A 63,077-nucleotide genomic window follows, 5' to 3' on the forward strand; every position below is an offset into this window, starting at 1 on the left:
CCTAGCCACCTGCCAAAGGGGTCTGAGGATACTGACACCTACCAATCTTTAGAGGTACAAGCATTAGGGGCCTAAGGTACAGCTGCAGAGCCCACCCACCAAAGTGCTTTAGGAATATAGACACACCTATCTCACTGGCACATGGGGAAGCTGTCAGCATCCTGCCCCCCCTGGAGTGTGAACCCCTGCCACTACTAGAATCTGGTGCACACAACTATCACCACTACTCCTCTAAGTTAACTGGTGACAGTCTACACCACACACTTGGTGACCCAAAATCAGAACACCTAAGCTGATTCTATTCAAGAATAGTGAATAGACTCTTAGGCTTATATATCTGGTAACAGCCCAAACCTGCTGGTAACAGGACATAAGTGATTCAAAGGCTACAACAATCAAGACAGCACAATCTAGTAGCCCATCTGGGTATACTGAAAGAAAACAAAGCAAAATAAGACTCAGTGAGCAAATATAAAATAAATCATTACAATATCTAATAGATGGCTTGGAGACAGCAGTCAGTCTCAAACCACATAAACAAGCAGACCATGATTGCTTCTACAACCCCCCAAATTAAAGAATCAAAATCTTTCCCACATGAATATACAATCCTGGAATTGCCAGGTGCAGAATATAAAAAAACTAATATATAGAATGCTTCAAGACATCCAGGATGACCTCAGAAATGAAATAAGGGAATCGACAGAAAAAACCAAGGAACACACTGATAAAGCAGTTGAAGGACTCAAAAAGATTATTCAAGAACATAGTGGGAAAATTAATAAGCTGCAAGAATCCATAGAGAGACAGCATTCAGAAATTCAAAAGATTAACAGTAAAATTACAGAATTAGACAACTCAATAGGAAGTCAGAAGAGCAGAATTGACTAATTGGAATGCAGAGTGGGGGAGCTGGAGGACAAGGCAATTGACACCAATATCGTTGAAGAAAAATCAGATAAAAGAATTAAAAAAAAAATGAAGAAACCCTAAGAATCATATGGGACTCTATCAAGAAGAATAACTTGCATGTGATTGGAGTTCCAGAACAGGGAGGGATAACAGAAAATACAGAGAGAATCGTTGAAAATCTATTGGCAGAAAACTTCCCTGGCACCATGAAAGACGAAAGGATATCTATCCAAGATGCTCATCGAACCCCATATAAGACTGATCCAAAAAGAAAATCACCAAGGCATATTATCATCAAACTTGTCAAAACCAAAGGTAAAGAGAAAATTTTAAAAACAGCCAGGGATAAAAGAAAACTCACCTACAAAGGAGAATCAATAAGAATAAGTTCAGATTACTCAGCAGAAACCATGCAGGCAAGAAGGCAATGGGATGACGTATATAGAGCACTGAAGGAGAAAAACTCCCAGCCAAGGATCATATATCCAGCAAAACTCTCATATGAAGGTGAAATTAAAACATTTACAGATAAACACGAGCTTAGGAAATTTACAAAAACCAAACCAAAACTATAAGAATTACTAAAGGAAATTGTGTGGTCAGAAAATCAATAATATCAGTTACCAACACAACACAAGGTCACAGAACAGAACATCCTGATATCAACTCAAATAGGGAAATCATAAAAACAAAATAAGATTAATTTTAAAAAGAAAAAAATGCTCAAAAGAGGGAATCACTGAAGTCCTTATGTAAAAGATCACAATAATCAAAAAGAGGGACTAAATACAGGAGGCATAGATCTTCCATAAAGAGAGGGAAACAAGGTGATATAAGACGATACAAGTTAGGTTTTCACTTAGAAAATAGGGGTAGATATTAAGGTAACCACAAAGAGGTCTAACAATTCGATAATTCAAAATAAAAACCAAGAAAAACATAATGACTCAGCAAACATAAATTCTACTACTACCATAATGAGGAACACACAATTTACAAGGAAAAACTTCTCAGCACAAAAAAGTAACTGGAAAAATGAAATTGTCAACAACACACACAAAAAGGCATCAAAATGACAGCACTAAACTCACACTTATCTCTAATTACGCTGAACGTAAACGGACTAAAGGCACCAATAAAGAGACAGACAGTCTCTCAGACTGGGTAAAGAAACACTATCTGTCTATATGCTGCCTACAACAGACACACCTTAGGCTTAGAGATACAAACAAACTAAAACTCAAAGGATGGAAAAAAATATATCAAGCAAACAACAATCAAAAAAGAGCAGGAGTAGCAATATTAATTCCTGACAAAATAGCCCTTAAAGTTAAATCCACCACAAAGGATAAAGAAGGACACTACATAATGATTAAAAGGACAATTTACCAGAATGATATAACCATATTAAATATTTATGCACCCAATGACTGGGCTGCAAGATACATAAAACAAACTTTAACAGAATTGAAAAGTGAGATAGATACCTCCACAATTATAGTAGGAGACTTCAACAAACCACTTTCGGAGAAGAATAGGACTTCCAGCAAGAAGCTCAATACAGACACGTAAGATCTAATATCTACAATCAACCAACTTGACCTCATAGACTTACACAGGACACTCCACCCAACAGCTGCAAAGTATACTTTTTTTTCTAGTGCACATGGAACATTCTCTAGAATAGATCACATATTAGGTCATAAAACAAACCTTTGCAGAATCCAAAACATCGAAATATTACAAAGCATCTTCTCAGACCACAAGGCCATAAAAGTAGAAATCAATAACAGAAAAACTAGGGAAAAGAAATCAAATACTTGGAAACTGAACAACACCCTGCTCAAAAAAGACTGGGTTATAGAAGACATTAAGGAGGGAATAAAGAAATTCATAGAATGCAACGAGTATGAAAACGCTTCCTATCAAAACCTCTGGGACACAGTGCTCAGAAGTCAATTTATATCAATAAATGCACACATACATAAAGAAGAAAGAGCCAAAATCAGAGAAATGTCTCTACACCTTGAAGAAATGGAAAGTGAGCAAGAAAAGTATCCATCAGCAACCAGAAGAAAACAAATAATAAAAATGAGAGCTGAACTAAATGAATTAGAGAACGGAAAAACAACTGAAAGAATTAACAAAGCCAAAAGCTGGTTCTTTGAAAAAATTAACAAAATTGATAAACCATTGGCCAGACTGACTAAAGAAATACAGGAAAGGAAACAAATAACCTGAATAAGAAATGAGATGGGCCATAACACAACAGACCCAACTGAAATTAAACGAATCATATCAGATTATGACAAAAAATTGTACTCTAACAAATTTCCAAACCTAGAAGAAATGGATGAATTCCTAGAAAAACACTACCTACCTAAACTAACACATTCAGAAGTAGAACAACTAAATAGACCCATAACAAAAAAAGAGATTGAAACGGTAATCAAAAAACTCCCAACAAAAAAAAACCCTGGCCCAGACGGCTTCACTGCAGGGTTCTACCAAACTTTCAGAGAAGAGTTAACACCACTACTACTAAAGGTATTTCAAAGCATAGAAAATGGTGGAATTCTACCTAACTCCTATGAAGTCACCATATCCCTGATACCAAAACCAGGTAAAGACACTACAAAAAAAGAAAATGACAGACCTATATCCCTCATGAACAGAGATGCAAAAATCCTCCACAAAATTCTAGCCCATAGAATTCAACAACATATCAAAAAAATAATCCACCACGACCAAGTGGGATTTATACCAGGTATGCAAGGTTGGGTCAATATTAGAAAAACCATTAATGTAATCCACCACAGAAATGAAACAAAAGACACAAACCACATGATCTTATCAATTGATGTAGAAAAGGCATTTGACAAAGTCCAACACCCATTTATGATAAAAACTCTCAGCAAAACAGGAATTGAAGGAAAATTCCTCAGCATAATAAAGGGCATCTATACAAAGTCACTATGAGTCCGAATCGACTCGACGGCACTGAGTTTTTTGGGGGGATACAAAGCCAACAGCCAACATCATTCTAAATGGAGAGAGCCTGAAAGCATTTCCCTTGAGAACAGGAACCAGACAATGGTGCCCTTTATCACTGCTGTTATTCAACGTTGTGCTAGAGGTCCTAGCCAGAGCAACTGGGCTACACAACGAAATAAAGGGCATCTGGATTGGCAAGGAAGAAGTAAAATTATCTCTATTTGCAGATGACTTGATCTTATACACAGAAAACCCTAAGGAATCCTCCACAAAACTAATGAAACTAATAGAAGAGTTCGGCAGAGTCTCAGGTTACAAGAAAAACATACAAAAATCACTTTGATTTCGCTACATCAATAAAAAGAACATCAAAGAGGCAATCACCAAATCAATACCATTCACAGCAGCCCCCAAGAAGATAAAATACTTAGGAATAAATCTCACCAAAGATATAAAAGACCTATATAAGGAAAACTACAAAGTACTAGTGCAAGAAACTAAAAGGGAACTACATAAGTGGAAAAACATACCTTGCTTATGGATAGGAAGACTTAACATAGTAAAAATGTCTATTCTACTAAAAGCCACCTATATATACAATGCACTTCTGATCCAAATTCCAACGACATTTTTTAATGTGATGGAGAAACAGATCGTGAACTTCATATGGAAGGGAAACAAGCCCCGAATAAGCAAAACATTACTGAAAAAGAAGAAGAAAGTGGGAGGCCTGATTTTAGAACCTATTATACAGGCACAGTAGTCAAAACAGCCTGGTACTGGTACAGCAACAGGCACATAGACCCATGGAACAGAATTGAGAACCCAGATACAAATCCATCCACATATGAGCAGCTGATATTTGACAAAGGCCCAGTGTCAGTTAATTGGGGAAAAGATAGCCTTTTTAACAAATGGTGCTGGCATAACTGGATATCCATTTGCAAACAAGTGAAACAGGACCCATACCTCACACCATGCACAAAAACTAACTCCAAGTGGATCAAAGACCTAAAGATAAAGACTAAAACGATAAAGGTCATGGAAGAAAAAAGAGGGACAACATTAGGAGCCCTAATACAAGGCATAAACAGAATACAAAACATTACCAAAAATGATGAAGAGAAACCAGATAGCTGGGAGCTCCTAAAAATCAAACACCTATGCTCATCTAAAGACTTCACCAAAAGAGTAAAAAGACCACCTACAGATTGGGAAAGAATTTTCAGCTATGACACACCCGACCAGTGCCTGATCTCTAAAATCTATATGATTCTGTTAAAACTCAACCACCAAAAGACAAACAACCCAATTAAAAAGTGGGCGAAGGATATGAACACTCACTTCCTAAAGAAAATATTCAGTAGGCTAACAGATACACGAGAAAATGCTCTCGATCATTAGCCATTAGAGAAATGCAAATTAAAACTAAGATGAGACTCCATCTCACTCCAACAAGGCTGGCATTAATCCAAAAAACACAAAATAATAAATGTTGGAGAGGCTGCGGAGAGATTGGAACTCTTAGACACTGCTGGCGGGAATGTAAAGTGATACAACCACTTTGGAAATCTATCTGGCATTTCCTTAAAAAGTTAGAAATAGAACTACCATATGACCCAGAAATCCCACTCCTCGGAATAAATCCTAGAGAAATAAGAGCCTTCACACGAACAGATATATGCACACCCATGTTTATAGCAGCACTGTTTACAATAGCAAAAAGCTGGAAGCAACCAAGGATGATTGGATAAATAAGTTATGGTATATTCACACAATGGAATACTATGCATCGATAAAGAACAGTGAGGAATCTGTGAAACATTTCATAACATGGAGGAACCTGGAAGGCATTATGCTGAGTGAAATTAGTCAGATGCAAAAGGACAAATATTGTATAAGACCACTATTACAAGATCTTGAGAAATAGTTTAAAATGAGAAGAACGCGTTGTTTTGTGGTTAGGAGACGGGGGAAGGAGTGAGGGTAGGAGAGGGTTATTTACTGATTAGATTGTAGATAAGAACTACTTTAGGTGAAGGGAAGGACAACACTCAATACACAAAAGGTCAGCTCAACTGGACTGGACCAAAAGCAAAGAAGTTTCCGGGATAAACTGAATGCTTCGAAGGTCAGGGGAGCAAGGGCGGGGGTTTGGGGACTATGGCTTCAGGGGACATCTAAGTCAATTGGCAAAATAAATTCTATTAAGAAAACATTCTGCATCCCACTTGGAAGTGTGGCGTCTGGGGTCTTAAATGCTAACAAGCGACCATCTAAGATGCATCAGTTGGTCTCAACCCACCTGGATCAAAGGGGAATGAAGAACACCAAGGTCGCAAGATAATTATGAGCCCAAGAGACAGAAAGGGCCACATAAACCAGAGACTACATCAGCCTGAGACCAGAAGAACTTGATAGTGCCTGGCTACAACCGATGACTGCTCTGATAGGGAACACAACAGAGAACCCCTGAGGGAGCAGGAGAGCAGTGGGATGCAGACCCCAAATTCTCGTAAAAAGGCCAGACTTAATGGTGTGACTGAGACTAGAAGGACCCCAGAGGTCATGGACCCCAGACCTCCTGTTAGCCCAAGACAGGAACCATTCCCAAAGCCAGCTCTTCAGACAGGTATTGGGACTGGACAATGGGTTGGAGAGAGATGCTGATGAGGAGTGAGCTACTTGTATCAGGTGGACACTTGAGACTGTGTTGGCATCTCTTGTCTGGAGGGGAGATAGCAGGGTAGAGAGGGTTAAAAACTGGCAAAATTGTCAAAAAAGAAGAGACTGGAAGGGCTGACTCATTAGGGGGAGAGTAAGTGGGAGTATGGAGTAAGGTGTATATAAGCTTATATGTGACAGACTGACTTGATTTGTAAACATTGACTTAAAGCTCAATAAAAATTATTAAAAAAAAAACTACGATGATTCCCTGTTATGAGGATTTTTTTTTTTTTAATTAATCTGAATTTGTTTTTGTGATTTCCCTATTTGAGTTGATATCAGGATGCTCTGTTCTGTGAACTTGTGTTGTGCTGGTATCTGATATTACTGGTTTTCTGACCAAACAATTTCCTTTAGTATTTCTTGTAGCTTTGGTTTGGTTTTTGCAAATTCTCTAAGCTTGTGCTTATCTGTAAATGTCTTAATTTCGCCTTCATATTTCAGAGAGAGTTTTGCCGGATATATGATCCTTGGCTGGGAGTTTTTCTCCTTCAGTGCTCTGTGTATGTCATCCCATTGCCTTCTTGCCTGCATGGTTTCTGCTGAGTAGTCTGAACTTATTCTTATTGATTCTCCCTTGAAGGGGACCTTTCTTTTCTCCCTGGCTGCTTTTAAAATTTTCTCTTTATCTTTGGTTTTGGCAAGTTTGATGATAATACGTCTTGGTGTTTTTCTTTTTGGATCAGTCTTAAATGGGGTTCGATGAGCATCTTGGATAGATATCCTTTCATCTTTCATGATGTCAGGGAAGTTTTCTGTCAGCAGATCTTCAACTAATTTCTCTGTGCTTTCTGTCCTCTCTCCCTGTTCTGGGACTCCAATCACACGCAAGTTATCCTTCTTGATAGAGTCCCACATGATTCTTAGGGTTTCTTCATTTTTTTTAATTCTTTTATCTGATTTTTTTCCAGCTACGTTGGTGTTAATTCCCTGGTCCTCCAGATTTCCCAGTCTGCATTCTAATTGCTCGAGTCTGCTCCTCTGACTTCCTATTGCGTTGTCTAATTCTGTAATTTTATTGTTAATCTTTTGGATTTCTACATGCTGTCTCTCTATGGATTCTTGCAACTTATTAATTTTTCCACTATGTTCTTGAATAATCTTTTTGAGTTTTTCAACTGTTTTATCAGTGTGTTCCTTGGCTTTTTCTGCAGTTTGCCTTATTTCGTTTCTGAGGTCATCCCTGATGTCTTGAAGCATTCTGTAAATTAGTTTTTTATATTCTGTATCTGATAATTCCAGGATTGTATCTTCATTTGGGAAAGATTTTGATTCTTCTGTTTGGGGGGTTGTAGAAGCTGTCGTGGTCAGCTTCTTTATGTGGTTTGATATCGACTGCTGTCTCAAAAAAAAAGATATAGTAGTAGTTTATTCTGAAATTGCTCACTGAGTCTTATCTTGTTTTGTTTTCTTTCAATATACGTGGGTGGGCTACTAGATTGTGCTGTCTTGTTTGTTGTAGCCCTTGACTTACTTATGACCTATTACCAGCTGGTTTGGGCTGTTGCCAGATATATATGCCTGAGTCTATTCACTATTCTTTAGTAGAATCTGATTTTGGGTCATCAAGTGTGTGCTGCACCCTAACACCTATCCACCTCGAGAAGTAGTGGTGATAGTTGTGTGCACCAGATTCTAGTAGCAGCTGCGGTTCACCCTCCGGCGGGGGGGCAGGATGCTGACAGGCTTCCCCCAAGAGTCAGTGAGGTAGCTGTGTCTCTATTCCTAAAGCAACTTGGTGGGTGGGCTCTGCAGCTGTACTTTAGGCCCCCAATGCAAGTACCTCTACAGATTGGTAGGTGTCACCCTCCTTAGACCCCTAAGGCAGGAGGCTAGGTGGTCTGGGGGGAGCTTCAGCCCTCAGTTCCCTGTTGTGGGTCAGTGAGGGCTCTGTTGAATATGCAGAGATATCAGACCTGGGAAACTTGTCTTTCCAGTAATCTGCTAAAACAATTACAGTCAGATCCCTATCAGGAATGCCTTTGCATTATAATAGCCACCTTGTTCCCTGTAGGGATGAAAGCCCAAGACTGTGGATCACATATGCTTGGCTGGAACTGGTTCTGTGTTTTTAGTCCAATTAGGGAAGGATTTTTGGTCCCTGGGTTTTTTGTATCTGCTTCTCTCAGACCAGGAGAATGGGTTAGGAAAAGACCCCCCCCAAAAAAAAGAGAGAGAGAGAGAGAAAGAAAAACCACAGTGCAGTTCACCCTCTGGCTCAGGAAATTCCAATGTTAATGAAGCCGCCTGGGAAGGGGAGGGGAGGATTCAGATAAATAGGAGAGAGTAGCACCCCAGAATATAGACAAAGTTACTTATCTTGCTTCAGATGACAGTTTTATCTGAGATTCCCCAGGGGGGCGCGTTGACTGTGTGCGCTGGCTGGGTAGAGATCGCCCCGAGGGTCTGGCCCAGGTCCCGCGCTTGCGCTATCTCAGAAGCTGCGGTTAGTTCCTCCACTCCCAGTCCAAAGCCCAGCGCTAAGGTACCCGGCTGGGACGCTGCAGTCCTGGCTCCAGAACCAGTTGCTGCCTCCCGGTGACTTCTCCTCCTGTCAGCCGTGTTGCTGTGCTGCCTGCGTGCACTGGCTGGGCTTCCCCCAAGGTCAGTTCAGGGGGCTAGGGCTGTGTCCCATGTTTGAACCCTCTCAGGATGTCGTGCTCAGCTCCCATGCACCCTGTCCAAAGCCTGGCGCCAAGGTTTCCTGACTGGGACGCTGGCTCCAGGCTCCGAAAACAGTTGCTGCTTCCCCGTGGTTGTTCTTGCTCAGTCTCTGTCATTCAGGTCAACTCTTTAGATCTGTGTTTGATGGTCAGGGTTTGTAGATTGCCATGTATGTGATCGATTCACTTGTTTTTCCAAGTCTTTGTTGCAAGAGGGATCCGAGGTAGCTTCTACCTAGTCAGCCATCTTGGCCCTCGCCTCCTCCATCTTCTTTTGGTGCTTCCTGTGTCATTTAATATTCGCCCCATGTAATCCTTCACTATTGCAACACGAGGCTTGAATTTTTTCATCAATTCTTTCAACTTGACAAATGCCAAGCATGTTCTTTTCTTTTGCTTTTCTATCTCCAGATCTTTGTACATTTCATTATAATACTTTACTTTGTTTTCTTGAGCCAGCCTTTAAAATGTTCTCTTCAGCTCTTTTACTTCATCATTTCTTCTGTTTAAGAGCAAATTTCAGAGTCTCTTCTGACATCTGTTTTGGTTTTTCCTGTCTTTTTAATGACCTCTTGCCTTCTTCATGTATGATGTCCTTGATGTCCTGCCACAACTCATCTGGTCCTCAGTCATTAGTGTTCAATGAGTCAAATCTATTCTTAAGATGGTCTCTAAATTCAGGTGGGATATACTCAAGGTCATACTTTGGCTCTCTTGGATTTGTTCTAATTTTCTTCAGCTTCAACTTAAACTTACATGTGAGCAATTAATGGTGTGTTCCACAGTCGGCCCCTGGCCTTGTTCTGACTGATGATATCGAGCTTTTCCATCACTTCTTTCTACACATGTAGTTGATTTGATTCCTGTGTATTCCATCTGGCGAGGTCCACATGGACAAAAACTCGTAAACCCATTGGTGTCCATTCGAATCCAACTTATACCGACACTATAGGACAGAGTAGAAGTGCCCCATCGGGTTCCCGAGGAGCACCTGGTTGATTCGAACTGCCAACCTTTTGGTTAGCAGCCAAACTCTTAAGCGTTACGCCACCAGCTTTCTGATCCACATGTATATTCACAATTTATGTTGTTGAAAAATGGTATTTGCAAAGAAGAAGCCATTGGTCTTGCAAAATTCTATCATTCAATCTCCAGCATCATTTTTATCACCAAGGCCATATTTCCCAACTGTACCACAGTGCATTTAACTAATCCCTATTTGGGGACATTTAATGATTCTATGAAAGAGGCTTTGAGCATCTTTATTGTGTCCCCAGCATGTTACCCAGGTGTACCCAGGTATACCAACACTCTTTATCCCCCTATTTTGATGCTTTCATATTGACTGTAATTTCATCCCCACATCTGTGTTGTACACTACACGGTGAACACCAGGAAGAGATAAGATGTGTTTTGAATTCATCTTTATATCCATAGCACCTAGCAAAGTGCCAGGCATGCAGTAAATATTTGAGGAATGAATGAATAAAGTATGGATGGATGACTACAGCCAGGCACAAGGGGGAGATGGATATCCTTCACTGTAAGAATAGTCCGATCAAAGACCACTGCCTTGAGTGGCATGGAGTTCTCTGTCTCAGGAGTGTGTAACAGCAGGCTGGGTCAGCTGGCAAAAGTGTTGTGAACTTAATTGAGGCATCACATGGGGGACTGGATGAAATTTAAGATGTCTTCCAAATTTGAGAGCCTAGAAATCTAGGAAATTTAAACCCAGGGAAGCTAAGAGATTTGTCCTAAATTACCCAGCAGTTCTGGGGATGGGAGTTCCTCTAACAATTTTAAAGTTTGTTTTGAGTTTCCAAGATCAAAGCTTCATCTCCCTCCTGGGCTTCTGCCTGCTTGCCTTTGGGAAATTCACAGGGCACTGAGATCAATGTCCAGCAAAAGTGGCAACCCTTATGTAACAAGTTGTTTAATAAGTTTGTAACTTTGGGAATTAGAGAGTTTGTTCAGGCTGCTTAGATAAGAGGTCATACTCCAGGTGGGAGTGGCTTAGCACCCTCCCCCGCCCCGCCCCAGCGATCCTTACAAGAGGGATAGCTTTTCAAGATATCTTCTGTTATGGCTAACCAGGGGCCTGACCCAGAGCTTGGGCGCTGGGGTGGGACCTGCGAAGCACTTCGACCTGCGAAGCACCTTGGAGCGCGCGAGCCCTCGCTGGCTGCAGATACAGTAACCCTTCCACGATGCGGTTCTTGGCTCTGGTCCTGGCCTCCATCGTCGCTGCCATGGTTCAGGGTGAGTCATTTTGAAATACAAATATTGGGGGACACAACTGGAAATCCTTGTTTTGGGAGAATTGGACGGAGCTGTATTTAGGGCAAAGAAGAAGTCTCGTTCAGTTAACAGTGCACGCCTTACCAATTGGAGAAGCCGGGCCAGCCCATCCTGGGTCCTGGAGGTGGTGCAAGAGCGGATAAACACTGGGCAACCACCGCCCTACGGGCAGGGCAGCAAAGAGCTCACCTCATGCCTCACAGATGAGGTCTTCATTAGTCAAGATATGGCCAAATCACGGGGAAGGGCTTAGCAGAGAATTAAAAGCATGAACTCTGAAGCCAGAGTACTTGGATTTGAATACAGCTCGGCACTTACTAGCTGTGTGCTCTCCTTAACTTTTCCGTGCCTGTTTTTCCATCTCTGAAATGGGAATGATAATAGTAACTACCTCACTGGGCTGTTGTGAGGATGAAATAGGTTATCGTTTCCAAAGCACTTAAGATAGTGCAAAATACAGAAAACCATAAACCAGATGCAAACCCTTTGCCATGGAGCTGATTGCCACTCATAGCAACCCTCTAAGAGAGAGTAGAACTGCTCCAGAGTAGAACTGCACCACACAGTTTCCAAGGAGTGGCTGGTGGACTCGAACTGCCAAGCTCTTAACCACTGTGCCACCAGGGCTCCTCCTGATATAGAGGAAGCATGAAAAAGGAGTCAATACATAAAGGGGTACAGCCAGGGAACTCAAAATGCAGCTGTACCATTTTAGAGAAGGAGAAACTGAGGTGCAGAGAGGGAAAGTACTTGCCCAAGGTCAACCAGACAATCATGCCCTGGGATGCATCACTGGCTTTGGAAACCAGGCCAGCACTCCCCCTGTTGATATGCTGACAGCCCAGACCCCACCTGGATTCTGTCTTCTTTCTGGAGCAAAGAGTTGGTGGCTGTGACTCTGTGAGAGGCTAGGACTGTGTGAGGGCACAGTGAGAAAGGAACCGAATTTGGAGTGTGATACATTTCCTTATGCTGATTACCGCATCCCATCTCCATCTTTACAAAGTCCACACTGGCTGCTTTCACAGCCTCAGTTTACTTCTTTGTAAAATGGGTATATTAACACCTACCTAGCAGGGCTGTTTCGAGGCTTAATTTAAAAGAGCTGGAGTCATAAAGTAAGTGGCAACCGCTGTTATTACCATTATTGTTTATGCCCCCATTCACCCACTTTCGCAACCTGGGAAATCTGACTTCTATTCACGGTTGAAGGTTATCATTGAGCTAATAAAGGCCAAGCCTAGTGCATTCTTCTCAATTTCTTCTCTTTAACATCTTTGAAGCACTCTCTTCACGTGGCCAGCCCCTCTTCCTCTTTCCCCGTTGGCTACCATGATGCTGTCTCCCCACAACCCCACTGTGACCCCTGCCACCCCTCTGAGGGAGTTTCTCAGGCTTACCTGTAGCTGTCCCCTGTTCCTTATCCTTAGCTCTCTCTCTTTCCTCTCACACCAGCCTCCTCAGTGAAGCCTCACGCACCCATGGCCTCACCCTGCCCCTTTCAAGTCTTGAAGTGCTCACTTCCTGTGGCACCTTCTCACTTGGTTATGTGGCTGAACCTCAGTGAAATGAGCCTGAAACAAAACCCAAGACCACAAGCCAGCCTCTTGGTCTTCTTCCTTTCCTTTGCATGGCCCCCACATCTGGTCAGGTGCCAATTCTTGTCAATACCATCTTCAAAATTCCTTATATACATTAACAGTATTTCTTCATATTTTTCCTTCTAATTATAAAAAGGAATCCATGTGCAGTGCAGAAAACTTGAAAAGCACACACACACAAAAAAAGGTCACCTGTAAGGACATCACCCATTGGCATTTTCATATATGTGCACCCAGAAGAGTTCACCTCACTGTCATTTGTAACAATTAGCAACAAGAACAAAAGAAAGCAATCTGAATGTTCACAGTATGGATTGACTGTTAATAGTATCAGACATGGATACTGCTTTGTAACCTACATTTGCGTGAAGAGTGTCCCATATCATTAGATATTCTTCCATAAGGCCATATCTATGTTATTCTTTTCTGTTCTAGGCTCGTGCTTTCAGGAGATGTTGACAGTTTGTCTGTACCCAAAGGGAAGCAAGTGGGAGGACAGGAGACTAGAAATAAGTTCCTATGAGGAATGTTTAAACACATGAAGGCTACTGGGGCTGTAAAAGAGAAGGCTCAAGGGATGGGCATGGCTAAGTGCCTGAAGAGCAGATACGTTAGTTCAGTGCAATCCCAGAGCAGGTAGAACCAGGACTGATGGTGGAAGCTGCAGGGAGGTGAATATTAGCTCAAGAGGGAAGACTTGTCTGTTCTACAAGGATGGAGTTGGAACAGACAAGAATCTGACCCCCAGACTCTCTCCCTGCTGGGTGCACCAGCTCAGAACCACCAGAAGAATCTTCTTCCAGCTGCCGGGCCACTTTCCCTTATTCCAGAACTGTCTTGTGCTGCTCGTTATTCCACTGACTGAAGCCCAAACCCTTAGGCTGGCATTGGAGGCCCTCCCTGGCATGCACCTCTCCCATTCCAGGGTGACCAACCCCTCTTAGATTTCACCTGGCCCAAGTAGGCCACTCGTCCTTCCCTGGGCAGACCTTGCACTTTGCCATCTCAGAGCCTCAGCCTATTCTGTCTGCTTTGTGGTTTATAGGCCCTCTTCTAACTCCTCTGGTTCAAATCCTCCCCTCCTGTCAGTTCCAGCTCCAGTGCCACCTCCTTCACAATGCCGCCAACCAGAAGACATCACTCCACTTCTAACTCCTGTAGCACCTCACTGGTACCTCTCCTAGGACACTGACCACGTTCTTCCCACATTAGGGTCAGGTATTTCTGGGCCTCACTTTCCCTGCAAGGTTCACAACTGCTGGGAATCAGGGCCACCTCTTGCTCATCTTCTCATCTAGCATGCAGCTCAGCATCTACTGGGTGAAATGCTTCCAGAGACTTCTAAGAGAGGAAACCAAATGTCATAGTCAATCCTAGCAGCCTCCTTTGTGCATTTATTTCTGTTTATTTTAATAATCTATTGAGGTGAAATTCACATAACATAACATTAACCATCTTAAAGTAACAATCCCGTGGCATTCAGTGCATTCACAGTGCTGTGCTGCCACCGCCTCTATCTGGTTCCCACACATTCCCATCACTCCAAACTAACGCCCCTTACCAGTGAGCTGTTGCTCCCCACTGTCTTCTTTCCCACTCCCCGGCAACCACCAGTCTACTCTGTCTCTATGGATTTCTCAGTGAAGTAGGAATAGAAGGGAAATTGCTCAACGTGATAAAAGGTATTTATGAAAAACCCACAGCAAACATCACCCTAGGTAGCCCCCAGAGAGGTAGGAAGAGTCAACTACAATGATTTCTGAATCAGATCTGCTTTGTTCCTCTGGAACCAGGGACCAGGGTCCCACACTTGGAACGCAGCTGCTGGTCTTTAAGATGGTACTTAGCCAGGGACAGGGTGGGGTAACGGCCAATCAAAGCACCATAAAGTATCTCTAAAGCATTTTTGAGTTGCTCTTTTTGATCTCTGATGTGTCTTCGTGTCCTCTCGATGTCCAGCAGGGCACCCATCCTCGCCACCTGTGGTGGACACCGTCCATGGCAAAGTCCTGGGGAAGTTTGTCAGCTTAGAAGGATTTGCACAGCCTGTGGCTGTTTTCCTGGGAATCCCCTTTGCCAAGCCCCCTCTTGGATCCCTGAGATTCGCTCCTCCACAGCCTGCGGAGTCCTGGAGCTTCGTGAAGAATGCCACCTCTTACCCTCCAATGTAAGCCGCTGGGGCGCGGCTTCGACATCTTTCAGTGGGGATGATGGCTTCCACGTGATGCAGAAAAGAATCAAGGCAATCGTCTGGCTGGCTTCTAGTTTGTTCTGGGATTCATTAAGTGAATAAAACAACAACTTCTCTGTTCATTGCACTTGCATTCTAGCAGGGGGAGACAGATAAAAAGATAAAACCAAAACCAAACCCACAGCCATCAAGTCGATTCTGACTCATAGCGACCCTATACGACAGAGTAGAACTTCCCCATGGAGTTTCAAAAGAGCACCTAGGGGATTTGAACTGCTGACCTCTTGGTTAGCACCCATAGCACATAACCACTGCACCACCAGGGTTTCCCTGAAAAAAAATGTTAATAAACAAATTATGTAATATGTTTAGAAAACGAAAACCAAACCCATTGCCACCGAGTTGACTCCAACGCATGTCGACCCCCCAGTGTTACAAGGCTGACATTTTCTGTAGACTTTTTGGCCGTACTTTTGAAGGAAGCAGCTCACCAGGACTTTCTTCCATGGAATGGCTGGGTGGGTCTGAACCGCCTACCATTAGGTTAGCAGCTGACTGCAAACTGCTTGCCGTGCCACCCGGGCGCCTATGACAGAGTAGAATTGACTCCAAGTTGCTGTTGTTATTAGGTGCCATCGAGTCCTTTTCCACTCATAGCAACCCTATAGGACAGAGTAGAAGTGCCCCATAGGGTTTCCAAGGAGCAGCTGGTGAATCTGAAGAGCAACCTTTTGGTTCACAGCCTGAGCTCTTACCCATTGTACCACCAGGGCTCCAGAATTGCCCCATAGGGTTATGTTATATGTTAGATTATGATAAATGCTTTGGGGAAAAAAAAAAAAACAATTGACTGGGAGAAGGGATCAGAAGTAATAACCCTATTTATTCTCCTGCCTTGAAGCCTGGTATGGTTGGGGAGTGGGCAGGTGAGGTGAGGGAGAGTGTGACGACTAGGTGAGTTACCACCTCCCAGGTGTGTCCAGCTGACCCTTCATGAGCAGAGAATGGTTCCTTGGTCCCCATCCCCCTGGCCAAGCTGGGCAAAAGGTCAAAGCTTTCCTGGCTGGCCTGTGCCTCCCGTTGGGGACCTGGGCCACTTGCCTTCACCCATTCAGACCTTCTTCTCTTCAGCAAGACATTTCTGGGTGCTTCCAAAGCCCAGACTTTTGCTGCTTTTTTTTTTTTTTAAATACTCTACTCACAGTTTTCATTTCTCGATTACACAAGTAATACTTATTCATTGCAGAAAAGTTAAAAAAAAACACAGATGTAAGAATATTAAAATCATACACAATGCTACCACCCATAGAGAATGGCTGTGAATATTTCCGAATTTTTTTTAGTTTTTTTTTTCCCTTCCTGTTGTATATCTATACTTTCTCCCTTTGAGATGGAATCATACTCTACAGATAGTTCAGCTGCCTGTTTTGTTCACTTAGAATTTTTATATCCTGAACGTTGTTCTATGCCATTAAATATCATAGTCTGACATTTCATAGCTGCATTGCATTGGGTGCTTAAACCATAATTTATTTATCCAGTCTCCTATTTTGGGCACTAAGCTTTTTTTTTTTTTTTTTTTTGGATAATATAAATAACACTATGGTGAACACCATGTAGCTAAACCTTTGTGCAGAGCCATCAACATTTCTTTAGGGTTAAGATCCAAGAAATGACATTCTGAGTGGGATACCTTAGTGAGTCCCAGCTTCTCCACATCCGGCCCCTCTTAGGTGCCCTCCACCTCCAGGTAACCCTTACCGTTCCAACGTGTTGGCGTCTGATAGTAAAGACTCCACGCAGAGGCTTAATCCTCTCAATCCACGTCCTGTCCCAACCCCTGGAGACACTGCCTCCCTCGCTTAGACGTGGTTGAAGCTCAGCAGTTCTTTCTTCCCTCTGTCCCCAGGTGCTCCCAAGATGCATTTTCAGAAGAGATGACCTGGGACTTCATTACCAACAGAAATGAGACCATTCCTCACAAGTTTTCTGAAGACTGCCTCTACTTAAACATCTACACCCCCGCTGACTTGAGGAGGAAAAGCAGACTACCAGTGAGTAGTGGTAACCATCGGTCATGGCTTGTGAGATCTAGCTGCCTAGGGTTTTCTGGCAGAGACAAGGAGGGGGTGAAGGCAGCTTTGGTGAGAGCCTCAGGGGTCAAGGCTGTTATTTCAGGGGTCCCAGGGCTTCTTTTGAAATGGTTACCGAATGCTAGAAGGTGGGCCCTTGTCCAGCTTGCTCAGACTTGCCGATTACCTGAACACCCATCTTTGAGAAAGAGAATGTATCTCTATTGCAATGCGCAGAGCAAGGAGCCAGGAGGCAGTTCCTCAGATCTGGCTCCCTGAGTGACAGGGAAGCAGGGCTTATATGTGATTTGGGTAGTAAGATGGCAGCCGCACAGGTGTACTGGGGAGGGAAAATTCGAGAAGGTGGTAAGGAAACAGAAGGTGATGTGATTCTTGTCAGACCTCTTGCTTTAGAATAGGGTCTGGGTGATGATTGTCCTTCTGATTCCTTCCTCCTGTCGCTATGTCCTCTGTTGAGGTCAATTAGTGATCACAGTTGGCCCTTCTGTGCATGGGGGTTGGGCCAGATCTGGCTTGGGCTAGTTTAAGGACTCCTGGAAATTTACTGGTATTTGTAGGGTCAGGTTATAGAGTCCCTGAATGGTACAAATGGTTAACACACTTGGCTGCTAACTGAAAAGTTGAAGGTTTGAATCCCCTTAGAAACACCTCGGGAAAAAGCCCTGGCAACCTACTTCAGAAAAAAATCAGCCACAGATGGAGGGAAGATGAGAGGGCAGAGGGGGTCAGGAGCGGGTGGAATGGACATGAAAAGAGAAAGTGGAGGGAAGGAGGGGGTTGTCTCTTTAGGCTGAGAGCAATTAGGAGTATATAGCAAGGTGTATATAAATTTTTGTATGAGAGACTCACTTGACTTGTAAATTTTCACTTAAAGCACAATAAAAATAAAAAAAATAATAGTAGTAGTAAAAAGGCAGCCACAGAAAACAATGCAACACAGTTCTACTCTGATACACATGGGTCACCATGAATTGGGAGTCGATTCCGTAACAACTGGGGTTTCTTTACCCAACAGGGTCAGAGAGCGTGACCGTGGGAAACCCAACAAGTTTTCCAGTATCTCAGTTTCCTCCTGGTGACACAGGGCATCTGGGGGAGTTTGCTGTACAACTGTCATGCACATTGTCATTTTTCCAAGTTCTCGCCTGCTGATAGACAGACAAGACTGATCACTCTTGGTTGCTGCATTCGGAATCTGATACCCAGAGCAGCTCAGACATCGTTTCAGATAAACCTAGAGCTGGAAGAAATCTTAGAGATAAGTGAAGATTCCAAGACTCCCTTTACGGACAGGAAAACTGAGGTCCAGGGATGGGAAGAGAGGTCACGCAGCGAGTTGGCAGGCAAGAACTTGGGTCTCCTGATTTTCAGAACAGTGCATGTGGAGTAATGGTTAAGCATTCAGCTACTAACCAAAAGATAGGTGGTTCGAGCCTACCCACCGCTCCACAGGTAACAAACGTGGCAATCTGCTTCCATAAAGATTTACCGTGTATTTTTTTTTAGGGGGAGGCTCTTTGACCTAGACTAGGACATAGAGCATGTGTGTGGCCTTTCCTCAGCCCACGAACACCTGTCTGCAACAACTCTCAGTGCCTCATACAGAGAAGAGGGTTTGGGGTGTAGGACATGGGACAGTCCAAGAAGTGCTTTCCTTTGCCCTTGGCCTGCTTTCTGGGATTTTCTTGTAGCTGATTTCCTTGGCTAAGTCTTTTTGGCACAGGCTGTTGGGCCAGTGAGTCAGCATTTCTGGAATAAACAGAGGCCCAGAGGTGGGGCACGCTGCCAGACACAGGCTGGAGGGGGGAGGGGCTGATGCTGCTGGGGGCCCAGATTACAATGACTACTTGGGGCAAGGAGGTGACCCCTGGGGTGGAGGAGGGAGGAGTCTTAGCACCCAGCCGCCCTCCCAGGAGCACCCCGGTCACGGTCTCAGGTGGGGGAGTGTGTCTGTGAACTTGTGCCTGGAAGTTGACCCCACATGGACTTTGTAAGGCCCAAGGAGGTGGGGGGAAAGGCTCACCCATTCATTCTTTTATTATGAACATATGGAGTCCTGGATGGTGCAGGTGATTAATGTGCTCGGCTGCTAACGAAAGGTTTGAGATTAGAGTCCACCCAGAGATGCCTCAGAGGAAGAGCCTGGTGCTCTATTTTCAAAAAAACCAGCCATTAAAAACCCTGTGGCGCACAGTTCTACTCTGATACGCATAGGGTCCCCATGAGTTGGAGTGGACTCAACAGCAACTGGTTGGTTGGCCCTCCATATGCATACTACCGCTTGGGGGTTAGGGGGAAGGAAGAACATAAAAGCATTACCATCCAGCCCCTACCTTCAAGGACCTTACCATCTGGGCTGGGCAGACGTATACTTCTTCAGCAAATTATTGCTGGCGCTCAGTCTTCCCTCAGAGATGACTGTAAATTCAGTCCCTACCCCTGGAGGGGAGCAGTGACCAGAGGTATGGGAGAAACAGGGGCTCTGGGAACCTGAAGGCAGGAAAGACTCTAGTTACAGACACAGGTTCTGGAGCCACAGGATCTGGTTCAAATCCTAGTTCTGTCTCTTACTAGGTGAGAGACTTGGGCAATTACTTAATTTCTCTAAGCCTCAGTTTCCTCCAAATGGGAATAATCACGTAGGAATATTAAATGACACACATAGAGCCTTTATCTCAACATCAGGCTAAGCACACAAGGCACGTGCTCATTAAACATCAGTTAGAGTTGAAAGGAAGATCTCACACCTATCCAAACAGAGGGCTTACTGCACCGTGATCATTGGCTTCTTTGTACTGGGGAGCTCAGCATCCGAACTCTGGAGCCAGACTGCCTTGGGTCAAGTCCTGTTTCTATCACTTATTAGCTGTGTGACATTGAACAAGTTAAGTGTCTCCGTTTTCCTTTCTGCTAAGTGGGATAATATTAGTACCTACGTCATGGGTGCCTTTTTTTTTTTTTATTGTGCTTTAAGTGAAAGTTTACAACTCAAGTCAGTCTCTCATACAAAATTTATATACACCTTGCTATATACTCCTATTTGCTCTCCCACTAATGAGACAGTATACTCCTTTCCTCCATTCTCTCTTTTCTAGTCCCTTCGGCCAGCTTCTGACTCCCTCTGCCCTCCCATCTCCCCTCCAGACAGGAGAATCCAACATGTTCTCTTGTGTTTACTTGATCCAAGAAGCTTACTCTTCGCCAGTATCATTTTTATCCAATTGTTCAGTCCAGTCCCTGTCTGAGGAGCTGGCTTTGGGAATGTTTCCTGTCTTGGGCTAACAGAAGGTCTGGGGGCCATGACCTTTGGGGTCCTTCTAGCCTCAGTCAGATCACAAAAGTCTGATCTCTTTACGAGAATTTGGGGTCTGCATCCCACTGCTCTCCTGCTCCCTCAGGGTTTCTCTGTTCTGTTCCCTGTCAGAACAGTCATCAATTGTAGCTCGGCACCATCTCGTTCTTCAGTTGTAGCTCGGCACCATCTCGTTCTTCTGGTCTCAGGCTGACGTAGTCTCTGGATTATGTGGCCCTTTCTGTCTCTTTGGCTCATAATTACCTTGTGTCTTTGTTGTTCTTCATTCTCCTTTGTTCCAGGTGGGATGAGACCAACTGATGCAACTTAGATGGCCGCTTGCTAGCATTTAAGACCCCAGATGCCACTCTCCTAAGTGGGATGCCGATTGTTATCTTAATAGATTTTATTATGCCAATTGACTTAGATGTCCCCTGAAACCATGGTCCCTGAACCTCCGCCCCTGCTACACTGGCCTTCAAAGAGTTCAGTTTATTTAGGAGACTTCTTTGCTTTTGGTTTAGTCCAGTTGTGCTGACTTCTCCTGTATTGTGTGTTGTCTTTCCCTTGACCTAAAATAGTTCTTATCTAATATTTTTTACTATCTAATTAGTAAAATCCCCTCTCCCTCCCTCCCTTCTCTCGTAACCATCAGAGAACATTTTCTTCTCTTTTTAAACAATTTCTCCAGTTCTTATACTAGTGGTCTTATACAATATTTGTCCTATTGCAAGTGACTAATTGCACTCAGCATCAGCCTTCCAGATTCCTCCATGTTGTGAAATGTTTCGTGGATTCATCATTGTTCTTCATCAATGCGTAGTATTCCATTGTGTGAATATACCATAATTTTTTCTAATGTTGAACTGTCCCTGCATACCTAGTATAAATCCCACTTGGTCATGTTGATATGTTGTTGAATTCTTTTGGCTAGAATTTTGTTGAGGATTTTTGCATCTAAGTTCATGATGGATATAGGTCTGCAATTTTCTTTTTTTCTGGTGTCTTTACCTGGTCTTGGTATCAGGGGTATGCTGGCTTAATAGAATGAGTTTGGGAGTATTCCGTCCTTTTCTATGTTCTGAAATACCTTTAGTAGTAGAGGTGTTAACTCTTCTCTGAAAGTTTGGTAGAACTCTGTGGTGAAGCCGTCCAGGCCAAGAGTTTTTTTTTGTTGCTGTTGGGATTTTTTGATTACCTTTTCAATCTCTTCTTGTGTTATGAGTCTATTTAGGTGATCTACCTCTGTTTGTGTTAGTTTACGTAGGTAGTGTGTTTCTAAGAATTCATCCATTTCTTCTAGGTTTTCCAATTTGTTAGAGTACAATTTTTCCTTGTAAACTGATATGATTCTTTTAAGTTCAGTTGGGTCTGTGTAATATTGCCCATCTCATTTCTTGTTTGGTTTATTTGCTTCCTCTTCTGTTTCTCTTTTGTCAGTTTGGCCAATGGTTCATCAATTTTGTTAATTTTTTCAGAGAACCAGCTCTTGTTCTTCTTAATGCTTTCAATTGTTTTTCTGTTTTCTATTTCATTTAGCTCAGCTCTAATTTTTATTGTTTGCTTTCTTCTTGTGCCCGAAGCTTTCTTTTGATGCTCTCTTTCTATTTGTTCAAGTTGTTTGGATAAGTCTTTGAATTTGTCCCTTTCTTCTTTTTGTATGTGGGCATTTACTGATATAGACTGACCTCTGAGCACTGCTTTCGCTGTGTCCCAAAAGTTCTGACAGGAAGTGTTTTCATTCTCATTGGATTCTCTGAATTTCTTTATTCCATCCTTAATGTCTTCTATAACCTAGTCTTTTTGAGCAGGGTATGGTTCAGTTTCCAAGGGTTTGATTTCTTTTCCCTGCTTTTTTCTGTTATTGTTTTCTACTTTTATGGCCTTATGGTCAGAGAAGATGCTTTGTAATATTTTGATGTTTTGCATTCTGCTAAGGCTTGCTTTATTACCTAATATGCAGTCTATTCTAGTGAATGTTCCATGTGCACTTTTTTTTAGATTATACTTGGCTGCAGTTGGGAGGAGTGTTCTGTATATGTCTATAAGATCGTGTTGTTGATTGTCCTATCTAGATCTTCCGTGTCTTTATTGAGCTTCTTTCTGGATGTCCTGTCCTTCACCAAAAGTGGTGTGTTGAAGTCTCCTACTATTATTGTGGAGCTGTCTATCTCACTTTTCAATGCTGATAGAGTTTGTTTTATGCATCTTGCAGCCCTGTCATTGGGAGCATAAATATTTAATATGGTTATGTCCTCCTGGTATGTTGTCCCTTTAATCTTTATATGGTGTCCTTCCTTATCCTTTGTGGTGGATTTAACTTTAAAGACTATTTTGTCAGAAATTAATATTGTCACTCCTGCTCTTTTTTGATCATTGTTTACTTGATATATTTTTTTCCATCCTTTGAGTTTTAGTTGGTTTTTGTCTCTAAGTCTAAGGCGTGTCTCTTGTAGGCAGCATATAGATGGATCGTATTTTGGTTTTTGTTTTTTTTAAATCCATTCTGCCACTCTCTGTCTCTTTATTGGTGCATTTAGTCCATTAACATTCAGAGTAATTATGTATAGGTATGAGTTTAGTGCTCTCATTTTGATGTCTTTTTTTGTGTGTCGTTGACAGATTCTATTTCCCACTTAACTTTTTGTGGTGAGTAGTTTGTATACTGTCTTTTCATCTTCTTCATCGTTGATTTTTTTTCTGCTAAGTCTCTATTTTTTTCTTGTATTTTATTTTGATGAGTAGGATAGTTACTTACCTTTGTGGTTACCTTAATATTTACCCGTTCTTCTAAGTTTAAATACATCTTTTATTTCTTTACATTGCCTTGTCTTCCTCTCCATATGAAAGATCTATGACTACATTTCTCAGTCCCTCTTTGTTATTTTAATGTTGTCTTCTTTTATAGAATGCCATTGCTGTTTCCCTGTTTCGAGCATTTTTTTATCTTGATTTGTTTTAGTGATTTCCCTGTCTGGGTTAACATCTGATTGCTCTGTCCAGTGTTCTAGTCTTGGATTGATACCTTGGTTTGCTTTTTACAAATTCCCTAAACTTCTGTTTATCTGGAAATGTCCTAATTTAACCTTCATATTTGTGAGACAGTTTCGCTGGATATATGATTTCTCGGTTGGCAATTTTTTTCCTTCAATGCTTTATGTAAGTCATCCCATTGCCTTCTTGCCTGCATGGGTTCTGCCGAGTAGTCTGAGCTTATTCCTATTGACTGTCCTTTTTCCTTTGTAGGTGATTTTTCATTTATCACTAGCTGCTCTTAAAATTCTCTTTATCTTTGGTTTTGGCAAGTTTGATTATAATACGTCTTGGCGACTCTCTTTTAACATCTACCTTATGTGGAGTTCGATGAGCATCTTGGGTTGATATCTTTTCATCTTTCATGATATCAGGAAAGTTTTTGGACAGCAATTCTTCAACAATTCCGTCCGTATTTTCTGTTATCCCTCCCTGTTCTGGCATTCCAATCACTCGTAGGTTATTTCTCTTGATAGAGTCCCTCATGATTCTTAAGGTTTCTTCATTTTTGAAAAATTCTTTTTTCTGATTTTTCTTCAAATATATTGGTGCCAAGTGCTTTATCTTCAAGGTCACCAATTCTGCCTTCCACTTGCTCATTTCTGCTCCTCTGACTTTCTATTGACTTGTCTAATTCAGTAATTTTATTGTTAATCTTCTGAACTTCTGATTGCTGTCTCTCTATGGATTCTTGGAGCTTATTCAATTTTTCATGTTCTTGAATAACCTGTTTAATTTCTTCAAGTCTTTTATCTGTGTGTTCCTCAGCTTCTTCTGCGTATTGCCTGATCTCCTTCCCAATGTCTTGAAGAGTTCTGTATATTAATCTTTTGAATTCTGCATCTGGTAATTCCAGGAAGCCACCTTCATCCAGAAGATCCTTTGATTCTCTGTTTTGAGAGCTTGTTGAAGCAATCATGGTCTGTTTCTTTATGTGATCTGATATTGACTGTGGTCTCTGAGCCATCTGTAACTTATTGTATTAATTTATTTTATGTTTGCTTACTGTATCCTAGTTTCTTGCTTTGTTTTCTTTTGATATGCCCAAATGGGTTGCTTGAGTGAGCTAGCTTGATGGTTTTAGACTTTGGGGCTCTGACGTCCTGTCACCAGATGGCTAAAGCTGTTATCAGGTATATGAGCTTATGAGTCCACTCACTTGTGTGGATTCAGCTCAGGTGTCCAGGTAGCTGGTCATCAAGTGTGTGTTATAGTCTCTGTCCTACAGCCTTAGAGGGGCCGGTGTGTTTGGTGTAGGTACCAGTATCTGGTTGCAGCAGGGAATCATGCTCTGAACGGGGCAGGGGATTGAGAACTGTCCCGAGTGTCTCTGAGGAAGCGCATCCCTGTGCCCTAGATCATACAGGTGGGTGGGTTCTGCAGACAGACCATGGGCAAACCCAGTGCTTTTGGTTGTAAGGTCTGGGAGGTACCAGTTATTCTAAGAACCCTGTTGTGGGTTCCTGGGTGGCCTGAGTGGAGCCACCAGTCCTTAGGCCCCTGGTATGGGCAGGTGAGGAGCCTGTTTAATAGGCCAAGCAGTGTCAAATATCAAACACCCACCTCTCCACCGCACAGCTTGAACAGTTTCAGTCTGCCAGCAAGGGCCTATTCTCCTGAAATAGGCCCACACAGATCCATGCAGGGGGGAAAGGTATTTAAAATCCACAGACCATTTATGCCTGGACAGGAGCTGCTTCTGTCCTAATCTCCCCACATTAGTGGAGCTGGCAAATTATCTTTTCCCCTGTTGTGAATGTATTCTTTCTCCAAGTCCGGGAGCCTGGCTTGGTGTGTTCAGTGGGCCTATCTCAGGCCTAGGGAAATCAACAGCCACTGAAGGTGGCTTGGGTTTGGGGGGCGTGGTTAAATATATGCAAATACTTAGTTTTTGCCGAGAGTGCTCTTCTTCTCTGGTTCTGGAGGTGTGAGTAGGCTGTGCAGCTGGCTGCTTTTCCTTGAGGGAGCTGTAGCTGAACACTGCCACCAACCTGCCTCAGCCACTCCTGTGAGTTTTGCCTGAGGGATCCCAGTGATTCAGGTGTGGCAACTTTTCTCCACTTCTGAACTCTTTCTCCCCCACCACTCAGCCCGTTTTCTTACTTTGCCTTTGACGTTCAGGGCTCCTAGCTTGTCATAAATATAATCGTTTCACTTGATTTTTCTGGTCTTTGTTGTAAGCAGGATTGCTAGAAGAAACTGGCTATTCAGCCATCTTGGCCCCACCTCATGGATGGTTTAACGAGCATGAAATGATTTGAAGTGCTTAGAACAGTACCTGGCACATATTGTGTGTTATAAAAGTGTGTCTTCTTTTTGTTGACAATATTATTATTTTAGCCACTCCCACTTCTCCCCCATTATGTTAGTTCTTTTAATTGAAGGACCATGAGCTGTGAATGGTTATGTCCACTTTCATCCTATTCTTAGCACAGTCCCTGGCACATGGCAGGGTCTCAGCATGGAAGAGGCTGATTTTAGGCTGGGCTTTGGAGGGTTCCTGGGGTTTGGGGATTCAGAGAATGCAGAGGGAAGGAGGAAAGGCATGTTAGGAAGACATATCATCAGGGACATGTGCTCATCTTGGGATAATCATTTGCTCTAGGGGAGAAGTTCCATTCCCCGCAAAAGAGCTAAGAAAGGCAAAGCTGAAACACAAAGGCTGCTCAATGCACTGTTTGCTGAGCTGGCTGTGAGGTCCAGGCATGAGGACAGTGACAGTGTTGGGGAAAACATGACACCCTTGGCCTGTGCTGCTCCCAATGAAAGCATGAGGAGCCTTGGTGTTCAGGTGACACTTGATATGCTAGGGAAGACAGTGGGAGCAGCCAGGGTACACTGAGTGGGGTGGTGGCTTCAACTTCATAAGGCTCCAACCTTGCTGGGGACTGTGGACTTTGAACATTGGCCTCCTTTGTTTGTGACCAAGAGGTAGATGGCCAAAGCAAACATTCTCTTGATGTCCCTCCTAGTTCTGCTTCCTATAACCAACATGGTTGCTTCCTCCTGTCCAGGTAATGGTATGGATCCATGGAGGTGGTCTGCTGGTGGGTGGGGCATCAATGTTCGATGGGCTAGCCCTGTCTTCCCATGAAGATGTGGTGGTGGTGACCATTCAGTATCGCCTGGGGATCTGGGGATTCTTCAGGTAAGAGATCGGATTCTCCCCTCTGAACACTGGCCCTCAAATAAGGGTGCTAGGACCTAGCTCTGACCAGGTTAGCCTCTAAAAAGACCTTTGCTAAGTTCCTGAGTAAGACATTCAAGTCCCCCCCCCCCACAACGTCTCGTTCCCTGGCCACACTGGTCCACTTACTGTTGAGCTTTTGCATATGCTGTCCCCTCTGCCTAGAACACCTACTTTACCAACAAACTTCTGTTCACCCTACAAGGCCCACCCCAAATGTTATCTCCTCTTAAATACTCATCTTAATACTTTGTATGTTCCTTTATCATGGCAGTTAGCATGCAGCACAGCAGTTAAGGGATGACACATAAATGTTTGCCGAATGAATGAATGTAGAGTCCTAAACAAAACAAAGTGACAGAAAGGGAAGGTGGATAAAGACCCCTGTGTCAGGGATGTGGAAGCCCAGTCTTATCCTGGAAGGCCCAGCTGGAGCCCCCCGCCTTGTCTATAGTCCTGAGAACCCTTGCTGTAACATCTCTGTCCCCACCCCCACCCTCTTCTCTCACTCACAGCACTGGGGACGAGCACAGCCCGGGGAACTGGGGTCTCTTGGACCAGGTGGCTGCATTGCACTGGGTTCAGGAGAACATTGCCAGCTTTGGAGGGAACCCGGGCTCGGTGACCATCTTTGGAGGGTCTGCAGGAGGTGCAAGTGTCTCTGTTCTTGTAAGTGACCCCAGCACCAAGCCTGATACCCAGGACATGAGTCCCTTGAAGACCAGCCAGTTGAGCCATGGCCACCTTTTATTACAAGGCCTGGATCCAGGGCTGACACCACTCACTGCCCAACATCATATGGTATAGAGTTCATCACAAAATTCTTCCCCGCCTCGAGGGAGCTTAAAGCTCAGCTTTGCACCCTTGAGCCATACGAGTAAATCTCCAGACGAAGCCTATAGCCATGACATTCTCTTCATCTAGCCTGGTTGAGCTCTGTCTCTTTTTCCTAACCATTATAGTGTTAAGACTTGCCTCACTTTTCTTGGGAGGCAGTGGCGGGTATAAATTATGCATACGAGGCGGCGAGGACAAGAGCAAGGCAGAGTTTCATTGTTTGGCTTGAAGCCAGATCCATATACACATCAAGGGGAAGCAGAGCTAGAAAGGGTGGAACCTCCTCTGAGGTGATCTGATGGCTTTTCCATGCCAGAAAGGGTGGACAGCCGTCTCTGGACTGAGGGATGGAAGTGTGTTGGGGGAGGAAATCTGGGGGAGGTGGGAAGGGGATGAGGGATATGAAGAGGGGTCAGGATGGGATAGGCCAGGGGTTGTGAGACATAGACAAAATCTGGAGACACAAGGTGTGATGGTTAAGATTGTATGTCAGCTTGGCTGGGCTATGATTCTTAGGTTTTGGCAGTCGAATAATGTTGTGATCACTTCCCTATCAAGATTTGGTACATGATCATCCCCATGATGGAATCTGCTGTGAGTAGCCAATCAGTTCAAAAGGAGTTTCCTTGAGCTTGTGTTCTGCATGGAATATAAGTGGACGTTCTGGCAAGGCTTGGGTGCTTTTTCCTCATGCCGGATCCTACAGCTGGCTCCTTTTCATCTGACCTCTGGTTCTTGGGACTTGAGCTAGCAGCTTACCTGTGGTTTTGCCTGCTGATCTTGGGATTCATTGATCTTCTCAGCCTGTGAGCAAGAGCTCTGCTCTCTTCTTACCTGCCAATCTTGGGTTCTCCAGACCTTGCAGCTACATGCATCAGGAGAAGCCTCTATCTTGACATATGGACTTGGGACGTTCCAGCCTCTACAACTTCATGAGCCATTTCCTTGACATAAATCTCTCTCAATATATATATTAATACACTTTACTGCTTTTACGTCTCCAAAAAAAAAAAAAAAAAATTTTTTTTTTTTTTTTTTAGAGAACCCAGCCTAAGACATTTGTTACCAAGAGTGATTCTAGGAAACAAAATTGTAAGGATGACTTTTCTAAAATATTGATTCTCAAGTCTGGTTAGTTGTAAAGATGTTGATGACTCTGTTTCCAGTAGTAAAGAGGACCCTACTAATCCACAGCATCAGGTGGCAATCCAAATAGATCAGATATTGATGAAAGATGAGGTTCTGAATGATTGTGTGTGACACCTTTCTACAATTTAATCAGAATGAGAAGTATAAGGAAGCTGGTTGGTTGGTCCTATTTTCAGTAGGCATACTGGTGAAAGAGATGCTCTCAGGGCATCAGAGCTAGAGCTCAAGTGCCTTATAAGTGACCTGAAAGTAAGTTTTCACTTGTGTTTTGAAAGAAAGTAACAGAGCTGATGTTGATGAAAACCAAACCCACAATCTTATTTTAAGAATGGCTGAATTACAATACCCACTCAGCTGTCAACCTCTAGAGGTGTCTGAAGTTAAAATGAGGGCACTGATTGGGAAGAAATGGGATCCTGAAACTTGGGGTGGGGACATATGTGCAGATAATCAGGAAGCTGGAGACATTGAGCCCCTAAATTCTGTTGAATCATGCCCACCAACAGAACCAGCCCTGTCACTCTCAGCTGAAGAGATTACTACATGTTTGTCTGCTAAACCACCCTGCCCAGTAAAACCATTAGCCCCTCCACTCCCATCTAATGAGATTAGCTCAGCTGCCTCTAAAGAGCCCTTATCTGAGTCATTGCCTGGGGCATTGCCTGAGGCACATGCTTTACAAGATGATTCTGAATGTCCTCAAAACATTTCCCACTACCAATTTTGGATTCTAGACATATACTGGACTTAAGTCCCAGTGAGCCTTAAAAGGTGAAGTAAGAAGTGTGACCCAGGAGGAGGTACGCTACAGTCGAAAAGAACAGCTGGACTTTTCTAATATGTACAAACAGAAACCTGGGTAATATGTGTGGGAATGGGTATTAAGGGTGTGGTATAATAGTGCAAGGAACATAAAGGTGGATCAGTCTGAGTTTATTGATATGGGTCCACTAAGCACAACTTTTCAACTCAAGAAGGTAGGAAAGTATCTAATAGTTTATTTGGTTGGGTTGCTGAAGCATGGATTTTGTGATGGCCTACACTAAATCAGGTTGAAACATCAGACCTGCATTAGTATACTAATGGACAGTGAATTCAGTCAGAATAGTCTGTCTTATATGGACTTATCATGTTGACTACTTAGTCGTGGTGTTCCCAGGAGTGAAATAGATAGGAAATCTACTAAATATTTATTTGTGATCTCTGCAAGGAGGTGAATTCTAAGTCAGGTGAACAGCAGTCTAATTTGAATCACCCAAATAGAGAGGCACGGTCCCTCAATCAATTCCCAAACATGCGTGAGTTTAAAGGCCCACAACCCCTTGGATGAAGGAGGCCAGGTCCCCTTGAGGAAGGACTCCAGTACACTGCCAAAAAATTGACACTTTTAATCTCCCTCCCAGCCTTCCAAAGGGATCTATGACCTTTTACAAAAGTGACTGTTGGTTGGGGAAAAGAAAATAATCAGGCTTTTTGGGGATTACTGGATACAGAAACTAGTTCCAGGAGACCCAAAACATCACTGTGGTCCACCAGTCAGTGTGGGGGTGTATGGAAGTCAGGTTATTAACGGAGCCTTGGCTCACATCCATCTCACAGTAGGTCCAGCGTGTCCCTGAACACATCCCGTAGTGATTTCCCAAGTTCCAGAACGCATCATTGGAATAGATACACTCAGCAACTGGCAGAACCCCCACATTGGATCCCTGACAAATGGAGTAAGGGCTATTACGGTGGGAAAAGCCAAGTGGAAGCCATTAGAACTGCCCTTACCTAGGAAAATAGTAAACTAAAAGCAATACTGCATTCCTGGAGGGATTGCAGAGATTACTGCCACCGTGAAGGACTTGAAGGATGCCAAGCTGGTGATTCCTACCACATCCCCATTCAGCTAGCCTGGTTGGCCTGTGCAAAAGACAGATGGATCTTGGAGAATGACAGTGGATTATCGAAAACCTCACCAGGTGGTGACTCCAATTGCAACTGCTGCTCCAGATGTAGTTTCATGGCTTGAGCAAATAAATGCCTCTCCTGGTACCTGATATGCAGCTATTGATCTGGCTAATGCCTTTTTCTCCATACTTGCTTTGAAGGACCATTAGAAGCAGTTGGTCTTCAGCTGACAAAGCCAGCAATACACCTTCAGAAGTCTACCTCAGGGTTGCATTGCCTCTCCAGCCTTATGTCATAATTTAGTCTGAAGGGACCTTGATTGCCTTTCCCTTCCACAAGACTTCACACTGGTGCATTACATTGATGACATTATGCTGATTTGACCTATTAAGGAAGAAGTGTCAAAGACTCTGGACTTACTGGTAAAACATTTGCTTGCTAGATCGTGGGAAATTAATCCCACAAAAATTCAGGCACTTTCCACCTCAGTGAAGTTTCTAGGGGTCCAGTGGTGTGAGGCATGTCAAGATATTCCTTCTAAAGTGAAGGATAAGTTATTGCATCTGGCTCCTCCCACAACTAAAAGGAGGCGCAACACCTAGTGGACCTCTTTGGATTTCAGAGGCAACATATTCCTAATTTCAGTGTGCTACTCTGGCCTATTTTACTCTGGCCTATATATCCAGCGAGTGGAAAAACTGCTCCTTTTGAGCAAGGTCCAGAACAACAGAAGGCTCTATGACAAGTTCAGGCTGCTGTGAAAGCTGCTCTGCCACTTGGATCATATGATCTGGCTGATCCAATGGTGCTTAAATTATCAGTGGCAGATAGTGCCATCCCTTGAGGTGATTAGCCAGGAACCTAGTGGACGTCGATTACATTGGACCACTTCCATTATGGAAAGGGCAGTATTTGTTCTTACTGAAATAGACTCTTCCTCTGGATATGGATTTGCCTTCCCTCCACACAATGCTTCTGCCAAAACTACAATCCATGGACTTCAAAATGCCTTATCCACTGTCATGGTATCCCACACAGCATTGCCTTGGATTAAGGGACTCACTTCACAGCAAGTGAAGTGTGGCAGAGGGTCTGTGCTCATGGAATTCACTGGTTCTACCATGTTCCTCATCATCCTGAAGCAGCTGGGTGATAGAACAATGGATTGGCCTTCTAAAGATGCAATCATGGTTCCAACTAGGTGGCAATACCTTGCAAGGTTGGGGCAGTGTTCTCCAGAAGGCTGTATATGCTCTAAACCAGCATCCAATATATGGTGCTATTTCTCCCATAGTGAGGATTCATAGGTCCAGGAATCAAGGGGTAGAAATGGGAATGACACTACTCACTATTACCCTTAGTGACCCATTCGCAAGATTTTTGCTTCCTGTTCCCTGAGCTTATGCTCTGCAGGTCTAGTGGTCTTAGTTCCAAAAGGAGGAATGCTCCCACCTAGAGACACGTCATTGATTCCATTGAACTGGAAGCTAAGAATGCCACCTGGCCACTGAGATCTCCTTATGACTCTGGTCCAAAAGGCAAAGAAGAAGTTACCATATTGGTTGGTGTGATTGATCTTGATTGGCAAGAGGAAATTGGACTGATATTACATAATGGAGGTAAAGAAGAGTTTGCCTGGAATGCAGGAGATCCCTTAGGGTGTCTCTCAATACTACCAAGTCCTGTGATTAAACTCAATGGAACACTAAAAACTAGAGCACCTGAATTCCGACATGACTACTAATAGCCCAGAGCCTTCAGGAATTAAGGTTTGGGTTGCCCCACCGGACAAAGAAGCACAACAAATTAGGCTGCTTGCTGAGGCCAAGGGAATATGGAATGGGTGATGGAAGAAGGTAGTTCTAAATATCAGTTACAGCCACATGACCAGTTGCAGAAATGAGGACTGTAATTGTTATGAGTATTTCTGCTTTGTATATGTGCATCAAATATTTTTGTTTTCTTCACTTATAAAATATAAGATGTAAACAGGGCTAGTGCATTTCTGGGTGTATGTGTATTCATTGTATCATCTTAGGCACAAGTACGACTTTATAATTGTCTTTATTCATAGATTATGTATGGTTTAAGGAGATGTGTACAGGTGTCAGTTGACAACGGGTTGACTGATGGTTAAGATTGTATGTCAGCTTGGCTGGGGCATGATTCTCAATGTTTTGGCAGTTGTATAATGTTGTGATCACTTCCCTGTTGAGATTCAATATGTGATTACCCCCATGATAGGATCTGCTGTGAGTAACCAATCAGTTGAAAGGGAGTTTCCTTGAGCTTGTGGCTTGCATTGAATATGAGTGTACATCCTGCAAGGCTTGGGGGCTTTTTGCTCATGCTGGATCCTCTAGCTGGCTCCTGTTCATGTGACCTCCTGTTCTGGGGACTTGAGCTAGCAGCTTACCTGTGGTCTTGCCTGCCGATCTTGGGGTTCATCGATCTTCGCAGATTATGAGCAAGAGCCCTGCTCTCTGACCCGCTGATCTTGGATTCTCCAGCCCCTGTGGATATGTGAATCAGGAGAAGCTTCTATCTTGGCACATAGACTTGGGACATTCCAGCCTCTACACGGTGTGAGGCATTTCCTTGATACAAATCTCTCTGCACATATATATTTACACACTTTACTGGTTTTCCTTCTCTAGAGAGCCCACCCTAAGACACAAGGTGTCTGCTGGTTTGGGAATATGGCTGGGGAGACACTGAGAGAAGCTAAGGTGGAAAACCAGATCAGAGGGTGCTGGCAGCTGTGAGAAACCTTCCAGCTGCCTGACAGTTGAGTAGAGGGTCAGTGCTATCACCATGTTTTTAAAAAGTGTATGGGCTTCATAGTTGAATACACTGAGGGAAATCTTTATATTTTTAAAGTGGAGAAAAAGGAAAATTATAAGTAAGACCAAAGAAGAAAAAAGACATCCACAGTTGCACTACCCAGGAATACTCAGCATTAACATTTTGTCATGTATTTGTCTAGTGTTTTCTCCATGATTCAGTTAATCAATCTGTCTGTCCATCTATCTATCTATCTATCTATCCATCTATCTATCTATCTGAAAGAGTCCCTGGAGTACACAAACAGGTAACGTGCTTGATTGCTATCTGAAAGGTTGGCAGTTTGAGTGAGTCCACTCAGATTTACGTCAGAAGAAAGGCCTGATGATCTACTTCTGAAAAATCAACCACTGAAAACCCTACAGAGGACAGTTCTACTCTGACACACATGGGATCTCCATGAATCAGAACTGACTTGGTGGCAACTGGTACTGGTGTCCGTCAAAAAAGCCTCCTTGACATATCAATATAAGTACTTCCCTTAGCATTAAATATTCCACCATAATGTTATTCTTAAGAAGCCCTGGTGACACTGTGGGTAAGCACTTGGCTGCTAACTGAAAGGTCAGTGGTTCAAACCCACCAGCCGCTGTGTGGGAGGAATGTGGTAATCTGCTTTGGTAAAGATCACAGCCTTGGAAACCCTGTGGGGCAATTCTATTCTGTTCTATAAGGTCACTATGAATCAGAATCAACTTGATGGCACACAACAACAACAACAGCGTTAAATATTCTTCCACAGTATCATTTTTGTGTTTGCATAGTCATTCATGGTAATAATGCAAATTAATTTATTTAACCAAAGTCATAATACTGGACAATGGGTTATTTCCAATGTTGGGTAAATATCCTTATACAACCTTGTATGCCTCCTTGATGATTTAGCTTAAGATAAATTCTGAGTTACGGAAATGCCTACAAAGAAATGTATATTTAAAGTTTGTTGGGGATATGCCAAGGTGTTCTTCAGAACACTTTTGGTTGTTGATAATAAAGATGTGCCATACACTTCCTATTCCAGCCCTCACCCTGTGTTCCTGATCCACCCCGCTAAGCTTGTCTTATGGAAGCCAGGCCCCTGGGTCAGTCTAGGGGAACAGCCCAGGACAGATGAGGAGCTATTATGTCCACTGAGTTCTCTTACATGCTCCTAAACCTCCTTGAGTTATCCCCAGAGCAATGTGCCAGGGCAGAGCTGTGAATGGAGGTAGCTCTGGAAGAACAGATGTGTCATTGACCCCTCCCTGTGAGCATAAACTCTCCTCCTCTCCACTCCCCTCACAGGTTTTATCTCCTCTGGCCAAGAACCTCTTCCACCGGGCCATTTCTGAGAGTGGCGTGGCCCTCTGTGTTGCTGTGGTCAAGAATGAAAGCAGCTTGGCAGCTGAGGTAGGTCTCACTTTGGACAGGTGCCTGCACCTTTTGCTCTGGCCTCCTGGAATCTCAGGGGTCTTTCTTGCCAAGGACTCAACTTACGTTGTCAAAGAATTATGGAAGTGAGAGTGGCTAACAGGACAGACAACGAGACACCTTACTCAAGGTCTTAGTTTGCTAGGGCTACCTTAACAAAAATGCCACAAGTGGGTGACGCTAAAGAACAAGGATTTACTGTCTGACAGTTTTGGAGACCAGAAGTTTGAATTTAAGGCATTGGCAGGGCTAGCTGTTCTCTGTCAACTCTAAGGGAAGATTCTTGTCTCTTTCTGCTTTGGTAGTTGTTGGCAGTTCTTGGCATTCCTGGGCTTGGAGATGCAGCTATCTCCATTATTGCTCTCTCTTTGTCATCTACTTCTCCCTGTGCCATTTAACTTATTCAACAAATACATACCGAGCATTGACTATGTACCAGGTGCTATACTAGGCTCTGGGGTGCCAGTGCACACTCACCAAGGCCCCACCATCATGCAGTCCACATTCTATCCATCTGCTTCTTCTCCTCTGGTTATGTTTTGCTTCCAGTTCACATGACCACTCCACCTGCCCCTGAGTTTTAAGAATTTCCTTTTGATTTCAGAAGGTAGTCAGGCTTTCTCCTCTGCTTTAGAGCGTTTATCATTTTTGTGTTAGAAGTGCTCAGCCCCAATTCCAGATCATTTACAAAAGAAATTCTCTGTCCCAGGTTTGCTTGGATGCCCATCCTTGGTCGCATTGAATGTAGTTAGGAGGGTGGGCAACTTGTATGCACGTGGCTTGCAGGAGCTACTATGGGAGCTCCGTGGCCCAGAAGTAACCATTCTCAGAAAAGTTGAGGGCAAAGTTTTGATGGACAGACCAGTCCAACTCCAAGACAGGCTGAAGGAAACCTCTCCTTCAGCAGGGTCTTCTTTTTCCTTTTTTTTTATTTTTAAAGAGGGAAAAAGGCTCTGGTTGTGTCACTAGCTCTCCAAGCAGTGATCTGAGCCCCTCAGCTTGTCTTAGAAGCTTGACCATTATTTATTTATTTTTTATGACCCTTGAGCTAAGAATGGTTTTTATATTTTTAAGTAATTGAAAAAATCAAAAGAAGAACAATATTTCAAAACCTGTGCAAATTATACGAAATTCAAATGTGGGTGTCCATAAATAAAGTTTTATTGGAACACCACCACACCCATTCATTTACATATTTTCTTGTTTAACTTTGAAGCAACATCTGCTATGCGTTGGGATGGATGCCAGGCCATTTTCCTTTAGGCCTTAGAGTTGAATGATATTCTGTACTTTCTGAAGTGCCTTCATGTGAGTCATCTTAACTGGACCTCCCGTAGTTCTGCACATGTTTTAATATGTGTTGGTACCCTTCTAAGCCCTTTCAGGTATTAAGATAGGCCAGTCATTATCCCCATCTATGGGTGGAAAAGCTGAAGAGCCTTGGTGGCATAAGGGTTAAGTGCTTGCTGCTAACTGAAAGGACGTCACTTTGAACCCACCAGCCACTCCATCAACAAAGACCTGGCAGTCTGCTCCCATAAAGATTACAGCCTAAAAAACCTTATAGGGCAGTTCTACTCTGTCATGGAAGGTCACTCTGAGTCAGAATCAGCTGAATGGCACACAACAACAACAACACCGTAGTTGTAGAAACTGACAACAGAGAAGTTAAGTGACTTGTCCAAGGTCAGATGTAAGTCAAATGTAAGTGGCAGAGCTGAGATATGAATTCAGCCAATATTATTGAGAGTTGATGCTCTTAACTACCACTCCACACTGCCTCTCTTTAGATATTCAGCTCTGAGATCATTAAACAGACATAAGGTAACTGAGGAGCCCCTGGGTGGTGAAAACGGTTAAGCACTCAGAATAAGGCATGGTGTTCTACTTCTGAAAGATCACAGCCGTTGAAAACCCTATAAAGCACAGTCTTACTCTGAAACACATGGAGTTGCCATGAGTTGTAATTGGCTTGAGGACAACTGGTTCTGGTTCAGGTAACAGACAGAGAGAATGTGTAATTGGCTCAAATCACAATTCAAATTAATAATAGAGGCAAGACTAGGACACAGGACTCATACCTTCTCGTCTTTTTTCTGCTATAGTATGCTACCTTCAGAAATAGGGTAGGGGTGAAACGTTCTGTCTACATTGTTTGAGGGCAGGGATATTACTCTTGAATTCTACTGTAACTTGTGATCTCCACAGAAAGTTGCTACCTTGGCTGGGTGTAAAACCACCACCTCTGCTGTCATGGTTCACTGCCTGCGCCAGAAGACAGAGGAGGAACTCTTGGAGACATCGCTGAAGATGGTAGGTGCATTCATTCTTGTAGCCACATAAGTCCCACCCTTTAAACTTGGCCCCAGGCTTTATCATTTCAGCCGCCACATTTACCTAAAAAATCTACCTGGGCAGTTTCCTTTTTCTCAGGAGCAGCGTTAGCCTAAGGATCTCAATAAGTAATTTCTTCTATCCTTTTTTATTGTGAAATATATCAAATCTCAGAAAAGTAAAATAATAACATTAATGAAGAATTCTGTGATAATCCCCCAGTTTTATCAAAATTTCTTATTTCACCATCCTCACTTTTGGATATATTTTAAAGAAATTAACCATTACAGATTTGGCTGAAAATCCCTGGGCATCCCTTTCTAGTTCCATTCTCCTCCTTCCTTCACAGAGAAAATCACCATCCTGAATTTTAGGGACAAGGTTATTAAGAACAAAGTTTGCCACAATTTATCGTGGTTAATTTAGAAGCTACCTAAATTATAACTCAGTAGTAGCCCAGTTTTCTAGATTTCCTGAGACCCTGCCTCAACTGTGATTCTAGGGTAGCCATCCATCCACCCACCCATCTATCCATTTATCATCTTACCATCTATCGACTCAACTACAAATCTATCCAATCCATCAATAACATTACATCCATCGATTATCAATCCATCCAGATCCATTCATCATCCATCCACCATATATCTTCACTCCAAAAACCAATGATTCCTCTGTCCACCAGTTACCGTCCATCTATCCAGTTATTTGTTCAACTCATCCATACTCCATATATTGGCCAACCCCTTCCATCCATTCATGCATCCATCCATTCATCTATCCATCCATGCTAACTATATGGGGGGTGTCAGAGTCGATGATGCAGACATAAATATGGATGTGTTTCCTTGCCCACAAGGAACTGTCGAAGGAAAAACACACCCATCCTTAACTGTGGTGGGAGTACGGAGGGGGAAGCCTTCATTTTAATCAGCAGGGATGCTTCACATAGAAGGTGACGTTTGCAGATTGGTGGATGGCTACAGCATCTGTCATCTCAGAGAAGCTACAGCAGGGCACACACCTCAGAGAATACAGGACTTCAAGCCAAGCTATTCCCTTTGTGGGGGAAGGGTACGAATGTGAGCTCCAAAGTAGCCAGAACCTTTGGACTTTCAGTCTGGACCCTGGCCTCCTGAGGATTCTTCCAGGGTTTCCCAGGGGCAGGCATAGAGCACTGGACTCTGCATGTATCCCCATGAGTTGAGCCCAGTGTGGTTTCTGGGCTTGGATCCTGGTGTCTCAACCCCTAATAAGGTGACCAAAGTGTTCAAAGAATTAACACACAAGTATTTTCTGATGCCTGGAAAGAGGCAAATATTTTAACAATTCTTTATGAGACACAAAGGACCCTGCTTATAAGGGGGAGAGTTGGTGAATTTGGGAAAACCCAGAGAACCTAAGAGTCCTAAAATCTCCTTTTGGGACTTTCTGTGATCATTTGGAAGCGCTTTCCATGATTATTCACTATCCCCAATACACGCACACACACACACACACACACACACTCACACCTGACTGCTGGAGCTACAATTCAGAATGGAGAGACCCTTACTGGTCACTTCCTGCATACTTGTCAGGCATATTTGCTGCAGTGTAATGTAACATTCAGCGCAATTTTGATGACCACACACCAAGGACAGCCGTGGGGAGGCAGGGGAAGGGTGAGTTTCAGTGAGCTTGTATGAGTCAGGGTTTTTTAGTGCAAGGTGAAAAAACTCATTTCAACGTGTCTCAAGCCAAAAACAGGAATGTGTTGTAACAGGATCTTCAGATAACTGAAAGGAGTAGGTAGTTTCAGACATAGCTGGATCCTGGTGCTCAAATGATATTACGGGAGTCTCTCTGTCTCTGGAGGCATAGTGGTTGAGAGTTCGGCTTCTGACAAAAAAGGACTGTAGTTCAAATCCACCAGCCACTTCTCAGAAACTTATGGGACAATTCTCTGTCCTATAGGGTCACTACGAGTCAGAATCGACTCAATGGCAGTGGGTTTCCTTTGCTTTTTTAATCTCTCTCTACCTCTCACCTTCCTATGCTCAGTGCTGGCTTCACTCTGAGGCAGTTTTGTCCCCTGGGAGATTAAAGAAAACAATGGCACTCTAAACGTACATTTTAGCAGTTTAGAAACCCTACTGGAAATAAAAAAAAAATTTTCCCAATAATTCCCTCAGAAGTTTTGGGGTAAAATGACATGAGCAAGTACCATTCCTGAAATAATCATTGTGATCAGGGAGACAGAGCACCTCAGGTCAAATATACATTTCTGACCAAAGAGGTGAGAGTGGGGAAGAGGAAAATTGGGGTGCTAAATAGTAAACCGTGGTGGCACAGTTGTTAAGAACTACAACTGCTAACCAAAAGGTCAGCAATTCAAATCCACCAGTCACTCCTTGGAAACCTTATAGGGCAGTTTTACTCTGTCCTATACGGTGAGTATGGGTCAGAAATGACTCGACTGCAACAGGTTTGGTTTTGGTCTCCAAGAGAAGGGGAAATAGATGCAGGGCAGGGTGGCACAAACAAGAGATGTCCAGCGACTCTAGATTGGGGACCCCAGAAGTTGTCCTTGCCTTGTTCCTGCCGTCCCCTCCCCCTGTCCTATACCAGGGGAGCCAGGGTCCAGCCCACTTCCTCATGGCCCAGCCAGGGTGGCACCTGGAAGGAAGCCCTTTACCTCCAGGGCTGAGCTAACAAAAGATCAGCTTCTTTCCCAGGAAGGCTTCTCATTCACGGCCTCTGCCTTTGTCTTCACAGAAATTCTTCAGTCTTGATTTACTTGGAGACCCCAGAGAGGTAAGGGCCTTCGTTTTTTTAATTACAACTTTCAAGCCTTGCACTTTAAGCTCCAGTGAAATGTGGATGAAAGAATCCTCCTTTTTGTGGAATCACAGTAACTCCTTGTGTTTATATTACCAAGGCCCAGAGAGGGGCAGTGACTGGCCTGGGTAACACAGCCAGGAGGGCCAGAGGCAGGACTGGAGCCCATTTCCCAGACTCCCAGTCCAGTGCTCCCAGACATCAGTTCTGTGCCATATGGACCAGACTAACCTTCTCTTGCTTATATTTCCTGCTCCCCAAAATGCCCCTTTGGGTGGAGGCTGGGCTAGAATCTTCCTCCATGGGGTGGCAGAGATGTTACCTGGATAAAGAGTTTCTTCAGGAACCTTCACTGAGGAGCCCAAATCTTCTCCTGAGAGGCCAGGGTTGGTTGGCTGTGCAAGCTGCACTCTTTACAGGGCCTCAGGGAGGGAGCCAAGGGTCTCAGTCCTGGGTGCACCCTCGTCCCGGCCACACGGACTGGATACTTTAGCCACATCCTCCCCATCTCCTTCTTCATCTGCCACCTTCCAACAGGTTACCAGCTTCTGGTGACATTGCCTCTGTACCATCTTACAATCCTGTCCTCTCTGCCCCCTCCCTGGGAAGTGATGTCCTGAAGAATCAATTGGATTTATTCAGTCTCTCAGTGATTATTTAATAAGCACTTACTATGTGCCAGGATCTGATTTAGAAACTAGGGCCAGAACACCAAAACAGGCCAAAAAAGACAAAATTCCCTACTCTCTTAGAACCTAACATTCTGGTTGGGGGGATTACAATAAACAAAATGTGTGGTGTGTTTGATGGAAGTCAGTGTTATGGAGAAAAATAAAGCAAGAAATTGGGGTAGAACCTGCCAGTGGGTATGTCCCTGGTTTGCATTTTAAGTAGAAGGATCAGGGAATGGCTCAGTGAGAAGGTGATATTTGAGCCAAGTTCTGGAGGAGGTGAGGAAGCCAGTTCTCAGGAAAACTGGAGGAACAGTGCTCAAGGCACAGGGAATAGCTTCTGCAAAGGCCCAGGGCACAAGGTCAGTGTAACTTGAGTGGATCAGTGAGGGGACAGACTAGGCTTCAGGATAAAGAGATAATGGGATGCGGGGGCGTGGCCATTTAAAGGATTTAGATTTTGATTCAAATCAAGATGAGAACCCATTGGAGGGTTTTGAACAGAGGGGTAACATAACCTTAGATTTCACAAAGGGTCTGTTTGGCTGCTGTGTTGAAAATAAACTGTAGGGAAGGGACAAGGGCAGATGAGGTGAGCCCAATGGGAGGCTGTTACATTGCTGTACATAATCCAGGCAAGGCAAGATGGCGGCTTGACCTAGGGTAGTAGTAGTGCAGTGTGGTGAGAAGGGATGGGAGTGTGGATATTTTTGAAGGAATAGCATACAGGATTTGCTGACAGACTGAATGTAGGTGTGAGAAAAAGAGGAGTGCCCCTGAGCTTGTTTGTTTGTTTGTTTAAACTGAGCAAGGCAATGCACACAGCCCACATAACACAACCACATGCACCCACTCTGGGCAGCAGCAATTATATCAACCTAACAGAAGCTGAAGTTGGTCACCCCCTCCCCACCACTGACTCCGCCCAGCTCTGGCCTCACTACTCTGTTCTCTTCCAGAGCTATCCCTTCCTGCCCATTGTGGTTGATGGGATGCTGTTGCCAAAGACACCTGAAGAGATTATGGCAGAAAAGAAATTCAACACCGTCCCCTACATTGTTGGAATCAACAAGCAAGAGTTTGGCTGGCTTCTTCCAAAAGTGAGAAAGTGGACACATCTTAGACTCTACCCCACCACCATCTCAAGTTAGGATGAGCTCTTCATTCTCCAAGGCCCTCTTTGAGTGGAGGGTGCCGGTTGCCTTCGGCATGAGTTGACGTTTCCATGAAAATCTTCTCTGAGATGGTCAAATGGGTGGTGCTGCCCATGGGAACCCCTCCCCCAAACACTGTGTCCTTCCAATCAATGAACCCTGAAACGTCAATGCTGGGAGGGCCTGTAGAGATAATAATGGTTCATGTGGGAAAACCAAAGCCTGGAATGGGGATGGAGCTCGGGAGTTAAGAAGAGCTAAGCCCCAGGCCCAGGGCCCCCACCTAAGGCTTGGTGCTTTCATATTTTCTCTGTAAGTCTCTGCACATGCTCTTAGTAATCTAATTGGAAAGATTCAGAGAAAGCTGCTGTCTTGTGAGTTAAAATTGACTTCTAAAAGGGAAGAAGGACTTTCCCCTCAGAGGGATTTCAGAGGTTATCCCAAAGGACCAAAGCCCTAAAGGCAGGAGTCAGGGCTTCCTCAGACATCTGAGGCAGGCCTGTGTCATCTGCTCCACAGCCCTCTACTTCAACACTACCTGGCTTCAGCCTTCCCTTCTGACTCACTGAGCATTGGGGGGATTCTAGCCTGGTAAATGTCACAGTATGCTGCAAAGAATTGGGGCAGCTTCTGCAAAACATTTTTCATCCTCCTATACTCCTTGAGTTCCTGAATATAAGTCCATTTGATTCATTGATTTTGTCCAACTTATCGAAGCCCATGCTCATCAAAGCATGGCAAAGTAAGAGCCTCTTCAGTCTGTGTTGGTTTCCTTGGTTGTTTCTTTCTATTAATTCTCAATGATTCACAAGTGTGTAATCATTTTTTTTTAACAGTTGATGGGCTACCCACTCTCTGAAGGTAAACTGGACCAGAAGACAGCTGCATCGCTCTTGTGGAAGTCCTACCCCCTTGTTGTAAGAGTCCAGTGAATCAGGGGAAGTGGCTGAGACCCCAAAAGGGGAAGGAACTTGCCAAAACCATATATAGCACTTAAATGGCAGATCAAAGACTAAGACCTGAGGGTTCTGCCCCCATTTTCCTGCCTTTCCCACCTTGCTGCCCTGGATGAGAGCTGCAAAGAGCTTGATTGGTGTCCTATTAATGCAAGCTTTCCTCACTGGGTGGAGAAGCCACGTCGGCTCACCTGGGTGTGGGCAGCTGGTGGTCACTTTTCACTCTTGATCCATTCAGGCCATCCCTGAGGAACTGACTCCGGTGATCACTGAGAAGTACTTAGGTGGGACAGATGACCCTGTCAAAAAGAAAGACCTGTTCCTGGACATGCTTGGAGAGGCAGCACTTGGTGTCCCATCTGTGATTGTGGCACGTCGTCACAGGGGTGAGTGCCAGAGGCTGGACAGGAGAGGGGATGCTGTCCACCTCCAGATCCTTTGTCCTTCCCAGCCCCCGCACCCCCAGCACAGACAGATATGTTGCAACTGCCGAGAGTCCAATCTCAAAGTTCAATTCCACTTGACCTGGAGTGAGGTACTGTTCTGTTTTGGTTTCTGCCAGAAGCCAACTCTAAGAAAAGAATCTGAGTGCTAGTACTTTATGTGAGAGGTGATCCCAGAAAACACCAGTAGGAACGTGAGGAGGCGACCAAGGAGAAGAAAGGAAGCCAATCAATGATGCATTGTTCAGCAGTATCCACTGTGGACAACTGGCACTGAGAACTCTGGGAAACAAGAAGAGGACTTGCCTCGGGGTCATCCCATCTCAGCAGCAAGGAAGCTTGGGTACTTACTACAAACTCCCACTAGCCATTGGTTGTTCCCAATGGGTTTTTAATTTTCTGGCACTTTGACCTGTTGCATGAGGGGACAGAGTAGTCTCCAGTGGCCAAAGACCCCAGGCAAATAGTTATGGATGCTGGAGGTAGGTGTCAGGCTGGCATGTCCAGAAATGGAGGATATGGGTGGGAGTACTGACAGCATCTGCTCCAGGTGTTCCTTACTGGAAGTCATGATGATATGGGAGCTGGAGAGCAAATATTGGAAGGTACATCTTGGTCAGAGCTACCTGCAAACTACTTTATTAATTGATGGGGCTGGGAGAAGATTGGGAGCCAAGCATAGGGCCAGGGATGTTGTCAGGGACCAAGAAAACCAAAAGGAATGAGCAGTGGATGTGTGGGAGGAGGCAGTCTGCAGGATGTCAGTATCAGTGGCAGGATTTTGTCCATCCCATCATGTGCCTGCGACAAGCTGAGGGCCAGGGCAGGGTCTTCCATGGGATCTTCCAACCTCACCTTCCCCAAAGATGAGTAGGTGGGATGTGAGGTTAACGATGGAGGAGCTCACCTAGATAGTAGATGGATGTTTCCTCCTAGATGCCATTTTGAGGACTTCGCCTTTTCCACAAACTCCATTATCTCATTCTCCTCATGTGCAAGCTAACAAATGTTTCCTTGGTCCCTCTTTCTCTAACCCTGCTGGAAGGGTTTTTAAATTCAGGACTTTTTAAGTATGATCGAAACTACCTATAGCATGGAATAGGCTACCTAATACTGAACTACTTTGTGCCCAAGCACACCTCACAGCCATAATGTACAGGTGCTAATTACCTACCCTTTCTTCCTCTCTAGGGTCCTGATGAAACCCTTTAGCTGTGGACCACCTGGGATCAAATCTGTTTTTTTCATAAATTTGGTTTTGCCTCCTGCAACCTGTGGTGTCCCTTTCTGCATCTTCTGCTAGTCTCATCCATCCCAGGATATTATATGACATTGAGTTTAGGGGCTTTTTATTATTTCATTCCTATATTTATGTCACTTCTTAATTAAAGTCCTTCAAATAAAAAGAACTTTTTTAATGTAAAATTAATTTGTTACAATTGTAAAAAGTTTTGAAAGACAGGAACACATATAGAAGAAATGAGGTATCACTCATAGTTCTTCTGCCTGGAGACTTTGCTGTCAATGTTTTTGGTTTTTGTTTTCCTAATAATTGTTTCATGTCTTACCTATAATTAAAAGATCAATGTTACGATTTTTCTTTTAATACTATATTGTAGGCATTTCCCAATGTCATTGAAAAACATATACAACATTGGCTGCATGTGATTCCGTGGAATGAATACATTATAACTGGCTTTAACATCCCTTCTTACTGGCTACTTAGGCTGGTTGCTCCTTTTTTGATACCACAAATAACGTTATACTCATCCTTGTGTGTATAAATCTTTGACCACATCTCTAATAATTTTCTTAGGACTGCTTTTTAGAAGCGAAATTACTGGGCTGAACTGTAAGAGTATTTTAAAGCTCTTGACACTTATTGCAAAATTGCTATTCAGTGTATAAGACTGTGGATTTCTTAACTCTCTTGCACACTTGGGATACTAAGATTAAAAAATATTGTAAATTTCATAAGCCCTACCCCAACTGAAGAAAAAAAGAGAGAGAGAGAACAGCATGCTCTGTTTTAATTTGCAAATATTTGATTATCAGTCTCTGCGTCCTTTGTTCCTAATTGCTGTTACCCAAATCTGTGCCCTGCTTTCCTCTGTAGACCTGTGTTGTAATCATAGGAGTGTTATAAATCCTACACAGTAACTTTCAAAAAAAAAAAAGAATTTCTTTTGGGCAAGATACTGCTTAAAATAAGTTCTCTTGTTCACAAAAGGCCTTTCCTCTATGGCTGGGTTCTGTTTCTTTTCTAAAACTTTTGAGTGGCAGGGGCAAGGCTAAACCACCTCCTTCGGCAAATTCACCTTGGCCTTGGCCTTGAAGCACCTGTTTAACAAGTAGATTTCAGAGCCACAGAAGGACTGACTGTTCCAAACAACACTTCTCAAAGGCACAGAGGAAGTGAGGGGAAGGATTAAATGAACTCTGCTGAGTCCTCATGTTTTCAGGTTAATAGTTGCCGTCAAGTTGACTGTAACTCATGGCAACCCCAAGAGTGTCAGAGTATAACTGTGCTGTCTAGGGTTTTCAGTGGCTGATTTTTCAGAAGTAGATTCCCAGGCCTGTCTTCTCAGGTACCTCTGGTTAGACTTGAACCTCCAATCTCTCAGTTGGCAGCTGAGCACTTTAACCTTTTCTACCGCACAGAGAGAAATCCTAGTGTTGGGATGACATATATTGTTAAATCTTTTTGTGGATGATATTTAATGGTGTGAAGAAATGATTATAGTATATTCCAAAATAGCAAATATGATATTATCTCAATTATATATATATTAAAGGCATACGTGCTAAAATACCAAAAAAGGCTTCCTCTGAGTGGTGGGATTGTAAGTGATCCTTTTGTTCATTTTTCTGCATTTTGTAAATTTCTTACTATGCTTAGGGGGGAAAAGCTGTAAAATTTCTATACCAGTGGAAATGTTCAAAACTAGGGAAAATTGAAGACATCTATTAGGCTGTAGATATTCTCCAAAGGAATGGAAACTAGTCTTTTATCAATGAAATACAATAGCGTACACTGGATGTATATAGATTTTTGTGTGTATGAAGGCATCAGTAGGCAAAGGGGTTTATATGAATTGACCTAGGGCCCTGTAATGATAGTCATTTTGAATAGATTGATGTAGGAATTTCAACATTCATTCATTCATTCAACAAATACTAGGCCCAAATCCCTGCCGCACCTCAATCAACTATGCAGTCTTAAGTGAGTTAATGAGCTTTCCTGAAACTCCATTTCTGAATTGAGATGATAACCAGGGGCTTCCTGCAGGGCCACACAGCTCCCAACACACAGTTGGCACTCACAGAGCTCAGCCACTATTAATATAGTTGGTGTTGTGTACTCAGTACCCAGATGTGTGACCAAATCCCTGAACGCTCAGGGCCCCCTGGAGACCTTGGTATCATCCAGGTGCGCATCTGGTAAAATGAACAGAGCATCAATTCTTGTTTTCTCAGATGCCGGAGGCCCCACCTACATGTATGAGTTTCAGCATCGTCCAAGCTTCTCACCAGAGATGAAACCCAAGACGGTGATAGGAGATCATGGGGACGAGCTCTTCTCGGTCTTCGGGGCCCCATTTTTAAAAGGTGATGGCTCTTTGCTGGCTATGAGCTTGTAGTTAGGAGACCTGGGCTCAAGTCTCGGTTTGGTGGCCTTAAGCAATTTCCTCCTTCTTTCCTGGCCTTAGTTTCCTGAATTCACCATAATAGGGTTGAACTACATTGGGCAGTTCCCAGCCTTTCTCCTGCCTAACATGCATGATGGGGGATGTGCATTCACATGCTCTCAGCTGTGGTCACTCTCAGAATCCGGACCTGTGGCATCAATAAGACAGGTAGTGGGTCACCTGTAGGGCTAGAATGCCATCCCTACATTTCCCACTCCTAAGAGCATAACAGAATGCGAGTGAGAGTAAGGCTAGACTTGGTGTGAACTTTGAATCACTTCTTATGTGTGTGTGTCTCTCTACTTGTCTGCTCATCTATTATCTAGCATCTATTTCTCTACCATCTATCTATCTGCTATGTATCTACCATCTATTTCAACATTTATCTAAAACTCACATCTTTTAAAATTTGATCTATTTAATAACACATTATTTTAAAGAAAATCCTTCACCAATGTCTACAATACCTAACTACTATGTATTACAGATAACTTGTGACCCACCTTTTGGTTCTCTCTGACACACCAATGCCTCTGGGCATCTCCCGGTTGTATAACCCCATAGGACCATTTCAGCTCTGTTTTTTTGAGACTATCAAAATGGGGGTGGGTGAAGGAGATTGAGAAAATACCCAAGGGAGAGCAGTCTTGGAGTTGGAGCTGCTGTGAAGGCAGCTATGGGGTGTGACATTGTGATTCTGAAGGGGAAGGAGGGTCATGTGGGTACAAAAAGATAAATGCAGCCAGCTCACAGATTGACTAGAGGCCCATCACTGACTCCCAGATCAGTAATTCTCAAATCTGAAGTGCACACAAATTACCCAGGATCTTGTTAAAATGCAGATTTTCTATCAGTAGGTCTGGGATAAGGACCAACATTCTGATGCTGCTGGTCCATGAAGCATACTTTGAGTATCAAAGGCTTTTTTTCTTTTCCCTTCTCCACAGAGAGTGGCACAGAAGAGGAGGTCAAACTCAGCAACATGGTGATGAAACTGTGGGCCAACTTTGCTCGGAATGGGTGAGATTGGTGGCAGAGAGGAGCAGAGTCGGGGACAGGGGTAGCAGGGCATACCTATTTGGGAAGTTTAAGTGGTAAAGCTCTTGACTCTATGACCAAAGTACTCTAACAATGGGAGCTTTTTAAAAGGGAACAAGCTCCCTCCAGAGATGGTGAGCTCCCTGTCTTGGAGGCAAGTGAGCCTCTTGGCAGAGATGAAGCCAATGGATCCCTGCATGTTTCAGAAGGTTGCTTCAGACCACACTGTAACTTTGGGAATTTCTATTTGATTCTGTTCCCAGGGACCCCAATGGAGAGGGGCTGCCCCATTGGCCAGCATATGACCAGAAGGAAGGGTACCTGGAGATTGGCATCACCACTAAGGCAGCCCAGAAGCTGAAAGACAAGGAGGTGGCTTTCTGGACTGAGGTCCTGGCCAAGAAGGCAGCAGAGAATCCAGCGCAGACAGAGCACATTGAGCTATGAACAGAGGGCCAACTGGGTACTCTACATGGGCATTCTACAGAAGGCACTTATAGCTCAAAGAGGCTTCTTATTGTGGAGGCTGAAGAATTGTCTGGTGGGATGGAGAGTTTTGTACTGATTACCTCAAATTTGGGAATAAATGTTTTGGAGATGAAGCCAGTGTCTGTGTATTGGTCTGGAGATTAAACTTTCCTCCTTAGAGAGAATGAGGTCCCTGGATGGTGCAAATGGTTTGTGCTTGACTACTAACTGAAATGTTGACAGTTCAAACCCACCCAGCAGTGCTGCTGAAGAAAGAAGAATGGCGTGGTGATCTGCTTCCGTAAATATTACAGTCAAGAAAACCTTGTAGACCTTGGGCCTACTCTGTAACAAATGAGGTCCCCATGAGTTGGAGTCAAAGGCAATGGGTTTGTTTTGGGTTTTTTCCTTAGAGTGACTGCACCATGAGCAGGAAGGTGCTCTACTGGGGATGGCTGGGCCTCTGGGCAAGCAGGAAGCAGCAGGCTGAGTTCTGGGAGCTGCTGAGGGGGCCCTAGTTCTGCACCATCTCTCTGGGTCCTCAACAACTTCCAACAGCTGGATTTGGGATGGTCCGAGTAGAGCACCCCTCTTTTCAGTGTGGAGCTACCCATGGAGGTGGAGGTGACACAGGCTGAGTGCGTCCCTGGAGTGAGGTGGGAGGGAGAGAGAGGTGCCATGGTGACCCTGTGGCACTGCGGCATGGCCTTACTGACCATTCCACAGGCCTGTGCCACCTTCAATATGCACAGTACTCTCCCAGGCCCTCCCCAAGGCTACCTCCTCCAGCAGCTGGTCTGTAGCCTCTGTAGCCTGAACTACTTCTTGGGTGGTGACCACCTTGGAGTAAGTCCCTTAAGCATCATCCTAAAACTGCCTTAGAGGTTAGTTTTGCCTTCTGCTCAGAGGCAGAAAGCTATAAGGAGTGTCATTCTTACCCTAACTGCAGGAAAACACTGGATTTTTCTCAAAATTATAACTTTTCCTTAACATACCAAAAAGCTGGGGTTGAAATCCAAACAAACAGCCTTAAAGACAGATGACAGGCACTTTGGAGGAGAGATGGGATGTGAACACTGGCTCACCTGTGGCAGAACCCAGGGGGCAGACGGGACCACCATACAGTGAGTGAGAAGAATGAATCTACAATTTGTGATGACATGCGGAAGGCCAAGTGTATGCTAGTGTGAGAGTGTAAAACTACGGGGAGGCCAGACCCAGAATTTCTTTGGTGATTGGAGACTTGTGGTAACAAGGTGAGGAGGTGTGAGGAAAGGCAAAGTCAGCGAGACCTTGTGGAGGCCTGAATGTTGTCTGGGCAATGGGCCCAAGAGAGCTACAGCAACTGGGCCATTTTTGTCAACCTCCTGCTTTTCACCACTCTCCTGCACAGGTGTCCCCTAGCACTAAGCTGGGTATCCACCTTTATTGGCACTCAGGTCCTCTCAGCCTCTGCAGTCCCAGCTCCTGCCAAGACCCTAACAGTCGGTTTACTCAGGGTTTCTGCTCACTGTTCTCTCGCGTTCTCCTCTGTCCCCTCTCCTGTGCTCTGGCTTTCTCTGCAGTTTCAAACCTCCTGAAAGAGGTTTGGTTGGTTGTCTGAGTCACCCTCCAGTACAGATCACCACTGACCAGGGTGTGATCCCCCAGCCACTAGGCACCCTGGGGCTGAATGCCCACTGGACTGCTAGCTGTGACCAGGAAGGCAGGCCCGCAGGGTGTGAGCATAGCGACCGCCTTCTCCCCCTTCACAAGAGCCTGTGGGAAAGCAGTCTTCTGAGTGGGCACCACCCAGCTGGCAAGCATGTCCAGAGCTTCACCTGGCAAGTATAGAGGTGAGTGGCTGAAGGCAGGTGTGAACAATTAGCCCAGGATCTGCACACCTGGCCCTGTGAATTGGATGTGACATCTGAGTTCACAAACACAGAAGGTAAAAAAATGGACTTCATTTTTTTTAGAAACAATTGAATTTAATTTCCATCTGGAGCCCGCTTGTGCTGGTGACATTTCAGGATCTGTCACCCACGTCCCTGGGCTTCTATCTAAGGTGTAGGAACCCTACCAGCGCTGATTCACTGGGGTGTGTGGCAGGTGGGGGAGCAATGGGCTATCAGCATAGTCATCTGGCCCCACTGGTGTCTCCTGAGGCCTCCAGGTCCCCAACTGGCCCTCAGGTGTGGGTTTGGGATGGCTACCAGACTATGGCAGGGGCTGACAAACTTCTTCTGTAAAGGGCCAGAGATTAAATATTTTCAGCTCTGTAACTACTCAACTCTGTAGCAAGAAAGCAGCTATAGACAACATGTAAATAAATGAGTGTGATTGTGTTCCAATAAAACTTGATTTACTTGCATTGGCAGCGGGGCTAGAGTAAGCCCATGTTTCACCAGGAACTTGGAGTCCTTCTGCCCTGAGGGGGCACTCCTCCTGAATGAAATTCATGTTAGACTCTCACAGATGTGTCAGCTCGGCTGCCAGGAAAGAGCCTCCTTCCCTTGCCACAGCCCAACCTTCTTCCATCATTGAGAGAATGTGAGCAGGGAGGTGGAAGGGGCCCTTCTAGAGCTCCCACCTGGTTGTGACCATCATGCCCATAGCCCCTGTGTAATGGATAAAGCATGTCCAAGGCCAGCGTTTCCTCTCAATCTTCCAACAACCCTGGAATAGGGGGATGGTTATTTTTATTAGGTTGAGACTCAGTGAGAGGAACACTGTGTCCAAGGTCACACATCTGGCTTAGCAATTCAGGACTGCTTGGCCATCCGTCCTTGTGGCCATGGCTCCTTCATGTTCATCCGTACATTGAAACTGGGGATAAAATTGAAGCCAGGTTAGCTGGTGACCAGAGGCTTTTCCGTTAGACTATCACTTCACTTAGTCCTGGGGTCACGGCTAAGATCGGATTCATTATTGTGGCCCCCTAGCAAGTCCCTGTGTGGTACAAATGGTTACCACGCTTGGCTGCTAATTGAAAAGGATGGGGGTTAGAGTTCACACAGAGGCAACTGAGAAGAAAGCCCTGGGGATCTACCTCCAAAACATCTGCCATTGAAAACTCTACGGAGGACACTTCTCTGACACTCATGGGGTTGCCATGAGTTGGAATCACCTCAAAGGAGCTCTAACTGGTATGTAAGTGCTTGGTCATAAAGCAAGATGGATGGGCTGATAGACAGACAGACCTTTACAAGGAAGACGTGGGCATGGGCCTTCAGTGATTATATTCGTTATTTGCTTCAACCCTAATAATAGTAGTAGCTAAGGATTATGGAATATTTATTTTGTGTTCTATGCACTTTTCGTATTAATTCAAATAATCTGCACAGCAACCCTGTGAGGTGAATACTTGGTATTAACCAAGTGAAGGCTAACACAAGATCGAACCATGTTGTTGTTGGTGTTAGGTGCCGTCGAGTCGGTTCCAAATCATAGCAACCCTATTCGCAACAGAACGAAACACTGCCGGGTCCCCCGCCATCCCTACAATTGTTGTTATGCTTGAGCTCAGTGTTGCAGCCACTGTGCCAATCTACCTCGTTGAGGGTCTTCCTCTTTTCCACTGACCCTATACTCTGCCAAGCATGATGTCCTTCTCCAGGGACTCATCCCTCCTGACAACATGTCCAAAGTATGTAAGAGGCAGTCTCTCCATCCTTGCTTCTAAGGAGCATTCTGGACGCACTTCTTCCAAGGCAGACTTGCTCGTTCTTTTAGCAGTCCATGGTACATTCAGTATTCTTCACCAACGCCACAATTCAAAGGTGTCAACTCTTCTTCAGTCTTCCTTAGTCATTGTCCAGCTTTCACATGCATATGATACGACTGAAAACACCATGGCTTGGGTCAGGCGCACCATAGTCATAGGTGCCATCTTTGCTCTTCAACACATTGAAGAGGTCCTTTGCAGAAGATTTACCCAATGTGATGCGTCTTTTGATTTCTTGACTGCTGCTTCCATGGCTGTTGATTGTGGATCCAAGTAAAATGAAATCCTCGACAACTTCCATCTTTTCTCCATTTATCATGATGTTGCTCATTGGTCCAGTTGTGAGGATTTTTGTTTTCTTTATGTTGAGGTGCAATCCATACTGAAGGCTGTGGTCTTTGATCTTCATTAGAAAGTGCTTCAAGTCCCCTTCACTTTCAGCAACAAAGGTTGTGTCATCTGCATAACGCAGGTTATTAATGAGTCTTCCTCCAATCCTGATGCCCCGTTCTTCTTCATAAAGTCCAGCTTCTCGTGTTACGTGTTATTTGCTCAACATAGAGATTAAATAGGTATGATGAAAGAATACAACCCTTACGCACACCTTTCCTGACTTTAAACCAATCACTATCCCCTTGTTCTGTCCAAACAAGCATAGTCAACTAGTAAGTGACAGAAAGGACAAGCTACATAATTTGCAGGGCCTGGTACAAAATTAAAATGTGGGACCCTTGTTAAAAATTACTCAGAATTTCCGGACAGCTACAGCAGAGGATTAATGCAAGTATGGGGTCTTTCTTCTGAGAGCAGGGTCCCATGTGACTGCACAGGTCACATGCCCATGCAGCTAACCCTGGTGACAGAGCTGGGACATGAATCTCCGCAATTTGACGCCAGAGCCTGCGTCCTTAAGTGCAAAGCAATCCTGCCTTTTACCTAGGAAATGGTTTTAAAATCTTTAACCTGGGCTTGACCTGATCTCTAACTTCAGACAAATCTGGTCACTTGATTTTGACCAAGGGCAACCATTCTAGCTGATGGTTCTCTGCTGCCCTCTTGTGGTTGGTATCCATATACCACAACACTTGCTCATGAAAATCAAAGACAATAGCCTTCAGTATGGATTACACCTCACGAAGCCCCTCTTGCCTAGCCTTTCTCTGCAATAATATATCCTTTGTCTCTCACGTGGGCTGGTCTCACAGACTCCCGCCTGGCCTGCCTGTCACCTTCCTCATCCTACAGGGCCAGAGGGATCCACCTGAACGGCCACAATTTTCCTCACCTCTCTATATCCATGCCCTTTGCCATGTGACTTTGTGGCTCCACTCATTCAGTCTGGGCTGGTCTCCTAACTCGCTTAAAGAATAAAATGAGGCAGGAGTGACAGTGTTCCAGTTCCCAGCCCAGGCCTCAAAAAGCCTTGTACATCCTCACGCATTCTCTTTAAAACATGTGATCGCTGTGTGAACTGTCCCAGGCTGGTCTGCTGGATACTGAGACACCACATGGAGGGGAGCCACCCCAGTGAGGCTGTCCAGAACCAGCCAGCCCCTGCTGACCCACCAGCTGACTACAGAGCCACGAGGGAGCCCAGTGGAGATCATCTGAGCCTGATTCCGAAGAGCAGAACTTCGTGTGTGGCCCACAGATTCATGAGCTAAATACCTAGTGGTTGTTTTAAGCTTTGGGGTAATTTGTTACCCACCAATCACTCACTGATACACCATCTAACACCCACGAATACACTTCGCCAATCTGAAACTCTTCAATGGCTCCCTATTACCCTCCGGAAAAAGTTCCACTGCCTTATCCCAGCACAGCGGCCCCTCATTTTCTGGATTTTGCTCTTCTCCAGCTCCTCCACTTGCACCTTGCACAGTTTTGCAGACCCTCGTACTCCATGTGCTGCTTCAGGCCTCTGTGCTGTCCCTTTTGCTAGTCTCATGTTCTGGAATTTCCTTCAAGGCTCAGCTCAAGTGTCTCCTATTTGGGGGAACCCTCTCTGATCTCTGTAGATGGGATCCAGGGCCTGATTTCCCTGCCAGGTTGTGAGATGGGCCTTGATTCACTCGTCTCTGTAAGCCCACCCATTCACGGAGCACCTCACCCCACCAACCACTGAGCACCCTCCCAACCATCCACTGAGCACCCCACCCCACCCATCCACTGAGAACCCTACTGTGTGCTAAACACTTGTCTAAGCACTGGGGGCACACATACGAGTACTTTGTAGTTGCTGCCTCTTGTCCCAAAACTTACTTGTCCCTTAAAAGATCATCTGCATAAATGCTGACAAGTGCAATGATGGGGGTAGGTCAAGAAAGGCTTTTTTTAGGAGGTGACACCTTCAGAGACATAGTGGAGGTAGCCAGTTTCAGAAAGATGGAGAAAGACGAGGGTGCGGCCCAGGGCATAGGGGCGTGCTGGAGAACTGCAGCTAGTCTAGCGCGGTTGGAGCAGGGAGGTAGGGTGGGATGAGGAGAGGAAGGCTGAGAACCTTGGATTTAGCTTGAAGCTAATGGGGAGTCACTAAAAGGGTTTTAAATGAGCGTTCAGTAGGTGCTTAATAAATGTTTCTTTATCAGTACATTATCTGCTTCCCCCTTGAAAATTTGAGTTACCTGAGGAGAGGTTATTCATTGTTTATATTCTCTAGTTCCTTCTTGGTACGTAGTAGGACTGGGTATGATGCTGACGAATGAATCCCTCCAAGAAATACAATAAAAAAACAAGTGGATCTTTTCATCTAGACCAGGACCACTTTTCACTCCTCTGGCTTAGGGAGGTGTTGAGGCTCTAAGAAGGGTCCAGAGAACAAAGGTCCTCCATCCTCTCTTCCCTCAGCCCCTGCTTAGCAGCAGAAGTCTGTGTTGGTGCCACCTGGTGGCCACAGTGCCCACGTTATATTTTAATCAGCTTCCTTCATTGCGAAGGTGCCTTATCAGCCAGGGAAGTGGAGAGGGAACCTGGGGTGGGCAGAACGCATTACTCAGCAGACACCTTCACTTGCCAGCTCAGAGATGCCTCTATGAATGCTGACCCCAAGGCTGTCTGCCTTCAGCCTGCAAGACCTGAGGCTTGAGTCCACATAACTTGGGCTCAAGAGAAATTTTATTCTAGACCACAGGATGGAATCCAGGGTGAGGAAGCCACAGAAAGGAAGCAATGGCCCGTGTCGAACCAATATTCTTCTCACCCTCTTCCTAACAGCATTGTATCCTGACAAAAATGTCTCACCTCCCCAGACAACCTGACATGAACTTAGGAGAGACCTGGGGATGGCTCTTGCTGGGGAGCAGGCAGTAAGCAGCAGGCAGGTGCCTATTGCAGGACCTTCAAGTCCACAACAGGCCTACTGTGGCCAGAGGCTTGGGCTTATTCAGACCTCTGCTTCTGACTCTGATCTGCCCATCCGAGATTGTGACTCTCGAGCTACAGAGGAGATAGACTGAGGCTGCCCAGGTGGAGGCTGCCGCACTCAACAGCCATTCTCTGCTGCTGAGACAATGGATACTCAGCTTCGGAGTGTGTCCAGGCCAAATCCTTGGTGGGGCCTTCTCTGGGGACAGGGGTGTCTTTCCTGGTTTCCTGTAGCCCACCCCTTCCTCTCATGCCCTGATAGTCTGACCCAGCTCAGCCCTCCCAACACCTGGGGCCAACAAAGCTTTTAGCTGATAAGCAGATCCCCAGAGTCCTGTTAGTTACTAGCTCTTTGAGGACTTGTCTAGCCACTATGTAGTTGTCTCCCCACTCCCTCTGGTTCACAGCTGAGGTCACACAGAGCATCTCCTTTGACAGCAGTCCATGTGGGCTAACAGTGAAGGGTTTTCAGGACAACTGGGTCCTCAGGTGGTTGGATGTTGCCTGGCACAGAAAATTAAGTGGAACAAAGAAACTGTCAGCACCAAACACACACACACAAATACATCAAAATGACAGCACTATAATCATAAAAATACCCATTAATAATTACACTGAATGTAAATGGACTAAATGCAACAATAAAGAGACAGAGAGTGGCAGAATGCATAAAAAACACAATCAGTCCATATGTTGCCTACAAGAGACATGCCTTAGACTTAAAGACACAAACTAAACCTCAAATGATGGAAGAAAATATATCAAGCAAAGAACAACCAAAAAAGAGCAGGAGTGGCAATATTAATACCTGACAAAATATACTTGAAAGCAAAATCCACCACAAAAGAAAAGGAAAGACACTATATAATGATTAAAGTATCGGTATGACAGGAAGACATAACCAGAGTAAATATATACACACCCAATGACAGGGCTCCAAAATAGATAAAACATATCCTAACAGCATTGAAAAGAGAAATAGATAGCTCCACAATAATAGTAGGAGACCTCAATATACCACTTTCGGTGAAGGACAGAACATCTAGAAAGAAACTCAATAAAGACATGGAAGATCTAAATGCCACAGTCAAGCAACTTGACCTCATAGATATATACAGAACACTCCACCCAACAGCAGCCAAGTACACATTCTTTTCCCACACACATGGAACATTCTCCAGAAGAGACCACATTTTAGACCACAAAGCAAGCCTTAACAGAATCCAAAACATCAAAATATTACAAAGCATCTTTTCTGACCTTAAAACTATAAAAGTAGAAATCGGTAACAGAAACACCAAGGAAAGAAGTCAAATACATGGAAGCTTAAAAACACTTTACTCAAAAACCTCTGGGTTATAGAAGAAATCAAGGACGGAATAAAGAAATTCATAGACTCAAGTGAGAAAGAAAGCACGTTCTGGCAGAACTTTTGGGAGACAGCAAAACCAGAGCTCAGAGTTCAATTTATAGCAATAAATGCACTCATTCGAAAGGAGAAAGGACCAACATCAAAAATTAACCCTACAGCTCAAAGAAATAAGGAACAGCAAAGAAGCTGAAGGCACCAGAAGAAAAGAAATAATAGGGTTTAGAGCAGAAATAAATGAAATAGAGAAAAGAAAAACAGTTGGGTCAACAAGACCAAAAGTTGATTCTTTGAAAAGATCAACAAAGTCAACAAAACACTGGTCAAACTGACAAAAGAAAATCATGAGAGGAAGGAAATAACTTCAATATGATATGAGATGAGCGGTATCACAACAGACGCAACTGAAATAAAAGGATCGTAGCAGAATACTATGAAAAATTACGCTTCAACAAATATGAAAACCTAGAGGAAATGGAAAAATTTGTAGAAACACTTTATCTACCTAAACTAACATGAAACAAGGTAGAAAAATGAAATTAACCCATAACAAAAGAACAGATGGAAGAGGTAATTAGATTAAAAAAACTCCCAACAAAAAAGACCCTGGCCCTGAGAGCTTCACTGGAGAATTCAACCAAATTTTCAGAGAAGAGTTAGCACTAGCACTACTAAAGGTATTTCAGAGCATAGAAAAAGAAGGAATACTCCCAAACTCATTCTTTGAAGCCAGCATAACCCTGATACGAAGTTATGTAAAGACACCAGAAAAAAAGAAAATTACAGACCAATGTCCCTCAGGAACATAGACACAGAAATCCTCAACAAAATTCTAGGCAGTAGAATTTAACAGCATATCAAAAAAAAATAATTCATCCTCACCAACTGGGATTCATCCCAGCTATGCAGGGAGGTTTCAACATTAGAAAATCATTCAATGTAACCCATCACATAAATAAAACAAAAGATAAGAACCACAGGATCTTATCAATTGATGCAGAAAAGGCATTTGACTAAGTCCAACACCCATTGCTGATAAAAACTCTCAGCAAAATAGGAATAGAAGGGAAATTTCTTGACATAATAAAGGGCATTTACATAAAGCCAACAGCCAACATCACCCTAAATGGAGAGAGACTGAAAGCATTCCTCCTAAGGATGGAAACCAGACAAGGATGCCCTTTATCACCACTCTTATTCAACATTGTGCTGAAGGTCCTAGTCAGAGCGATAAGGCAAGAAAAAGGAACAAAGGCATCCAAATTGGTAAGGAAGAAGTAAAAGTATCCCTATTCCCAGATTATACAATCTTATGCCTAGAAAACCCCAAAGATTCCACAAGGAAACTACTGGAACTAAGAGAGGATTTCACCAAAGTATTAGGATACAAGATAACCATACAAAAATCAGTTGGGTTCCTCTACACTAATGAAGACAACTTTGAAAAGCAAATCAATAACATGTACAATATCCCCAACATAATAAAGTACTTATGAACAAGTCTAACCTGACACATAAAAGACCTATACAAAGAAAAAAAAAACTACAAAACATTACTGCAAGAAAACAAAAGAGGCCTACATAAGTGGAAAGACATACCATGCTCATGGATAGGAAGACTCAACATTGTGAAAATGTCAGTTCTATCCAAAGCGATCTACAGATACAATGCAATCCAGACCCAAATTCCACGGCATTTTTTAACAACATAGAGAAACAAATCACCTACTTCATATGGAAAGAGAAGAGTCCTCGGATAAGTAAAGCATTAGTAAAGAAGAACAAAGTGGGAGGCCTCACACTACCTGATTTCGGAAACTATTATACTGCCAAGGTAGTCAAAACAACCTGGTACTGGTCCAACAACACATACATAGACCAATGGAACAGATTTGAGAACCCAGATGTACCAGATCACCTATGAGCAGCTGATATTTGACAAAGGCCAGATGTCCATTAAATGGGGAAAAGACAGTCTCTTTAACAAATGGTGCTGGCATAACTGCATATCCATCTGCAAAAAATTGAAACAGGATCCATATCTCACACCATACACAAAAACCCACTCAAAATGGATCAGAGACCTAAATATAAAATCTAAAATGATAAAGATCATGGAAGAAAAAATAGGGACAATGCTAGAAGCATTGGCATAAATGTATACAAACCATAGGTAACAATGCACAAACACCAGAAGAGAAACTAGATAATTGGGAACTCCTAAAAATCAAACATTTATGCTCATCAAAAGACTTCATTAAAAGAGTAAAAAGAGAAACTACAGACTGGGACAAAATGTTTGGGGTCTAATCTCTAAAATCTACAAGAAAATGCAACATCTCGACAACAAAAAGACAAATAATCCAATTAAAAACTAAGCAGACACTTCACCAAAGAAGACATTCAGGTAGCTAACAGACATTTGAACAAATGCTCACAATCATGAGCCATTAGAGAAATGCAAATCAAAACTACAATGAGATAGAGCCAGGGGCCAAGATGGCTGACTAGGTAGAAGCTACCTCGGAACCTTCTTGCAACAAAGACTTGGAAAAACAAGTGAATTGATCACGTACATGACAATCTATGAACCCTGACCATCAAACACAGATCTAAAGAGTTGACCTGAGTGACAGAGATGAGAATGAACAACTATGGAGAAGCAGCGACTGTTTTCGGAGCCTGGAGCCAGCATCCCAGTCAGGAGACTTTGGCGCCAGACTTTGGACTGGGCGAAAGGGAGCTGAGCACGGCATCCTGAGATGGCACAAACACGGGGCGCAGCCCTAGCCCCCTGAACTGACCTCGGAGGAAGCACAGCCAGTGCATGCAGACAGCACAATGACACGGCTGACAGGAAGAGAAGTCACCGGTAGGAAGCTACTGGTTTTGGAGCCAGGAGTGCGGCATCCCAGCCAGGGAACCTTGGCGCTGGGCTTTGGATTGGGAGTGGAGGAACTAACCGTGGCTTCTGAGACAGCACAAGCATGGCACGCAGGCCTGACCCTCGGGGGCAATCTGCACCCAGGAAGCACACACAGTCGACGCGCCCCTTGGGAATCTCAGATAAAACAGTCATCTGAAGCAAGATAAGTAACTTTGTCTATATTCCGGGGTGCTACTCTCTCCTATTTATCTGAACCCTCCCCTCGCCTTCCCAGGCAGCTTCATTAACATTGAAATTTCCTGAGCCAGAGGGTGAACTGCACTGTGGTTTTTCTTTCTTTGGTCTTTTCCTAACCCATTTTCCTGGCCTGAGAGAAGCAGCTACAAAAAACCCAGGGACCAAACATCTTTCCCTAATAGGAATAAAAACACAGAACCAGTTCCAGCCAAGCATATGTGATCCACAGTCTTGGGCTTTCATCCCTACAGGGAACAAGGTGGCTATTATAATGCAAAGGCATTCCTGATAGGGATCTGACTGTAATTGTTTTAGCAGATTACTGGAAAGACAAGTTTCCCAGGTCTGATATCTCTGCATATTCAACAGAGCCCTCACTGACCCACAACAGGGAACTGAGGGCTGAAGCTCCCCCCAGACCACCTACTCTCTTGCCTTAGGGGTTTAAGGAGGGTGACACCTACCAATCTGTAGAGGTACCTGCATTGGGGGCCTAAGGTGCAGCTGCAGAGCCCACCCACCAAGGTGCTTGATGAATAGAGACACAGTTACCCCATTGACACCTGGGGGAAGCCTGTCAGCATCCTGTCCCCCCTGGAGTGGACCCCCTGCCGCTACTAGAATCTGGTGCTCACAACTATCACCACTACTTCTGTAGGTGGATAGGTGACAGTCTGCACCACACACTTGATGACCCAAAATCAGATTCTACTCAATAGTGAATGGACTCAGGCTTATATAACTGGTAACAGCTCAAACCAGCAGGTAATAGGACATAAGTGATTCAAGGGCTACAACAATCAAGACAGCACAATCTAGTAGCCCATCTACGTATATTGAAAGAAAACAAAACAAGATAAGACTCAGTGAGCAAATATAGAATAAATCGCTACAACATCTTAGTGATGGCTCGGAGACAGCAGTCAATATCAAACCACATAAAGAAGCACACCATGATTGCTTCTACAACTCCCCAAATTAAAGAATCAAAATCTTTCCCAAATGAAGATACAATCCTGGAATTGCCAGATACAGATTATAAAAAACTAATTTACAGAATGCTTGAAGACATCGGGGATGAGCTCAGAAATGAAATAGGGCAATGTACAGAAAAAGCCAAGGAACACACTGATAAAGCAGTTGAAGGACTCAAAAAGATTATTCAAGAACATAGTGGAAAAATTAATAAGTTGCAAGAATCCATAGAGAGACAGCATTCAGAAATCCAAAAGATTAACGTTAAAATTACAGAATTAGACAATGCAATAGGAAGTCAGAAAAGCAGACTCGAGCAGTTAGAATGCAGAGTGGGAGATCTGGAGGACCAGGGAATTGACATCAATATAGCTGAAAAAAAATCAGATAAAAGAATTTAAAAAAATGAAGAATCCCTAAGAATCAGGTGGGATTCTATCAAGAAGAACAACTTGCAAGTAATTGGAGTCCCAGAACAGGGAGGGATATCAGAAAACAAGGAGAGAACAGTTGAAGATCTGTTGGCAGAAAACTTCCCTGACATCATGAAAGACCAAAGGATATCTATCCAAGATGCTCATTGAACCCGTTTTACGATTGATCCAAAAAGAAAATCACCAAGACATATTCTCATCAAACTTGCCAAAACCAAAGATAAAGAGAAAATTTTAAAAGCAGCCAGGGATAAAGGAAAGGTCTCCTACAAAGGAGAATCAATAAGAATAAGTTCAGGCTACTCAGCAGAAACCATGCAGGCAACAAGGCAATAGGATGACATATACAGAGCACTAAAGGTGAAAAACTGCCAGCCAAGGATCATATATCCAGCAAAACTCTCTCTGAAGCATGAAGGCGAAATTAAGACATTTACAGATAAACACAAGCTTAGAGAATTTGCAAAAACCAAACCAAAGCTACAAGAAATACTAAAGGAAATTGTTTGGTCAGAAAACCAATAATATCAGATACCAACACAACACAAGTTCACAGAACAGAGCATCCTGATATCAACTCAAATAGGGAAATCACAAAAACAAATTCAGATTAATTAAAAAAATGCTCAAAACAGGGAATCACTGAAGTCAGTATGTAAAAGATCGCAATAATCAAAAAGAGGGACTAAATACAGGTGGCATAGAACTGCCATATGGAGAGGGATACAAGGCGATATAGGACAATACAAGTTAGGTTTTTACTTAGAAAAATAGGGTTAAATATTAAGGTAACCACAAACAGGTATAACAACTCCATAACTCAAAATAAAAACCAAGAAAAACATAACGACTCAGCAAACATAAAGTCAACTACTATGAAAGTGAGTAACACACAATCTACAAAGAAAAACGTCTCAGCACAAAAAAGTAAGTGGAAAGATGAAATTGTCAACAACACACATAAAAAGGCATCAAAATGACAACACTAAACACATGCTTATCTATAATTACGCTGAATGTAAATGCACTAAAGGCACCAATAAAGAGACAGAGAATCTCACACTGGATAAAGAAACACGATCTGTCTATATGCTGCCTACCAGAGACACACCTTAGGCTTAGAGACACAAACAAAGTAAAACTCAAAGGATGGAAAAAAATATAACAAGCAAACAATAAGCAAAAAAGAGCAGGAGTAGCAATATTAATTTCTGACAAAATAGACTTTAAAGTTAAATCCACCACAAAGGATAAAGAAGGACACTACATAATGATTAAAGGGACAATTGACCAGGAAGATATAAGCATATTAAATATTTACACACCCAATGACAGGGCTGCAAGATCCATAAAACAAACTTTAACAGAGTTGAAAAGTGAGATAGACACCTCCACAATTAGAGTAGGAG

The 63,077-nt window shown here is 43.8% G+C and overlaps 1 protein-coding gene across 1 annotated transcript; it reads left to right on the plus strand.

Moving 5' to 3' along the window:
* The first annotated feature begins 32,603 nt into the window (after nucleotides 1-32,603).
* On the plus strand, nucleotides 32,604-50,157 carry LOC100673798 (liver carboxylesterase 1-like). The gene is made up of 10 exons (XM_064273511.1): nucleotides 32,604-32,639; nucleotides 34,999-35,103; nucleotides 37,333-37,437; nucleotides 40,216-40,254; nucleotides 41,909-42,049; nucleotides 42,940-43,020; nucleotides 43,298-43,445; nucleotides 46,980-47,111; nucleotides 48,139-48,211; nucleotides 48,493-50,157. Exons 1-10 carry the CDS (start codon nucleotides 32,604-32,606, stop codon nucleotides 48,674-48,676), a joined length of 1,044 nt encoding a protein of 347 aa, XP_064129581.1. The 3' UTR covers nucleotides 48,677-50,157.
* Nucleotides 50,158-63,077: the final 12,920 nt, after the last annotated feature.

Source organism: Loxodonta africana, chromosome 21 (assembly GCF_030014295.1).
Source record: "Loxodonta africana isolate mLoxAfr1 chromosome 21, mLoxAfr1.hap2, whole genome shotgun sequence".
In the NCBI taxonomy this organism is placed as follows: Eukaryota; Metazoa; Chordata; class Mammalia; order Proboscidea; family Elephantidae; genus Loxodonta; species Loxodonta africana.

Excerpts from the sequence above, each read along its gene's own strand:
- LOC100673798 (XM_064273511.1), top strand. The coding sequence starts at position 32,604 with ATGACTACTAATAGCCCAGAGCCTTCAGGAATTAAG. Across the intron at positions 42,050-42,939 it reads TTGGCTGGCTTCTTCCAAAA|TTGATGGGCTACCCACTCTC; the intron begins GTGAGAAAGTGG and ends TTTTTTTAACAG. Across the intron at positions 43,021-43,297 it reads GGAAGTCCTACCCCCTTGTT|GCCATCCCTGAGGAACTGAC; the intron begins GTAAGAGTCCAG and ends TGATCCATTCAG.